The 60,948-nt window shown below is 39.0% G+C and overlaps 2 protein-coding genes and 1 long non-coding RNA gene across 12 annotated transcripts; all 3 read right to left on the bottom strand.

Moving 5' to 3' along the window:
- Positions 1 to 686: 686 nt before the first annotated feature.
- LOC311094868 (uncharacterized protein) lies at positions 687 to 23,287 on the bottom strand. 8 transcript variants are annotated; one of them, XM_084133058.1, is made up of 14 exons: positions 16,300 to 17,016; positions 15,483 to 15,598; positions 14,627 to 14,695; positions 14,441 to 14,515; positions 13,098 to 13,151; positions 12,324 to 12,392; positions 12,138 to 12,212; positions 10,379 to 10,432; positions 8,491 to 8,589; positions 5,978 to 6,021; positions 2,595 to 5,884; positions 2,065 to 2,403; positions 1,769 to 1,924; positions 687 to 1,685 (listed from the first exon to the last, which is right to left on the bottom strand). In XM_084133058.1, exons 2-9 carry the CDS (start codon positions 15,516 to 15,518, stop codon positions 8,575 to 8,577), a joined length of 447 nt encoding a protein of 148 aa, XP_083989184.1. In that variant the 5' UTR covers positions 15,519 to 15,598; positions 16,300 to 17,016; the 3' UTR covers positions 687 to 1,685; positions 1,769 to 1,924; positions 2,065 to 2,403; positions 2,595 to 5,884; positions 5,978 to 6,021; positions 8,491 to 8,574. The 8 variants fall into 8 exon arrangements, with proteins under 8 accessions (XP_083989184.1, XP_083989187.1, XP_083989185.1 ...); XM_084133061.1 differs by lacking the exon at positions 13,098 to 13,151; XM_084133059.1 differs by lacking the exon at positions 16,300 to 17,016 and having other exon boundaries at positions 15,483 to 16,285.
- A 2,086-nt stretch (positions 23,288 to 25,373) lies between these two features.
- On the bottom strand, positions 25,374 to 25,970 carry LOC311095523. The gene is made up of 2 exons (XR_014608848.1): positions 25,837 to 25,970; positions 25,374 to 25,753 (listed from the first exon to the last, which is right to left on the bottom strand). It is a non-coding gene; the product is annotated as an uncharacterized lncRNA (long non-coding RNA).
- A 1,300-nt stretch (positions 25,971 to 27,270) lies between these two features.
- On the bottom strand, positions 27,271 to 58,266 carry LOC311094871 (uncharacterized protein). 3 transcript variants are annotated; one of them, XM_084133065.1, is made up of 5 exons: positions 57,791 to 57,966; positions 56,826 to 57,161; positions 56,231 to 56,566; positions 55,435 to 55,536; positions 54,179 to 55,351 (listed from the first exon to the last, which is right to left on the bottom strand). In XM_084133065.1, exons 1-5 carry the CDS (start codon positions 57,834 to 57,836, stop codon positions 55,278 to 55,280), a joined length of 894 nt encoding a protein of 297 aa, XP_083989191.1. In that variant the 5' UTR covers positions 57,837 to 57,966; the 3' UTR covers positions 54,179 to 55,277. The 3 variants fall into 3 exon arrangements, with proteins under 3 accessions (XP_083989192.1, XP_083989191.1, XP_083989190.1); XM_084133064.1 differs by having other exon boundaries at positions 55,435 to 55,572; positions 57,791 to 57,962; XM_084133066.1 differs by lacking the exons at positions 54,179 to 55,351; positions 55,435 to 55,536; positions 56,231 to 56,566 and adding an exon at positions 27,271 to 27,707 and having other exon boundaries at positions 57,791 to 58,266.
- Positions 58,267 to 60,948: the final 2,682 nt, after the last annotated feature.

The raw sequence follows: 60,948 nt of genomic DNA, 5'->3' as shown, positions 1-60,948 counted from the left end.
TTTTGATATCAGGTAGTGATTTTTCTTTTATCTCTTCTTGTTTTTGTTTAACTCTGTTTCGGTATTAAAAGGTATTGTAACAATAAAGATATACATTTTTTTCCTCAATACTTAAAAATAAACACAATGAAAGAAAATGTAAACAGTATAAGCTATACTTCTCAGGGATGAGAGACAGAAATATTATCATCTGACATTTATTCACATATGATCTGAGTTTTATTATGTGCAGTTTTTATTTCCTGATGCAATGCAACGAAAACAGTTCACACAAATGCAATGGAGGGGAATGGGAAATGTTTGTTATGGTAGAAAAATGACGAGTTCTTTATAAATGGTAATTTGTGAATAAAAAATAATTTTCAAAAGCCCAAATGTGAACTCTAAACAGCAACCCTGAGACCTACTGAATCATATATTATATTATCATACAATCCTCAAACCCGCCAGTTCTGCGAAACAAAACTAGCCTACTGGCCAATCAAATCAGTCCAAAATGCAATTTATGCAATATGTCAAACCTTTAACCCGTGGGGGAAAATCAACTCACAACAACAGTTTAAAAGCGGCCGAACTCGTAGTAGCGAAATCCGTGGACTTTGCAACCAGAGACATTGTATGTTTCATCCACAGACCTTCAAATAATCTTTCAAAAGAATCAAGACAGCAATAATGTAAGTCTATAAAGCAATGTAGGAGCCATTTTAATGCAATTATATATTTGAGTCTTTACATGAGCTTCAGATTCTCCTGTAATAACAAAACAGGCCAATCTCACTCATCCAGAATCCCAGAATCACCAGTAGCGAGTGCAGCCTTACGGAGAGACTCAGGAAGAGTTTCTGAAAGTTAGTGGAGACATTTCTGTAGTTGTTGTGGAGTTACATTGATCATCTCATCATCATGTTGAACTTTTACACACGTCGACACAGTTCCTGAGGTCTTTATAAGACAGCGGTGACATGTTCTGGTCAATAGTGTTCAGTGCTCGTCTGTGCTCAACCACAGAACAGCTTCAGGCTTTGCTGGATCTTCATCATTGCGTTAGAACTGGTCTCTGTTGTCGCTCGCGAACATTATTAATAAGGCGGTAATATTATAATAAGATCCTCTTCATACGCCAGAAGGGGAGTGAAGTCTTGTCGGATTATTTTTTTACATGCTTGCAGAGAAAGGCTCCCAAAACAAAGTTACTGGGTTTCACTTTTCACGTTTTCTGGGTTGGTAAGATGTACCGGGGACCCGGTCAGATTTTCATGATTTGTCCCTATTAATAAATAAAAACATGTGGCGTTTGACTGGAAGTAGTTTAAATTCAAAGCATTTTATTTTCATTTAACTCAATACCAAAGTTCATCTTAAATTCAACACAGATTATTTACAATCTTTAAAGAACGATGTGTTTAGCAATATTATATGACAAAGATCTTGTGAAGAAAAATGCCTGTGGCTAAACATGTTATTAAAGTAATCTTTAGGAACAGCTAAAACATCTAAACAGACGCTGTAAAAGAAATCAGCCAAAGCCAACAGACTACAGTAAAAGACCACATGACTCCAGATGTGTAAAATGATTTCTCATAGATGTGACGAGATCTGCTGCTGAGATCTTCAATCTTCTGCTGTCTCTTCATGTCCTTCTCTAAATCTTCTCATTCGCACGTTTTGATCTTCCTCTTTCTTTCCTAAAAACATCAGATTATCATCATATTCACACTCTTAATATTTGCATGTCAAATCCATAGTGATGATGATAAATGTGTCTGACCTGACGTGAGTCTCATGTAGATGTGAAAACCTCCTAACAGACCCAACAGAACCATCATCTGAAAACACCAGACCAGCACATGCACTACAGATGATGAACTCTCTGAACACACCCCACAGTCTGGACACAACACACAGCCTGGACACAACACAGACTCTGAACACAACACAGACACATCAATCTGTCAATCAATCTATATCTATATAAAGGAATGAGGACATTAAAAAACATTCACAGAGAATCGAGATCTTGGAGAACATGAGATTGTAATGAGTCTGATGAGAGAGTTACTGTACCTTCAACAATCACTTGAAGATCTGCTTTAAATATTTCTGTGCCGTATGGGTGAAAGACTTGTAATCTGTAAATCCCTGAATCTGCTCTGATCACAGTGTTTATTATCAGAATCCCATTATTGACTGACACTTCATCATGTCTGTTATTGAAGAGATCACATTCAGCCTCTCTTATCCTGTCATTCTTTATTATACAGACTGGATCCTCTTGTGTGTTGTACTTTATCTTTTGTATCTTCAGGTCATTTGTACTAGCGTCCACCATCATCAGATTGAGTTTGCCTCCGAGAACAGTGGAACAGGGACCAGACTGATTAAACCAGCAGAACCGCTCCACACCTGAAGAACAAAACACACACACACACACACACACACATACACACACACACACACACACACACACACACACACACACACACACACACACACACACACAAAAAACCACACACACAAAAAAAAAACCCTTCATAGAGAATCGAGATCTTTGAGAACATGAGATTGTAATGAGTCTGATGAGAGAGTTACTGTACCTTCAACAATCACTTGAAGATCCGCTTTAAATATTCCTGAGCCGTCTGAGTTAAAGTGTAGTAAACTGTAAGTCCCTGAATCTGCTCTGATCACAGTGTTTATTATCAGAATCCCATTATTGACTGACACTTCATTATGTCTGTTATTAAAGAGATCACATTCAGCCTTTCTTATCCTGTCATTCTTTATATTACAAACTGGATCCTCTGATGTGTTGCTTATTCTCTTTCGCATCTTCAGGTCATTTTCTCTAGTGTTCACCATCATCACATTGAGTTTGTCTCCGAGAGCAACGTAACAGGGACCTTCCTGATTAAACCAGCAGAACCGCTCCACACCTGAAGAACAAAACACACACACACACACACACACACACACACACACACACACACACACATACTTGTTTTTGTGGTATAGAAGGACATTGATGCCCAAACAAGTTTGGTGGTGGTATATGGGGACACCCCTTTCCCAATGCCCTACAGTGATGATAAAACTATCAAAAAATTTTTTTTAGTCTGCAGATCACAAATCTCACTTCAAAAGTTCTATACACACAACAGAACAGAAAATATGACCATATGATATTTTGGTGGTACACAAGGACATTCCCGCCCATCCTAAAATGTTCCCGCCTATGACATAATTGTGATTTTTTGGGCCCGACGTAATTATGAGGACACTCATTTTACAATACACTAAATATGTCATTTCAGTGGATTACAGGGACCAATGTGTTTTACTGGTACATGACCACACACACACACACAAACCTGACAACACAGTGTATTACCAAGACTAAGGTGATTTAAGAGTACTGGACCTTAAACACAATACACAACTGCACAATCCAACATTATAAGGACGAGTGTGTTTAATGGTACATACCCACACACACACACAAACCTGACAACACGGTGTATTACCAAGACTAAGGTGATTAAAGAGTACCGGATCTCCAATACAATACACAAAAGAACTAACAACATTACAGGGACAGAAGTGTTTTAGAAGTGCTTTAATTATGACTTCAATAATATCATCATAAACATTGAGTTTTGTCAGTTTTACCATGTAATACAATCATGGTATGCCATTTTAAGGGGAAAGTGACATCCACAAACCTAAAAACATGGTCAATAAAACTTGCACAACTGTGTGATCTTTCAGAAAGCATACAGTATCATTACGGTTTTGACATATTAAAATGACAAGCAGATGAACCATTCAAAACTTCGAAAAGATTGACAAAACAGCCCTTGGAAACAGGCACAATTTTAAGATGTCATTAAACAGGCTTTGAAATGTATAAAATGAACTCACTCAACATGCAATAAATGCTGCAACATGTAGAGAAACCGACTTACAAGGGACGGTTTACCTAAAAAGACAATTCTGGGCTACAACAGCAGAAGACCCCACCGGGTACCACTCATCTCCACTACAAATAGGAAAAAGAGGCTACAATTTGCACGAGCTCACCAAAATTGGACAGTTGAAGACTGAAAAAATGTTGCCTGGTCTGATGAGTCTCAATTTCTGTTGAGACATTCAGATGGTAGAGTCAGAATTTGGCGTAAACAGAATGAGAACATGGATCCATCATGCCTTGTTACCACTGTGCAGGCTGGTGGTGGTGGTGTAATGGTGTGGGGGATGTTTTCTTGGCACACTTTAGGCCCCTTAGTGCCAATTGGGCATCGTTTAAATGCCACGGCCTACCTGAGCATTGTTTCTGACCATGTCCATCCCTTTATGACCACCATGTACCCATCCTCTGATGGCTACTTCCAGTAGGATAATGTAGAGTCCTGCACAGGTTCGGATACCCGCGGGTGAAAAATATCCAACCGTGTCGGATACGGGTGCGGGTGCGGGTCGGACACAGGGGAAACACGGGTCTAAACACGGGTTTAAAACACTCACATGCAAACGTAAAAATATATTGCATATTTTTAGGAACACATCTACAAAAATATTCCTGTATTTCAAGTTGATAAAATAATTTGAAATACACATCAGTTTATTTGTGCCCACGTGCCACGCCCTCCCAGGATCTATAACGTTACTTAGGCTACTTTCACTTTTAAAAATTCCTCATAACCGCGCGCACGATCTGCTTGCAGACATCGAGATGGATGCTGAGGAGTTGAAGAAAAGAATAGCTAGTGGAGATTGTAAAGTTGTTGACAATACGTCATCAAAAGTCAAGTCCAGTGTGTGGGAGAAATTTGGAGTTATCTGAAGAAAACAACATTGTGAAAGGCTTTATTGCATGCAGTTTCGTGTTGGATAGCCGTGGAACTTCATCGCCGAGGAATGCCGCAGATAACTGTGGTAACAAAGCAGTTCTATCGAACAGTATTTTTCAAATTTAACACTGTTGTTCAGTATGTGTGGTGTGCAAGGTGTGTTTGAATCCAAAATTGTCAGATGTAGGCTAAACGATATTGCGTGCCAGATAGCCTATAGTGTTGTAGCCGCGTCTGTTATAGGCTACTCGAGTTTTCTTCATGTAAGTTACCGACCTTTTGACAGCTTCGGCTGAAGTTGTCCTTGTGTTAATTCTTGTCTTTATAACGTCTGTATGACCTGGCAATAACATTTTTGTAATTGTGTCTATAATGTGATTGGCTAAACTGATTTTATTTCGGGTTCGGGTCGGGTGTCGGTTCTATTTTAAGCGAGTCGGGTCGGGTGCGGATTTTAATTAGTGCTGTTAACGGATAACGGGTCGGGTGCAGATTTTAATTAGTGCTGTTAACGGATAACGGGTCGGATGCGGTTTGAAACACAGCGGGTACGGGCGGGTGCGGATTTACAAAATCAGACCCGTGCAGGACTCTGGGATAATGCACCATGTCACAAAGCTCGAATCATTTCAAATTGGTTTCTTGAACATGACAATGAGTTCACTGTACTAAAATGGCCCCCACAGTCACCAGATCTCAACCCAATAGAGCATCTTTGGGATGTGGTGGAACGGGAGCTTCGTGCCCTGGATGTGCATCCCACAAATCTCCATCAACTGCAAGATGCTATCCTATCAATATGGGCCAACATTTCTAAAGAATGCTTTCAGCACCTTGTTGAATCAATGCCACGTAGAATTAAGGCAGTTCTGAAGGCGGAAGGGGGTCAAACACAGTATTAGTATGGTGTTCCTAATAATCCTTTAGGTGAGTGTATGTGCCTTAAAATGTTCAATTACAGCTGTAACTTCAGCATTTGACCAGCACACTTTTTGTCCTTTCCACAAGGTTTTCAATTCCTGCCTCACGTTCATTCGCTGTACAGAAGAATACATGCTTTAGTAAACTAACTATATGAGAGCTCATGTACTTACAAATGGTGGTCATATTCTGATTTAAACCTCAGGTACCTTGAGGAACTTCAGTGGTTTCTCGATGGGCATCTTCTGAACACCTGTAGGAAATCAGTTATAGACAGATCAGAAACTCAGATGCAACTCAAACCTGCATCTAGAACTTAAAACTGGTTATACATCTGATATCTAAAAATTACATTTCAAATGACATTCAAAACATTATTCTGGAGATGGAATGTTGTGTTAAACATCTCCTTTTTAAAGTTTTTGACCAACATGAACATGATAAACTTATTGGTTTGGTACTGATTCCATTAATTTTGTTCTAGAAAAATTGTTATTTATAATAATATCTGATTATTGATAACTGATTTTTACAATTAATGGCAAAAGGAATGTTTAGTAATGTAATCTGATATATACTGACACACTATAGTATGATATATATATACACATACACTATGAACAAAATTCTAAACGCTTTTGTTTTTGCCCCCATTTTTCATGAGCTGAACTAAAAGTTCCGAGACTTTTTCTATGTACACAAAAGGCCTATTTCTCTCAAATATTGTTCACAAATCTGTCTAAATCTGTGTTAGTGAGCACTTCTCCTTTGCCGAGATAATCCATCCACCTCACAGGTGTGGCATATCAAGATGCTGATTAGACAGCATGATTATTGCACAGGTGTGCCTTAGGCTGGCCACAATAAAAGGCCACTCTAAAATGTGCAGTTTTATCACACAGCACAATGCCACAGATGTCGCAAGTTTTGAGGGAGCGTGCAATTGGCATGCTGACAGCCAATTATTGGCATGTCCACCTGCTGTTGCCCGTGAAGTAGGAGAAGTGCTCACTAACACAGATTTAGACAGATTTGTGAACAATATTTGAGAGGAATAGGCCTTTTGGGTACATAGAAAAAGTCTTAGAACTTTGAGTTAGATCTATAATTTTGTTCAGTGTATATAACTGGCTTAAAACCATTTTTCTTTGGTGAAAATACTAACGTAAAATTGCACTACAATATATATTGGTTTAAAATAATAATAAACATGTTCATAAACACAAACTTGTTATGCTGGGTACACACCAAAAGATAAGCAGGCTGATTTTGGGCCGATTTCCCCCTTCTGACAATCCTAGCTGTGTCCCGATTATCTTGATGGTTATAGATTATCTTATCAGATTTTCCCTTGGTGTGAGGTGTGTTAAGAGTGTCCGAACCTGATCAGAAGAACGTCGGAGTCGCCCTGATCGCGAATCGCAAATATTCAACATGTTGAATCAGATCAGAATCATGATCAGAAATCCTGAAATGTGGGGTAAAGCCCGAGGACAAACGCGCGCATGCTCTGGAGATTATCACGTGAAAGGAAACAATATCCAATCAGAAAGCGAGATGAAGGAAGACGGAAGCATAACAAACGTAGTCATGGCGCAGCACAAAGTGAAATTGATGTGGACAGAAGAGATGGAGGATCAGCTTGTTGATTTGTGGCACAAATGTTTACACAACGTGTCGTGTAAAACTTTTCCAAACACTATCATTGCAATTTCTTCCTGCATATCGTCCGCCATGCTTATTCTGAGGTCTCTAGAGTGTTAACAGTCGAGACTCTGGTTGCATGGTCTTCAGGGTTGGGTATCTAGAACCGGTTCCAAAATGCCAAAATGCCAAAAACCGGGGATTCGATACGACGTGCGCACTTTGATTCCGCTTATCGATTCCTTACTTTGGTGATGCTCACATGCGCGAGGTGAACGGCAGTGAGCACTTGTTTACAGTTGTATTGATCTGCCAGGACCTGCCTGCCGCACATGCGCTGTACGTTATATTTACGATGGCGGAGCGCAGCAGACGTTCAAAAGTTTGGTTAAGCTTTTCGAAAAAAGATGAAAATACAGCGAATTGTATCACATGCAAGAAAGACATTTCATGCAAGGGAGGAAGCACCTCCAATATGATGAAACATTTGCTGCAACACGGGGTCAATTTGAAGGAATGCAGCGCATTTGATTCGGTGCGATCTCTCAGCAGCAGTACCACAGGTTTCCACACACTAGATAAAGCTACTAGCAGCAGCAATAGCAGTCTCTCACACTCAGGTACACAACTAGAGCCGCATAATTCTGGATAAAATGAAAATCATGAAAAAATATATTAGACAATTAATACGAGTCAAGTCTATATTTCCTTAAAGTGTTATATATATGGTATATTGTAAATTAAGATGCATTGTCACAGTTTTACTGGTAATAGCCTAAATGTAACAAGAATAAAAGGTAGAAAAAAGTATTTGCTCTCTTTTTTCTCTCCAATAAATATTAGAATCGAAACCAAGAATCGTTAAGAACCGGATTCGATAAGCAGAATCGGAATCGTTAAAATTTAAACGATACCCAACCCTAACGGTCTTTTCACATCATGGCACACCACACACTATAGGAGCAAAACGGTTAAATCTAGGATTTTTTGTCCTCGTGTTTGTGGTCTATCACATTTTGAAAATCTTATAAGATGTAAAAAATATTTTTGTGTGTACCCAGCATTAGTTGACACATACCAACATTACTGGAGATGCCTGCAGCTCCAGCAGGAACATCACCTTCAGAACCGCTTTCATCAGGATCACTGGCATCAGAGTCCATCATACTGATCTCATCTTAAAGAAAAAGAGACATTTAAAACAAGAACATCTTCAGTTTAACCTGTTTTCAGAAGTCATTTATGAAACATGACAAATGGCACCGTTTAATAATAATAATAATCATATTAATAACAACTATAATACTTCACTAAGATCACTATTATTAGAATTATCGCCTAGACAGTGATATACTAATACTGTCAATGAAAAATTTATATTTTATAATGAGTATATTATTTTACAATAAAAGGTTATAATACTTTCTTAATTTCTTCACTTAAGCTGTTATACTGGCAGAAACCTGCAGTTTCAGTGAAAACAGGTTTATAAATGCATCTTATTGCAAAATTGTATTACCACAAAAAATGTGGATATAATGCGAATGTGAAAATAGAGAGTAATGGCGCTGGTTGCGTTCCCAAATGCATGTTAAACTTATGGCACATGCAGAGATGGAGTTCACTGCATTCATTCCCTGTGAAACGAGGCATGGAAAAAGACAGATCATGAGCTGATCGAGCGAGCAAAGTGTGCTCTTCAGTTTGAAACACGCAGCACAACAGACTACAGACTTACTTTCTTATCGTCTTTTGTGATTTGATAAGGGCATTAAGCCATATTGTGCTTTTGATTTTAGTATGTTTGAGAGATGCTTTGCCAAAGCAATTGCGCAAAACACAGACAATTTATGTTATTATGAGGCGTAAAAATATTTTTGGTTCTTTTGGTTCAAACTGTGGAGGGACAGATTAGATTGTGGTGGGTCACTAGAGTAAAGGTAATTAATGGTAACACTATGAATTTTACTCCTCCCAAAAATGCCAAATAATAAACAGGTGAGAGCGTATTTTAGGCTATATGACACGTTATAGTGAGATATGACAGCGCTTCTGCAACACGCATCACTGCAGATGAGTAGCTGAGGATCTCTTCAGCATGCTGATGCGCAAAATACAAACTAAAAATAAATTAAAGTAAGTCGCAGATGCTCAACACACAGTCATCTTCATTAAAAGTAGTGAGAATAAATGATTTTACCAGTGCTGATGCTACTCTCTTAGCCTGGTAATACCAGACTCTGCTACTTCACTTTGCTTCGTAGACAGAGTCTGGAATGGCATAATAGAGAAGTGTTTTCTCTCTCGCGGGGGGGGGGGCGCTTGTCTGAAGTTTAAAATCATTGGTTACCCGTAAGCCAATCACATAACGTTTGGTTATGCCGTGTGTTATGCGCATGCTCAGCCACATCTAACTTCCACTGTAAACGCATGTATGATGCGAAAACAAAACCATCGAGCGAAATACCGGAGTGGCTGTGAACGACTTTTGCAGATTATGTGAAGTAAATCTACGCATCCACGGTACAATCAGCGTCTACGTCACGGCTCTCAGCCCGCCCTCTGTTCGTTGATTGGCCCGGCTGTTTTCAGACCGGTGTAAAACAGAAAGCTCTGACGCGGTCTCAGACTGAGTACAGAAGCGAAATGAAATTGAGCGGAAGTACGAAGTCTGACGTAGTCAGGCTACTACTCTCTCTCCTATTGATCTTAAAATTAGCTGATGATACAAAAAATGCTGCTCATAGTGGTAGCTTTCGATGACGTGAACACCGTTAAATCTGATATAGCGCGGGAATTGAAGATCGGATTTATGTCCGTTTTGTGAAGACACATATATGTGGCCAAGTGTAAATGGAATTGTTTTGACAATGAAATGACCAGGTGTAAAACAGCCCCAAAGATGATGTGAAAAAGTTCTTACTAGACTAGCATTTCCTAAAATGATGCAATGCTCTTTTTATTACCTTCTCAACACAGTCTTGATCCTCCAATGATGATTGTTCCTTCTCAGGGCTCACCTGAAAGCAAGGTAAAGACAGAAAAAATAAACATCTATTAGAGACAAAGGATTCAGAGATTCTCCAAATGAAGCAGCACAGATACTTGACTCCATTAACACTGACTGATCACTGTCATAAAACATAAAATTAAAACAATTTCACACTATCAATGATATACTTGAGCAAAAGAAGGCTGATGACGCCAAACTAATTCAGGTATGATGGGACATTTCAAACCACTCTTGATCAGTATTAATACTGATCAAATTAATGAGATGAATAGTGACTTAAGATTTAAAACAATGTGACATAAGTTGTAATCAAGTATAAAGATTAAAACCCTATAAATATATGGTCATAACCAATCAGGGATGCATGAAATAAATGCTCAATATTAATGTTATCGTTGTCAATCCGATGAGAAAATTAGGTCGCTATATTAACACTAATAAATAATGGATTACTTCCTTCAGCTACAGATGTGCGCTGTTCACCATGATGGTTTTGAAATGTTTGAATCACAAATCTGTGAAATCAGTGCATTGTTACAGGGAGAGTTCGCTTGTGGAATTGTAAGTTGTAATATTTTTTATTTTTGTGATATATATCTGATTTATCTCATATAGAATGCATTTGGCTGAGTTAATGAGTGCTGCAGTAAACACTTCACTGTAGGCCTACCGGTGGTCAGCAGAACATTAATTATGATTGGGACTGTCATATATACATAACACTATAATGAGCAAACTATTGCATTAAAAACGTTGTGAATTCTTTGGGTTTAGTTGCTGTGTTTCAGCGTGTTGTCCTGGGAGGAGCGCATCCACAACAGGAGTTTCACTATGAACTATTACTATTAATAATGGCTCAAGTTAATCTGTGCATGATTTTGTGCAAGTATAAGTTGTAATATTGTGTTTATTTTGTATAAATATCTAATTTATCATATATAGGTTGTGTTCCGTTGAGCTAAAACCATCTAACAAAGCCTCAGTTTAGGGGTGTTCCTTCAGCTCTTTAGGCCATTTCATTTTAAGTTTAATGTTGTCTAATAACTTGAATCAAATTTCATTTGATTTATTATTATTATTATTATTATTATTATTATTATTATTATTAAGGCAATAGATGTTTTGGTAAAACTTCACAATACATATGTTATTGCATTAACATGAACTAACAGAGAGAAAAACTTTTGTTAATGTGAGTTAATAAAATATTTGAGTTCATGTTCGTTCACAGTGCATTAAATTAACAGATACAACACTGGATCCTAAAATGTCTTGGAAAATGTTGAGATTAACGTTAAGTAAGATTAACATTAAGTAAATCATGTAGAAGTATTGTTCATTCATTGTTAGTTCATGTTAACTAATACTAACAAGATGAAACCTTTTTATAAAGTATTGCCATTTTTTTATAAAGAAAGTTGGAAATATGAATGTAAAATTTTAGAAGCTAAGAAACCTTACACTGGTTCAAACTAGGCCACTGTACTGTATATGTTTGATTTATGTTGAAGTGTTTGGGACATTGGCTTTAAATGATGTGCATTTCGTTTTTGTAATCAGGCTTTCAAAGTACATCAAATTTTGGATTTAGATTCATCGGCTAATATATCAGATATCGGCTTTCGAATATAAAGAATGATCAGTTATCGGCCCAAATGTTCATATCGCTGTATCCCTAATTTGATTTCCAAAAACAAAAAACAAAACAATACCTTCTGTACATCTCTGACTTCTGACTGGGACGGACTCTTCATTTCGAGAGTGGAGGGTTCAACCTCACTGAGAGTCTACAAAACATAACATTAGACATGAAACAGTGGTGTAAATGAGTGAACACTAGATCTCACAGATGTCTCTGCTTCGTTTGCTCGTTCTCTTCCAGCACAACTCTCACTTACCTTGTCTAGTCCCACAGTCAGAGCAGCACAACCGTCTCTGCCTGATGACCACTGGCTCTTATGGCTCATCTGAGAATATGAAATTAAGCGTTACATACAGAAACACTTCACCTAAGAGTTTAAAAAAGCATTATAAATGGAATATATAAGGGATAATGTACAGTCAGTCAGTAATTAATACAAAATAAACTGACAGGATAATAAGGGTCCTGATACACAGCTACCTATCAATACATATTTGCACATGAAATACTGATTTGAGATAATATACAAGATTACAAAATAGTTAAAGTTTTCAAATCAATATTTCAATATTTAAATCCTACCACAAGGTAATGTTCACGGCTTTTATGCATCACATTACATGTGTTTTCATTACAGTGTGTCAGGTTGTGTGTAGCTCTACACCAGTTTTATGAGGACACCGTTTTATGAGGACATCATTATAAGAGCATGTTCCTGTTGTTTGACTTGAGTGAAGAATCTCAGTGTGTTGTGTAAGTTTGACAGAATACTGGTCTATGAGGACACTAGTTTTACTGGGACACTGGTAACTAGATACATTTGGACGGCACTGAGTTCAAGTGTGTGTATGTAAGAGAGTGATACGAGACATTGTGCCTGTGCTAGATGTACAGTAAGTGATCGTGACTCACTTCTTACACACACAATCATAATTCAGTGACTGATAACTGTGGCAAATAATCTGTTTCTGAGGAACACTGGTCGTGTCTTTAAGGAATAACTCAGTTATTACATTAACTTATTGGATACCTTTAGAGTTGCTGTATCTTGTTCAGGTTTCATCTGATTCTTCAGAGTTATCATCTGAAAAAAAAGTAGTAAAAATATATAAAAAAGACAAATAAATACTAATTTTAGTATCACTTATTGAAAGCCAAACAGAGGTTGCTATTTTTTACCAACTTCTTCAATGATTATATTTAATCTGACAAGCACAAATAGTTTTCGCTATTGGTATTAGCCACAGTGAGCTGTGAATTATGGGTTATCAATATCGATCCTAATATTCCATATGTGTGTCCCGGTAAATCTAGTGTCCTCATAGACCAGGATTCTGTCAAACTTACACAACACACTGAGATTCTCCTGTCAAGTTAAACATCAGGACATTGCTCTTATGATGTCCTCATAAAACGGTGTCCTCATAAAACAGGTGTAAGACACACACACACCTGACACACTGTAATGAACATGCATGTAATGTGATGCATTAAAGCCATGAACATTAACTTGTAGGGCTGCACAATGTATTGCTTTATCATGCATACCCATCTGTGGTAGTGACATTGCAGTATAGGCCTCTGTGAAGTCAGGCTATGTAAAGACTCTGCCGTGTTATTTTACAGTTGATTACTCAAGTTCTGTACCTAAATGCTGTTAGACTTAACTGGAATATATGAGGCATTGTTTATTTCACATCTTTGTTAATTTTTTTTATCTCTGCTTGCAATTTATTATTTTCTATGCAGATGCAAACCCCTACAAAATCACACCAATCATTCTAGAATGATTAATTATTTCCAAATAGAGCTATTCAAGTCATTTGGTGAAATTGCTTTTCATATTGAAAAACTTTTGTTAATGTGAGTTAATAAAATATGCAAATTCATGTTCGTTCACAGTGCATTAAATTAACAGATACAACACTGTATTGTAAAATGTCTTGGAAAATGTTGAGATTAACGTTAAGATAAATGTTAAGTAAATCCTGTAGAAGTATTGTTCATTCATTGTTAGTTCATGTTAACTAATACTAACAAGATGAAACCTTTTTGTAAAGTGTTGTCATTTTTTTATAAAGAAAGTTGGAAATATGAATGTAAAATTAATTTTAAAAGTTAAGAAATCTTACATTAGGCCACTGTACTGTATATGTTTGATTTATGTTGAAGTGTTTGGGACATTGGCTTTAAATGATGTGCGTTTCGTTTTTGTAATCAGGCTTTCAAAGTACATCAAATTTTGGATTTAGATTCATCGGCTAATATATCAGATATCGGCTTTAGAATATAAAGAATGATCAGTTATCGGCCCAAATGTTCATATCGCTGTATCCCTAATTTGATTTCCAAAAACAAAAAACAAAACAATACCTTCTGTACATCTCTGACTTCTGACTGGGACGGACTCTTCATTTCGAGAGTGGAGGGTTCAACCTCACTGAGAGTCTACAAAACATAACATGAGACATGAAACAGTGGTGTAAATGTGTGAACACTAGATCTCACAGATGTCTCTGCTTCGTTTGCTCGTTCTCTTCCAGCACAACTCTCACTTACCTTGTCTAGTCCCACAGTCAGAGCAGCACAACCGTCTCTGCCTGATGACCACTGGCTCTTATGGCTCATCTGAGAATATGAAATTAAGCGTTACATACAGAAACACTTCACCTAAGAGTTTAAAAAAGCATTATAAATGGAATATATAAGGGATAATGTACAGTCAGTCAGTAATTAATACAAAATAAACTGACAGGATAATAAGGGTCCTGATACACAGCTACCTATCAATACATATTTGCACATGAAATACTGATTTGAGATAATATACAAGATTACAAAATAGTTAAAGTTTTCAAATCAATATTTCAATATTTAAATGCTACCACAAGGTAATGTTCACGGCTTTTATGCATCACATTACATGTGTTTTCATTACAGTGTGTCAGGTTGTGTGTAGCTCTACACCAGTTTTATGAGGACATCATTATAAGAACATGTTCCTGTTGTTTGACTTGACAGAAGAATCTCAGTGTGTTGTGTAAGTTTGACAGAATACTGGTCTATGAGGACACTAGTTTTATGAGGACATCATAAGGACATCACAAGAACATGATCCTGACGTTTGACTTTGACTGAGTGTGTTGTGTAAGTTTGACAGAATACTGGTCTATGAGGACACTAGTTTTACTGGGACACTGGTAACTAGATACATTTGGACGGCACTGAGTTCAAGTGTGTGTATGTATGAGAGTGATACGAGACATTGCGCCTGTGCTAGATGTACAGTAAGTGATCGTGACTCACTTCTTACACACACAATCATAATTCAGTGACTGATAACAGTGGCAAATAATCTGTTTCTGAGGAACACTGGTCGCATGGCACTGCTTATGCATGGAAACCCTGAACTCACCTTTATAATGATTGCTGAATCTGCCCTGGAGCTCATCTGTGTCTGTAAACGGCATGTCCTCCTTCAGATCTTGATCTTCTCCTTCACTGACTCACTTCAACCATCATCCCATGTGTCTGCGCGCATAGAAAAAGACTCTCATTAATCACGACCATTGCATTTCATTTGACATATTATTCAAAAAGCTTGTTTTAAATAAATTGATCAATTAAGGTAAACAGCATTCAAGTTATTTTAATACTTTATTATATGATATTTAAGGAATATGTTCACTGATAATAACTATTCATTCATAGATTTCATTCACAATTGATAAATTATAGGCAATAATAGTGACAATATTAATAAGACTGAATCAGACTGACAGTTCTAATAATATTCAGAGTATATTTTATTATAGTCAGGAGTAATAAGAGCACATATTTGTGTCTTAATGTGTTTAAAGCAAGCAGAACTGTAGTAATATTAAGAGTAGCATATCAGGATACTGTACTGGGTGAAATAGCATTCCCTTCACATACTGTAGCCATGACAACGCGTTATTATGATGGCTAGACTATTTTATGAGATCAGAAAAGGTAGCAGTTACAAATATAGTGCAATCGAAAACGAGTTTAAAATGACAAGCATCGCTGATTCCCTCATGTCAGTCTGTAAACAGAATCACTAACTTATAGGTCCGCTAGCACCGTTAGCATCACGCGCTAGCTGCATTCTAACTGTAAAACGAGCAGCGAAGAGCATACAGAACATGCACAAACAAGCCAACCGGACCCACATGCTATTAGAGAAGCAATTAAACAACATTATAACTTACATTTTGCATAACAGTTGCCTTCATCAGGTCCACAGATGTCTTCTCAGGTGCAGAGTTTGTCCAGTCCAAACAGGAAATGACGTGACGACGAATGACTACACCTCTGATTACGTTGTACTTATAATATAAACGGGATTTTATTTATTTATTTATCATATATTTAATGCACAATTAATAAATTACAGGCAAAAATACTTAAATAATTAGTATTTTGCATTAAGTTGCTACACATTTTAAAGCTGATTGAAGCTCCGCCCACTGGCGCCATCTTGTTTTCGCGATCTCCCGCCTACCGGTACCGATCTGACCAATCACTAAAGCTGATTGAAGCTCCGCCCACTGGCGCCATCTTGTTTTCGCGATTTCCCGCCTACCGGTACCGATCTGACCAATCACAGGCCCCAAAGAATACACTTGTGTGAAAGATGCAAATTTTTGATGACGCGGGTGTAATACCAGGACCTGGCTACAGGAGCGCACTCTCGAAATCAGGGATACACTGTGTATGGTAAAATTTCAGGTTTTTGTGGTATGTAAGGACATGGCGCCAAACTTTGAGAGGGAGCTTCTGGGATGTAGTAAATGACATCTACGCTGTCGGATTTATGAGGACATGGCCTCTGTCCTCATAAACCCAAATGTCCCCATAGTGCTGGTGCGTATTCAGGTCAAAAGTCCTCGTAAACCACAAAAACAAACACACACACACACACACACACACACACACACATTATCATAAATTAAAATATTACACAAACATTCGTAGAATTTTATAGGATCCTTGAGATACATTTTTGATCAGTTTTCCATGAGGTTTTAAGTGTGTATATTTTCTAAAAACTAATATTGTAACTTTGAGGAGTACACTAAGATACTCTATGAACATTAGCGAAAGAGAGAATAACAGAGTAGAGAGAGAGAGAGAGAGAGAGAGAGAGAGAGAGAGACAGAACTGAGTCAATCCATCACAGTAATTAAAAAGTTACTTATATGTAACCAGGGCAAAAATAGCCTGTAGTTATGCTTCCCGCCTCTAGAGGGCACTTTGGTGCACACGAGTAGTGCAGTAACGTAAAGAACAAGAAGTTTCAGTTTTGCCTTTATATAGACCTTAGAACGCGTGAGCTGAGGCGCGTTAGAAACTAACACCAACTTATACCATTTGCTTATACGAAAGTGAAAGGGGAAACCCCAATATGGTGTTCTGTTTGTTGTTGGAGTAGTGATTCATCGCACGGAATCTTTGTTTCTCCCGAGTGCCTGAAATTTCTGTGTGAAACGAGCATATACATTCCACAGTGACGGCGATTGAGCGTGAGTGTTTGTTTAATGGAAATGTAACATGTTATTTGAACTCATTATTACAGCTCATGTTAATTATTGAGGAGAAATATAAACAATACTTCTGTTTCTGTGATAAAATAATGTCAGAGGGGAGAACGAAGAGACGTTAGTGCACGTGAGATGACCGTTGCGCGGGCTTTCTAGTGCGGTGCATCACTTCACAGAGTGAGTGTCATTTTATTTCATTCTTTTATTGTTAATGCTTATATTCACTCAAAGAAAGTATTTGGCTAGCTCTGCACTTTTTGTAATGTCAAAGTTTATTAATAATCTGTAAGAGATGAGAATGAGTATAGTAATGTTAATTGTAGAGTGTTAAGTATGTTTATTCCTGTCTTACAAGTGTGTCAGTGGCTTACTGTATGAGAATGTGTCTTTAATCATGTTTATGTTTTGTTCTTTATTCAGAAAACGTATAAAGCCACTACCGTTGTTTATTTGGGGTATAAGTGCTCACATAAACCGTTTTGTGTATTGTTTTATTTTTGGGAATATACAATTATTTGCTAAAAGCTAAAAGGGAAAATTAACACAAATTGAGTATTGTGAAAGAGAACTTACTGAGGGAAAAGTATGGAGGTGTAACTATTATCCTTTATTTTGGGTTGTTTCTTTGTACATTTGTGGAACATTGTAATTCACACTGTACGTGGCAAGCTTTGTTTGAAAGTTTTTATGTTTGTTATTCTCATATTGTAACTCGTTGTATACATTTTTGTTTATATTCCTGACCACAAGCGGAAACTCCAGACATTAACGCTGCGTCTTTCTCATACGCAGTCGAAAATAAAGAACCCCTTTTTTAGATGTTTGGTTGTGTTTGAGTTTTATATAGTGTACACATTTACACGGCCACATATATATGGTTGAAAATTAACAAACAGATGATCTGTGCTGAGCAACATGTCTACATATGTGCCATCTATATACCTCCATCAGAATCCCCCTACTACAACCCAGATATCTTCTCTATTCTTGAGGAGGAAATTAACCATTGAAAAACCATGGGAAATGTATTAATCTGTGGGGACTTGAACGCTCGAACAGGGGAAAGAGCTGACACTATGAACACCCAGGGAGACAAACACTTACCTGGAAGCACCTGCTTCCCCCTCCCTGAATGTCCTGCTAGAAAGAGCTTTGACAAGCTTACCAATACAAGCGGTGTGCAGCTTTTACAGCTATGCCGTACACTGGGTCTGTACATAGTCAAAGGCAGGCTACGAGGGGACTCTCTGGGTCGCTACACTTACAGCTCAGCTCTTGGCAGTAGTACGGTAGATTATTTCATTACAGATCTAGATCCAGTGTCTCTCAGAGCTTTCACAGTCAGCCCCCTCACACCCCTCTCAGACCACAGCAAAATCACTATATATCTGAGAAGGGCCCAGTCTAAGTCTGGAGCCCCTAGTGCCTGTGAACTGTTCAACAGCACATACTCATACAGATGGACCCCAGACAGCATGGGGGCGTACCAAAAGGCACTGGAAAATCAAAACATATATGATTTAACTCATTTATTTATAACTGAAACATTTCCCCAAAATAATTCTGGTGTAAATTCAGCTGTGGACAAAATCAATTCAATATTTCATCATTTGGCTTCTTTGTCTAATTTGAAAGCCTCCAAACCAAAACTTCAACAAATGAACAGTAACAAATGGTTTGACACTGAATGCAAAAACCTAAGGAAAACTTTATCAAATGAAAAGCATAGGGACCCAGATAACCACAATATACGCTGTAAATATGAGGCCACTCTGAAACAATACAAGTACACCCTAAAAACTAAAAAAGAACAACACAACAAAAAGCAACTCTGTGAAATTGAGGAATCTTTAGAGTCCAACCAGTTCTGGGAGAAATGGAACAACCTAAACAAAACCCAGCAGGATGAATTGGCAATTCAAGATGGAAATACTTGGATTAAAGGGATAGTTCACTTTGAAATTATTTTTGATATGTTTTAGCTTACCTGAAGGGCATCCAAGATGTAGGTGTCTTTGTTTCCGCAGTAGTTTCAATTTTGATATTTTCAGGTCAAACAGTTCTTGTCTGTCAGTCATATAATGCAGGTCTATGGTCACTGTCTCAAAGAGCATGCACAAAGTCCAAATGAAAACAATTCCCCATCGTCCAAATGAAACAATTCCCCATCATAAGTACACATTGATGGCCTAAGACACGAAACGAGCGGTTTGTGTGAGAAAACGAACAGTATTTATATTGTTGTTATCTCTTGAAAACAGCACACGTCCAAATGATCTGACGGCGCGGGCGGGTATAGATATATACACTAGACGTCACCTTGGCTACTGCAGTTCATTGGAACGAAACCGTAGCCAAGGTGGCATCTATGTATATATCTATACCCGCCCGCGCCGTCAGATCATTTGGACGTGTGCTGTTTTCAAGAGATAACAACGATATAAATACTGTTCGTTTTCTCACACAAACCGCTCGTTTCGTGTCTTAGGCCATCAATGTGTACTTATGATGGGGAATTGTTTCATTTGGACGATGGGGAATTGTTTTAATTTGGACTCTGTGCTTGTGTTTTGAGACAGTGACCATAGACCTGCATTATATGACTGACAGACAAGAACGGTTTGACCTAAAAATATCAAAATTGAAACTACTGTGGAAACAAAGACACCTACATCTTGGATGCCCTTGAGGTAAGCTAAAACATACCAAAAATTAATTTCAAAGTGAACTATCCCTTTAATCACTTTAGTGAATTATACAGTAATATTACAAAAAATGATGATCAGTACAAGATACTCACAAAATGGAAAACTCTGGAGGCGGTGATAAAAAACAACCAAAACCCTCTAGATTACCCGGTGACAGAACAAGAGTTAGCAGAAGTCATCCAGTCCCTGGAAGGAAAAAAGGCTTGTGGTGTAGATGGAATCCTCAACGAAATTATCAAATACTCAGATCATAAAATCAGATTGGCTATACTAAAACTATTCAATACTATTCTATCAACTGGAACTTTTCCAGACATCTGGAACAAAGGTTTAATAACCCCAATTCATAAATCCGGAGATAAATATGACCCAAATAACTACAGAGGAATATGTGTATCCAGTAACCTGGGAAAAATATTCTGCAACATCATTAATAAACGACTTGTCAACTTTTTTGATGACCACAATATTCTGCATAAATGCCAAATTGGTTTTTTGCCAAATTGCCGCACAACGGACCATATATTTACACTCCAGACTCTAATTGATCAAGAATTAAACATTAAGAAAAGAAAGGTATATGCCTGTTTTGTTGACTTCCAAAAAGCCTTTGATTCCATCTGGCACGAGGGCCTCTTCCATAGACTACTTGAAAGTGGCATTGGAGGAAAAACATATGATTTGATTAAGAACATGTATACAAAAAGTGAATGTGCCATAAAGATTGGAAACAAACAAACAGCGTTCTTCTCCCAGGGCCGGGGAATGAGGCAGGGGTGCAATCTTAGTCCAGTTCTCTTCAATCTATATATTAATGAATTAGCAAACCAGTTAGAGAGTTCCACGGCACCTGGCCTCACCCTGAACAACACCGAGATCAGAGGTCTGCTGTATGCAGATGACTTAGTGTTGCTCTCACCTACTAAAGAAGGCTTGCAGCAGCACCTTAACCTCCTGCACAGATTCTGCCAGACCTGGGCCCTGACAGTAAACACAGTAAAGACTAAGATAATGATCTTTCAGAAACAATACAGAAATCAGGTTACACACAATTTCTATTTAGACACCACTAAATTACAACACACAAAAAAACTACACTTACCTTGGCCTCAACATTACATACACAGGGAACCTCAACATGGCTGTGAAAGATCTGAGGGACAAAGCAAGGAGAGCTTTCTATGCAATAAAAAGCAACATTAAAATCTATATTCCAATTGAAATCTGGCTCAAAATTTTCCAATTTGTACTAGAACCAATGATTCTATATGGTAGTGAAATTTGGGGGCCAAAACTTAATAATGAATTTGACAAATGGGACAAAACAATCATAGAATCTTTCCATACCGAGTTCTGTAAGAGCATCCTACAGGTGCAGAGAAAAACACCAAATAACCTGTGCAGAGCAGAGCTCAGCCAATACCCCCTCTTACTAAAAATACAAAAAAGATCAATTAAATTTTACAATCACTTAAAATCAGTTAACCCCCAGACATATCATCACAAAGCCCTAACATACCAGGAGCTGAAGCCAGAAAAGAGTCCCCTCAGCCAGCTGGTCCTGAGGCTCTCTGCAGTAACACGTGCCCAACAGCCTCAGGACAGCCACACCAGCTCAAGCAGACCAAACCATATTATCAACAAGCAGAAAGAAAAATATATTGAATACTGGAAAGAAACGACCAAAACACAAAGTAAATTACAATGTTATCTGACCCTAAAAAGAGAATTCACACTGGCAAATTACCCGAGTACAATAAAATGCCCTAAAGTAAGAAAAATGTTGACAACATACAGACTGAGTGAACACAGCCTGGGCATAGAGAAGGGTCGCCACAGACAGAGCTGGCTCCCACAAGAGGAGAGACTCTGCTCCCAGTGTGACAGGGGACAGGTGGAGACAGAGCTGCACTTTATAACCTCATGCCCCAAATATAATACACTAAGACAAAAACACTTTGCAAACATTTCCCAAATATACCCTGAATTCGAATCCATATCAGACACACAGAAACTCCCATATGTACTGGGAGAAATGCCCAAATGTGAGATAATTGCTGCAAAATATGTCTCCTCATGCCATAAAATGAGGACAACCAGTGGAACCTCAGATGGATAAATAATTGTATATTTATTTTTAATAATTATATATATTTTTTTTTATTTTATTTTTTTTTTTACATTTGATACGGATTTCTTTTCTTCTTTTTATTATTTTATTTTTTGTATAAATGTATTCATGCATTTGTTTACTGATTAATTTTATTGATTATTTGTTCATTGCCTATGTTGCCTATGTAATGGCCAATGCTTTGGCAATACTGTACAAGACATGCCAATAAAGCTAATTTGAATTTGAATTTGAGAGAGAGAGAGAGAGAGAGAGAGAGAGAGACAGAGAGAGAGAGAGGAAGCAGCAGAAAACCAAATGCGTGTTTGAGCTGTTTTAACTGAGAGCAACTTGCACTAAAATGCCTTAAATATGTCAGTGCCATTGTTCTGTCTGGAGATGCACAATGCAGTAATGTGTGTGTTTTTTTCTAAGGCACGTTTATAAAAGTTACTTAAACGCCCTATCTGAACTAAAGCCTAATCCTGGCTTAATCTAAGCCCTGTCTGTGAAACCAGGCTTTAAACACTTAAAACAGACTCAATTACTAGATCCTCCAGTTTATGGAAAAACTCTTAAAGTAATATTACAGTGTTTTCATGTCAGAGCTTCATCATCAGAGAGTTTGAGCTGAAAGTCGACTCACATGCAGCAGTTTTCAGCATCAGCATCAGTCCAAAGATGAGCATCATTTCTAGAGTCCAGAAGAACCAGTAATCCAGCAGAAGAGAGAAGATGTTTCTGGTGTGTTTGATCAGGGTTGGAGCTAAACTGTGCTGGACAGTGGCCCTCCAGGACCGAGTTTGAGAAACCCTGCCGTATATAAAGACTACTGCGCACTTTCTCAGAGAAAAGGAGAAGTACAAGCAGAAGGAACAAAAACACATACATGTCTTTTCTGTCCTGCTGTGGGCTTTCTATGACCAATGCTTCTGCAATTTTACATTTTCATGAAGACATTATGTAATAAGTTGTTTTCATCACCCGTTTGTTGCTTTTATAACTGCAGGACTCAAAATGAGCATCACTGAGCATCGACCGCAAGTAAAATGTCTTTGATGATGAGTAGATGAACAAACCGTCTACTAAAGAAAACATCTGTCATGATTTGCACGTCTTCTAACAACGTTTACCCAAGTTTGAATCAACGTGTCCTGGAACAAAATCATAATGGATGATGTTCCCTTTTATTTTCACTAACAATTGAAAATATATCATCAGCAGTTTGTCTAGGATATCTAAAGCATTTCACTCAATGGAGACAAAACTGAACAACTTTTACCCAAGTTTGAATCAACAGTGGAAACTTGACCTTTTCACACGTTCCCTGGTGTGAAACCGCTCTGATCACGACTCAGGACAAGAGTACTTGAGAGCCCGGTGTGGAAGAAAGGTCCAGACAATAGAGCTTTCTAGGATGCAATGCTCCTCGTAGGGTGTGCCGTGACCAGCAGAGGCGAAGGCGTAACGTGCACCTCATACGCGGTAGAGATCGCCTCGACAATCCATTTGCTGATGGTCTGCTTTGACACTTCTCTTGGGAGACCCAAAGCTCACTAACAGCTGGTCAGACTTCCTCCATGAGGCACACAAGGTGTAGTTCTGTCAGGACCACTATCGTCAAATACGATTGACAGTTAGCATACAGTTTGGAGTAGCGGTATGGTTCTGTTCTGGGCAAGAACTCCCTGCTCATCCATGAGGCCTAGCATGGATAAGAGCAGGAGAGCAGCAATAACCCCTCTTAGGGTAAACAGAACAGAACCAACATGAATGTATTGCAGATATCATTAATTTTAATGTACAACATAATTAGAGAATTTTAGTCTGATTCAGGGGGAATCAGAATGCCAAATCCTGACTGACGAGTGGAGCTGGGGAGGGAGGAGGGTAATTAGCTCCTGATCAACGCGAATCCTGCTGATAATACTGAAGGAGATTATATATGAATACAGTGATAGGGGTCGTATTCCTATAGGTAGACGTGGATCAGCTGAGAGACACTGATGAGAGCTTGACTAACGTGACCTGCCAGAACTGACGCTACGCTTGATCTTCAGTAGATCCGCTGACACATGTGGTGGAGGATGGAAGGCCTGGAGAACAACAGACCGTGACACATGAGTCTAGGGTGGAGAAAGGCTTTAGCTCTCTCAGGAGCGAACTCCAAACAGTAATAGCCAGCAAAAAAGCCACCTTTAGAGTAATGAACTTACTGGTGTCTCGCCAATGGTCCCTCGCTTAACGGCGCGTGGAAGGCAGCTATGGCCGCCACGTAGACCTGAAGTGTGGACGGGGAAAGACCTGCTGAATTATATTGACAAACTTGCAGAAATTGCACAAATTTATGCAATATGTCAAACCTTTAACCCACGGGGAAAAATCAACTCACAACAACAGTTTAACAACGTTTCTGAATGTTAGTGGAGACATTTCTGTAGTTGTTGTGTAGTTACATTGATCATCTCATCATCATGTTTAACTTTTACACATGTTGACACAGTTCCTGAGGTCTTTATAAGACAGCGGTGACATGTTCTGGTCAATAGTGTTCAGTGCTCGTCTGTGCTCAACCACAGAACAGTTTCAGGCTTTGCTGGATCTTCTGCCATTGCGTTAGAACTGGTCTCTGTTGTCTCTTGTGAAACCAAATGTCGGCTGGTGTGTGTAAACGTGCAGATTAAGGGCCGGTAATATTATAATAAGATCATCTTCATATATCAGAAGGGGAGTGAAGTCTCATTGGATTATTTTTTGACATGCTTGCAGAGAAAGGCTCACCAAAACACAGTTACTGGGTTTCACTTTTCACGTTTTCTGGGTTGGTAGAAACACCGGGACCTGATTATAAACACGGAAAAAGTCAAATTTTCATGATTTGTCCCTTTTTAATAAATAAAAACGTGGCGTTTGACTGGAAATAGTTTCATTTCAAAGCATTTTATTTTCATTTAACTCAATACCAAAGTTCATCTTAAATTCAACACAGATTATTTACAATCTTTAAAGAACGATGTGTTTAGCAATATTCTATAATGACAAAGATCTTGTGAAGAAAAATGCATGTGGCTAAACATGTTATTAAAGTAATCTTTAGGAACAGCTAAAACATCTAAACAGACGCTGTAAAAGAAATCAGCCAAAGCCAACAGACTACAGTAAAAGACCACATGACTCCAGATGTGTAAAATGATTTCTCATAGATGTGACGAGATCTGCTGCTGAGATCTTCAATCTTCTGCTGTTTCTTCATGTCCTTCTCTAAATCTTCTCATTCGCACGTTTTGATATTCCTGTTTCTTTCCTAAAAACATCAGATTCTCATCATATTCACACTCTTAATATTTGCATGTCAAATCCATAGTGATGATGATAAATGTGTCTGACCTGACGTGAGTCTCATGTAGATGTGAAAACCTCCTAACAGACCCAACAGAACCATCATCTGAAAACACCAGACCAGCACATGCACTACAGATGATGAACTCTCTGACCACAACACAGACCCTGAACACAACACAGACACATCAATCTGTCAATCAATCAATCAATCAATCAATCAATCAATCAATCAATCAATCAGTAAACATATCAGTCAGCCTGTTAAGGAGTTAGTTCACCCAAAATCGGAGTTATATAAACATAATTCCTGGCTCTTCCCAGCTCTATAATGGCAGTGAATGGTACCTGAGATTTTGAAGCCCAAAAAACCCTCCATCCATCATAACAGTGATCCATACGGCTCAAAAGGCCTTCTGAAGCAAAGCCATGCATTTTTATAAGAAAAATATCCAAATTTATAACTTTATGCACGATAATCACTGGCTTCTATAGCCTCTAGTTCTGGCGTAAAGTAAGGGGTTAATTGAAATGAAACTAAAATAAAATATAAATATTAGTTGAAAAACTAAAAGAACATTTTAAATGTTGCATTGGCACTGAAATAAATTTAAGCTGAAGCACTAAAATGATTAATTATTATTATAAGCTAATACAAAATACACTGAAAAAAATGATTCATTGACTAGTTGAATTTACTAAAAAAAATTATGTTAATTGGATCCACATAATTGATTTTAGCTACATTTAAACAAATGCATTACGTTGAACTAAGTTCAGCTTAATGTATTTGTTTAAATGTAGCTAAAATCAATTGTGTGGAACCAATTATCATAATTTTTTTTAGTAAATTCAACTAAGTCAAAGAATCATTTTTTTCAGTGTAGTAAAACTGTAAACTATAAAAAACTAAATAACACTGATTTGTAGATTACAGCAGAATGCCGTACTTCCACACTACTCTCACTATTACTGGAGTATGTAGTGTGTTTACTGTGTGTTACAGGAATAAAAACCTTCACAGAGAATCGAGATCTTTGAGAACATGAGATTGTAATGAGTCTGATGAGAGAGTTACTGTACCTTCAATAATCACTTGAAGATAATCAGATGTCACTGAGCCGTCTGAGTAATTGGCTTGTAATCTGTAATTCCCTGAATCTGCTCTGATCACAGTGTTTATTATCAGAATCCCATAATTGACTGACACTTCATCATGTCTGTTATTAAAGAGATCACATTCATCCTTATATATACTGTTATTCTTTATTTTACAAACTGGATCCTCTGGTGTGTTGCTTTTTCTCTTTCGCATCTTCAGGTCATATTCTCTAGTGTTCATCGTCATCATCACACTGAGTTTTTCTCCGAGAGCAGCGTAACAGGGACCTTCCTGATTAAAGCAGCAGAACCGCTCCACACCTGAAGAACAAAACACACACACACACACACACACACACACACACACACACACACACACACACACACACACAAAAACACACACACAAAAAAAACCCTTCATAGAGAATCGAGATCTTTGAGAACATGAGATTGTAATGAGTCTGATGAGAGAGTTACTGTACCTTCAACAATCACTTGAAGATCTGCAGGTGTTATTTTGACGTTTGGGTGATAGACTTCTAATCTGTAATTCCCTGAATCTGCTCTGATCACAGTGTTTATCATCAGAATCCCATTATTGACTGACACTTCATCATGTCTGTTATTAAAGAGATCACATTCAGCCTTTCTTATCCTGTCATTCTTTATTTTACAAACTGGATCCTCTGGTGTGCTTCTTATTCTCTTTTGTATCTTCAGGTCATATTCTCTAGTGTTCACCATTATCACATTGAGTTTGTCTCCGAGAGCAACGTAACAGGGACCAGCCTGATTAAACCAGCAGAACCGCTCCACACCTGAAGAACAAAACACACACACACACACACACACACACACACACACACATTATCATAAATTAAAATATTACACAAACATTTGTAGAATTTTATAGGATCCTTGAGATAAAATTTTGATCAGTTTTCCATGAGGTTTTAAGTGTGTATATTTTCTAAAAACTAATATTGTAACTTTGAGGAGTACACTAAGATACTCTAAGAACATTAGCGAAAGAGAGAATAACAGAGTAGAGTGAGAAAAAGAGAGAGAGAGAGAGAGAGACAGAGAGAGAGAGAGAGAGAGAGCGAGAGGAGGCAGCAGAAAACTGTCATGATTCTGCCATCTAGTCCTTGTCGTTCTTTAATTCTTGAGGCAGGATCATGACAGACCCATGTTTTGTGTGCAAGCACATGGCCTTTTGTTTGTGCCATGAGCTTGTGTTGTCTCGTTCTCTTGCCCCGCCCCCTTGTTATCCTCGTTTTGTCATTATTGCTTTACCTGTGTCATCTGTTGTATCATTAGTATCTCTATTTAATCCCCTTGTGTTTGCTGTCTTGTGCCAGTTCATTGTGATTCTCAGTGTGTGTGTATCCTGTGATACATTACCTGTGTGTAAAACTTCCCGCGAGTACCTTGTGAAGAACTCTGTCTTGTAAAGTCCTGATATTGTTGCTGTTGTTAGTTATTTGTCTAGTTATCTGTCAAGTCTTAGTCTAGTGTAGTTAGTCTTTGTTTTTGCCCCATTGTGGGTTTTCTTTTTCCTGTTTTGTCTGAATAAATCTGTGTTTATTGCATACTGTCTGCGATTGGGTTCATCTCTCCACAAACCATAACAGAATGCATGTTTGATCTGTTTTGACTGAAAGCAACTTGCACTAAAATGTCTTAAATATGTCAGTGCCCATGTTCTGTCTGGAGATGCACACCAGTAATGTGTGTTTTTTTTTTTTTTCTAAGGCACGTTTATAAAAGTTACTTAAACGCCCTATCTGAACTAAAGCCTAATCCTGGCTTGATCTAAGCCCTGTCTGTGAAACCAGGCTTTAAACACTTAAAACAGACTCAATTACTAGATCCTGCAGTTTATGGAAAACTCTTACAGTAATATTACAGTGTTTTCATGTCAGAGCTTCATCATCAGAGAGTTTGAGCTGAAAGTGGACTCACATGCAGCAGTTTTCAGCATCAGCATCAGTCCAAAGATGAGCATCATTTCTAGAGTCCAGAAGAGCCAGTAATCCAGCAGAAGAGAGAAGATGTTTCTTCAGTCACACGATCGCTAGAAGAGCCGCTGACACTCGTCTGTGCTCACCGTATATAAAGACTACTGCGCACTTTCTGAGAGAAAAGGAAGTTCACATCATTTACTGGAAAACTTGGTTGAAGGTCTTGCACAAGGACACAAAAATAACATCTAAGTTTATTTTCTGTCCTGCTGTGGGCTTTCTATGACCAATGCTTCTGCAATTTTACATTTTCATGTAGACATTATGTATGTTAATTCATCACCTGTTTGTTGCTTTTATAACTGCAGGACTCAAAATGAGCATCACTGAGCATCGACCGCAAGTAAAATGTCTTTGATGATGAGTAGATGAACAAACCGTCTAATAAAGAAAACATCTGTCACGATTTGCACGTCTTCTAACAACTTTTACCCAAGTTTGAAAAGACGGGTGTTTTTTCTGTGGAGATAGGCAAGTTCTCTTCATCTTCTGCTCCTATTATTAGTGGAGTACCTCAGGGCTCTATTCTGGGTCCGCTTCTTTTTAACTTATATATGCGTCCGCTGGGGAATATTATTAAGAAGCACAAAGTTTTAATCGATTTTTATGCCGATGATACACAGCTGTATCTGCCGTTGAAAGCTGGCGATTCCATTCAGACCTTGATGGATTTAATCCGGGACATTAAGGAATGCTTATCAATTAACTTTCTCCAACTTAATGAGGACAAATCAGAAATTATTGTCTTTGGCTCTCCAAAACTGAGGAATACTCTCATTAAGGAGTTGGGTAACCATTTCCCCTCAGTTTCCTCTCAGGTCAGGAACCTTGGTGTCATTCTTGACTCAGAATTATGTTTATCCAAACAAATTAATTCTGTTGTAAAGAATAGTTTTTATCAATTGCGTTTAATTTCCTAACTTAAATAATTTTTGTCATTCCAAGACTCAGAGAAGGTCATTCATGCTTCTATTACCTCACGCTTGGACTACTGTAATTCATTGTATTTGGGCCTTCCTCAATCATCGCTTGCACGCCTCCAGATGGTGCTCAATGCAGCTGCAAGGCTGCTGACCGGGACAAAGAAACACGATCATGTCACCCCAATTTTAGCTTCGCTTCGTTGGCTCCCGATCCATTTTAGAATTCAGTTTAAAAAAACTTCAGTTTTATTCAGTTTAAATTGTTTAAAATTCTGTTGTTTGTTTTTAAAGCTCTTAAAGGAGAACTTCGGTCAATTTTAACATTGAGCTCATTTTTTTGTACATTTGGAGTGCTGTCAATACAGAGAACAACGACAAAAATCGGTGTTGCCTACACTGTGTTATACTCTTTTTAAAATTTGCACCCTGTTGACTTCAATGGGGCAATATTTAAACCTGCTTTTAGCCTCTTAACATCCTTGATGTGTCATTACAATGCACAGCCAATGTGAGTGATTCCTTCAGAGTGAAGACGGGTGAATCTGACTGCAGTAGATGTGAAAGATATGACTAAAAATGATGTTATTTAAGCCAGCGCAAATACCTGTATTTACATCCTGTTTTCGGTCGAAGTCCATAGTAATCGATTGTCGAGTTCTCGCGCGTGATCATAGGTACTTAACCAATGCACGTGAACACGATAGTGTGGCTATTTTGATAATTTGTGTCCGAAGTACTGGAGCTGTGAATAATTAGACTAACGGATATCTTAAAGGAACTAGATAACGTGTAGTCATTTAAATCAGACTTTGTGAATAACTATTAGATCACGAGATATTTTAAAGCTTGATAAGACTTTTGAAAATGGAAGAAATGATTGTTAAATATATCGCTAAACACAGTTCTCAGGGAATGTTTGACGTAATAGAGAATATTGTTGATAAACTGTACAAGTGGGTTATCTCTAAGTTTGAAAATGATCCCAAAATGCCTAAGAACATAAATGGGAAAATTGCTAATTCGCTTCAAGCACCTTTTGCTTCATACAAAGTAACTAGGAGGAGAGTAGATGAGTTAGATGCTGAAAATGAGCGACTCATTGTTGGGGTAATTTATAAAAAAAATTACCTGGCTAGTGAAACCATATGGAAAGAAGAAAAGGTCAAGATGCAGAATGAGATGGCACTTCTTAGAACTAACAATAGTATGATTAGATCATCTGTGGAAACATTGTCCAACAATTTGAGATGGTCCTCACTGCAGAACACGAAATCCAGGGGGAGGAGTTGGATCCAGATCCAACTCCTCCCACCTTACATATACCCTAAACCTACCCATCTCCACCCCCTGATCCCTATACCCACCCCTAAACCTACCAATCTCCACCCCCTGATCCCTAAACCCACCCCTAAACCTACCAATCTCCACCCCCTGATCCCTAAACCCACCCCTAAACCTACTCATCTCCACCCCCTGATCCCTAAACCCACCCCTAAACCTACCAATCTCCACCCCCTGATCCCTAAACCCACCCCTAAACCTACTCATCTCCACCCCCTGATCCCTAAACCCACCCCTAAACCTACCAATCTCCACCCCTTAGATGTGGATCCAACCCCGCCCCCTGGATCTTGTGGACTGCATTGAGGTGCTACTGAACAATTTGGATGAAGCGAAGGCGGCTTGTCAGTTTATGATAAAGAATGGCACAACTGAGAAAAAAACCTAGTAAGACATTGCTAGGTGTCACATTGTGTAACCCAGTTCCAGAAATGCCAGATTTGCAAGAAGACAGGGCTGAGGTTTGGGAAAAAGATTCTAAGTCATTCAGTAGACAATACTCTGACTGTAGAATCAGATTTCCCATGGCAGCAGTTCATGCTACTACGACTATGCGTGCTAGTGAAGGAAGGGAAGAACCAATGACCTCTTCCATAGTCCGAGGATTTAATCCAACTGAACTAGAAACTGTGATCAAGAATATTGGTAAATTTGATCCTGCCAAACAAGATCCATTAGATTTTCTGAAAAACTTGGAGGAATATGCTGAAGTTTACAATTTAACATTTTTAGTCACATACAGCAAACATCTCCTCACTATCCGCTAGCTGCCTGTCCCCTGAACACACTGTAAAAAAACGCGGTCTCTCTGGACACCCCAGGCTCCACAAATGGCAACAAAAACAAACTGGGCTCACCCGCACCACAAAACACAACAAACAGTGTTCCAGCCAATCACCGACAAGCAGTATTTGAGGGTGGGGTTTGGGGGGGTTAGTGCGCGTACACATGAAGGGGGTGTGGAGGAGAGAGAAGCATGAAGAGGAAAGTTTGAATTATGGCCGACACACGACCAAAGAGACGACTTCCGATGAACAAATTGCAAAGAAGAGGGACAAGGATAAGAAACGCACAAAGTATCGAATTTACATCGGAAAAACCTTCGAAAGGTGGCGAGAACTCCGCCGGCAGAAGGGCTTTCAATCCGACATTCAGTTGCTCTGTTCTTGCTGGACAGGTAAATCCATTTTTCTTTCTAAACTGACATTCATGTTCGCCAAACCAACACAAGGATGTAATTAGCTAGAACTATGCAGTCAGCGTTAACTTTGGTGAATACAACATATGTTTCTAGCAGCTAGCGATCAATCTCTATTGTAAATGATCAAGCAAATTCACAGTAGGGCGACAATTTGTGTGAATGATTGTTTTCACCCACGGTTTGTTATGAATTTGAATCATTTATAGGCTGTTGGCAACTTTGACTAAATTTGTTTATGATGCCGCCGTTGTTGTGACTCAGAAGGCGGAGACAGATCCATGTGCAACAATTTATTAATAACGTAAAAGTAGTAGTAAAGGAACTCAAAACAGTAGTAAATCAGCAGGCTGAGTCGATGTAAACCAGGCGTGAGTTCGGGGCTGGCAGCAAGCATGCAGGTCAGAGACAGGCAGAAGTTCAGGGCTGGCGGCGAGTATCAGAGTCAGAGACAGACCGAGTTCGAGGCAGGCGGCGAGTATCAGAGTCAGGTCACAGGCAGAGTTTCACAAGGCGGGCTGCACACAATCAGAGAGGTTAGTTCAAGCAAAGGTTCAGTATATCAAAGTAACAGGGTTTTTTCAAAAGAAGCTCAGACATGTAACACGGGAGTGAGACAATACTTCGCAACGGACACCGAGATGACAAGCTAGATATAGGCTTGAACTCAGAGTAAATTGCTGACAGGTGGAAGGTAATCAGAGCGCCAATGATGCATACTAGGAAGAGTATGCATCATTAGTATTCAGGGGAAGGCGCTCGAGACTGTGTACTGGGGATCTCACTAGACGCCGTAACAGCCGTTGCTTATGCTCACTGGGAAACGCGAAGCTAACGTTATCTTGCTATTATTGCGTCCTTGTATGGGAGTGTAGGATTACAAATTTAAGAATATGTTTTAGATCTGCTGATCCTACTTCCTTACATAACATCACATTAAAAAACTAAGGTGAACTATACTGTATTGGGCATTCAAGGTGAACATGAGGGCATCCATTTACAGATTAGATTTAACAGTTTCCATTGAAGGGGTTTTGTTAGTCTTTGATCTTCCTACTAAGAGTTGAACTATGTGTGAATGTTACAAAGTCTTAGTTCTCGTGACCATGTGTTGTTTATACAATTTGGGGGGTACCATTATCTCAGTTGGGGTAATTGCCTCTATTGTCTTTAGATGTAGTCATCCCTAAAGGCTGTGTGTAAGTTCAGCACCTTAAAGGACAGCCCACTGAAATGCCTATAAAGAAACCATGTAAAGTTACGTTAGTTAGAATGTTGGACGAATTGCAGCCACGCTCAATAAAGAATAACTTCTGTTTGAACGTGATCCCTACGTCTCCTGGTCTTGCTTTGAAGAAGAAAAAGTTTCCTACAGGAGCTATAGTTATAACCTCAGGTGGCGAAACGATTTTAAGATAATGTTTCTCTTTTTCTGCATTCTGTTCTGCAATATATAAAAGCATTTATCTAACTTGGCGACATTACAAATTGAATGAAGTATCAGTAAAACTTAACTTTGTTTGTAGTGACTACTTTGACTATCTTTGTGTTTACTGTGTGTTACAGGAATAAAAACCTTCACAGAGAATCGAGATCTTTGAGAACATGAGATTGTAATGAGTTTGATGAGAGAGTTACTGTACCTTCAACAGTCACTTGAAGATCTGCAGATGTTATTTTGACATCTGAGTGATAGAGTTCTGCACTGTAAGTCCCTGAATCTGCTCTGATCACAGTGTTTATTATCAGAATCCCATTATTGACTGACACTTCATCATGTCTGTTATTAAAGAGATCACATTCTTTCTTATTTATCCTGTCATTCTTTATTTTACAAACTGAATCCTCTGATGTGTTGCTTATTCTCTTTTGTATCTTCAGGTCATATTCTCTAATGTTCACCATCATCACATTGAGTTTGACTCCGAGAGCAGCGTAACAGGGAATTGCCTGACTAAACCAGCAGAACCGCTCCACACCTGAAGAACAAAACACACACACACACACACACACACACACACACACACACACATTATCATAAATTAAAATATTACACAAACAAGAGAGAGAGAGAGAGAGAGAGAGAGAGAGAGAGAGAGGGGAAGCAGCAGAAAACCAAATGCATGTTTGAGCTGTTTTAACTGAGAGCAACTTGCACTAAAATGTCTTAAATATGTCAGTGCCATTGTTCTGTCTGGAGATGCACACCAGTAATGTGTGTTTTTTTCTAAGGCATGTTTATAAAAGTTACTTAAACGCCCTATCTGAACTAAAGCCTAATCCTGGCTTAATCTAAACCTGTGAAACCAGGCTTTAAACACTTAAGACTCAATTACTAGATCCTGCAGTTTATGGAAAAACTCTTAAAGTAATATTACAGTGTTTTCATGTCAGAGCTTCATCATCAGAGAGTTTGAGCTGAAAGTGGACTCACATGCAGCAGTTTTCAGCATCAGCATCAGTCCAAAGATGAGCATCATTTCTAGAGTCCAGAAGAGCCAGTAATCCAGCAGAAGAGAGAAGATGTTTCTGGTGTGTTTGATCAGGGTTGGAGCTAAACTGTGCTGGACAGTGGCCCTCCAGGACCGAGTTTGAGAAACCCTGCCGTATATAAAGACTACTGCGCACTTTCTGAGAGAAAAGGAGAAGTACAAGCACAAGGTACAAAAATAACATACATGTCTTTTCTGTCCTGCTGTGGGCTTTCTATACTCTGTGTTCGGGCCAATTAACACGATCAGAGCCCTCTCCCCGGACAGCATGCCAAATACGTTTACCAATTTAATCTATCCGACTTATTTGTAAGTGTGAACTCGTGAACCCAAGTTTGAATCAACAGTGGAAACTTGACCTTTTCACACGTTCCCTGGTGTGAAACCGCTCTGATCACGACTCAGGACAAGAGTACTTGAGAGCCCGGTGTGGAAGAAAGGTCCAGACAATAGAGCTTTCTAGGATGCAACGCTCCTCGTAGGGTGTGCCGTGACCAGCAGAGGCGAAGGCGTAACGTGCACCTCATACGCGGTAGAGATCGCCTCGACAATCCATTTGCTGATGGTCTGCTTTGATGCTTCTCTTGGGAGACCCAAAGCTCACTAACAGCTGGTCAGACTTCCTCCATGAGGCACACAAGGTGTAGTTCTGTCAGGACCACTATCGTCAAATATGATTGACGGTTAGCTGTCACAGTTCATGAATTCACTGACTCTTTCTCGCGCTGTGTGTGTGTTGTGTGTGCGTTGTGTGTGGTCACTGATCAGCCGCTGATTGTCATCAGCGCCAGCTGATTCTGATCAGCGATCTCTATTTAAGCTCATTGTCTTTCGTCTTGTGTTTGTCAGATCGTTGTGGGATTTTCCCCTGTGCAGTGTGGTCTTCGTTGGTGTTCCTGATTTCCCGGTTTGGTGTTCATGTCGAGTTCGTTCTGCCTGTCGTCTTCCAAGGATCCTGTCTCGTCTCTTCACTCTGCGGACTCGTGTTGTATTCCCGTCAGCTTGTCTCATCAAGGATATCATCTCACTTTTTCACACCACGGGATCCGGGTTGCCCATCTGCCATCCTGCGCTACTGTGTGCCTTATATCTCTTTCTACGTGTTCATTCAATAAACCTGATTTCTTGCATTTGCATCATCTGTCTTCATTTAAACGTTACATTAGCATACAGTTTGGAGTAGCGGTATGGTTCTGTTCTGGGCAAGAACTCCCTGCACATCCATGAGGCCTAGCATGGATAAGAGCAGGAGAGCAGTAATAACCCCTCTTAGGGTTAACAGAACAGAACCAACATGAATGTATTGCAGATATCATTAATTTTAATGTACAACATAATTAGAGAATTTTAGTCTGATTCAGGGGGAATCAGAATGCCAAATCCTGACTGACGAGAGGAGCTGGGGAGGGAGGAGGGTAATTAGCTCCTGATCAACGCGAATCCTGCTGATAATACTGAAGGAGCTTATATATGAATACAGTGATAGGGGTCGTATTCCTAATGGTAGACGTGGATCAGCTGAGAGTCACTGATGAGAGCTTGACTAACGTGACCTGCCAGAACTGACGCTACGCTTGATCTTCAGTAGATCCGCTGACACATGTGGTGGAGGATGGAAGGCCTGGAGAACAACAGACCGTGACACATGAGTCTAGGGTGGAGAAAGGCTTTAGCTCTCTCAGGAGCGAACTCCAAACAGTAATAGCCAGCAAAAAAGCCACCTTTAGAGTAATGAACTTACTGGTGTCTCGCCAATGGTCCCTCGCTTAACGGCGCGTGGAAGGCAGCTATGGCCGCCACGTAGACCTGAAGTGTGGACGGGGAAAGACCTGCTGAATCATATTGACAAACTTGCAGAAATTGCACAAATTTATGCAATATGTCAAACCTTTAACCCGCGGGGAAAAATCAACTCACAACAACAGTTTAACAACAACGTTTCTGAATGTTAGTGGAGACATTTCTGTAGTTGTTGTGTAGTTACATTGATCATCTCATCATCATGTTTAACTTTTACACATGTTGACACAGTTCCTGAGGTCTTTATAAGACAGCGGTGACATGTTCTGGTCAATAGTGTTCAGTGCTCGTCTGTGCTCAACCACAGAACAGTTTCAGGCTTTGCTGGATCTTTTGCCATTGCGTTAGAACTGGGCTCTGTTGTCTCTTGTGAAACCAAATGTCGGCTGGTGTGTGTAAACGTGCAGATTAATATTATAATAAGATCATCTTCATACATCAGAAGGAGAGTGAAATCTTATTGGATTATTTTTTGACATGCTTGCAGAGAAAGGCTCACCAAAACACAGTTACTGGGTTTCACTTTTCACGTTTTCTGGGTTGGTAGAAACACCGGGACCTGATTATAAACACGGAAAAAGTCAGATTTTCATGATTTGTCCCCTTTTAATAAATAAAAACATGTGGCGTTTGACTGGAAATAGTTTAATTTCAAAGCATTTTATTTTCATTTAACTCAATCAGGGCCGGCCCGAGGCATAAGCGAACTAAGCGGCTGCTTGGGGCCCCCTGGTGGCCCCAATCGAGTTTTTTATTTTTATTTTTTTTTTACTACATATTAATTAACTTAAACAAGTGACATAAATGAGTGAATGAACGAATAATTCAAGACAAGAAAATTCTGATTTCATGATCAATATACCTGCCTACTACAACTGCTGCTGTGTCTGCCAGTGTTTGAGTCACGCGCACCTCGCGTGCATGGACAATTCGTGCGCAAAGTCACGGTAATGTTAAGCCATGCCACACAAATTTGATTTGCCTCACATGATTGACATTTAAATCAATGATTTATCCTTTAAATTTAATGATATTCAGAACAGAACAAGAATAAAAAAATAACTATAAACAAGCCAAAACGAAATAATTTAAAGCGAAAGTGAAAGTAGGCGTTGGGCTCACGTATCGCTCTCGTCATTAGAATCAAAATGTTTCAACATTCACGATGTATTTGGATGCTAAACTATTCTTTATTATAGGCTTCTTTGTACTTCACTCACATTCCAATATTGATGGAAAAAATCATCCTCTTCACACGCGCAAAAATGTGCTTGGAAACATCACAGTGGAGCGGTGCTTACGCTGAATTGTACGAACTGTAGGCTACTACTGACTATTTTAAAAGAGCAGTGTAATTTTTATATGTTAGGTTGACTATTTTATTATTATATTTTATTACGGTTATAATGAACAGGCTGCGATGTCAAGATTGCAATGCTGGAATAGGCTATGTTGTGTGTGTGTGTGTGTGTGTGTGTGTGTGTGTGTGTGTGTGTGAGGCGCGGGCGCGATCGAGGAAACATAAAAACATACTCCGTCATGTTCATACAAGACATCATTCAAACTGCAAAGTGTTGCAAAACGTTGGTGGATATTTTGCAAATAATTTAATATGTTTTGTGATATGTTTTACAGTTTGTTTTCAGAAGTTTCAAAGTGTTAGTAAAAGAGTAAAGAAAAAGTTAAAACTTTTTTAAGTATCTATTTTTTATTAAGTAGCCTATTTATTTTGAATTAATACATAACCTCATTGTATTAATTTATAATGTAACACTATAGCGTGACATTTGTGTCAATAATCGTAAAGCACAGGTGACGGGAGGGGGCCCCCAAATCAAATTCTGCTTAGGGCCCCCAAAAGGCTCGGGCCGCCACTGAACTCAATACCAAAGTTCATCTTAAATTCAACACATCTTATTTACAATCTTTAAAGAACGATGTGTTTAGCAATATTCTATTATGACAAAGATCTTGTGAAGAAAAATGCATGTGGCTAAACATGTTATTAAAGTAATCTAAAGCTAAAACATCTAAACAGACGCTGTAAAAGAAATCAGCCAAAGCCAACAGACTACAGTAAAAGACCACATGACTCCAGATGTGTAAAATGATTTCTCATAGATGTGACGGGATCTGCTGCTGAGATCTTCAATCTTCTGCTGTTTCTTCATGTCCTTCTCTAAATCTTCTCATTCGCACGTTTTGATCTTCCTGTTTCTTTCCTAAAAACAACAGATTCTCATCATATTCACACTCTTAATATTTGCATGTCAAATCCATAGTGATGATGATAAATGTGTCTGACCTGACGTGAGTCTCATGTAGATGTGAAAACCTCCTAACAGACCCAACAGAACCATCATCTGAAAACACCAGACCAGCACATGCACTACAGATGATGAACTCTCTGAACACAACACTGACCCTGAACACAACACAGACACATCAATCTGTCAATCAATCAATCAATCAATCAATCAATCAATCAATCAATCAATCAATCAGTGAACATAGCAGTTAGCCTGTTAAGGAGTTAGTTCACCCAAAATCTGAGTTATATAAACATAATTCCTGGCTCTTCCCAGCTCTATAATGGCAGTGAATGGTACCTGAGATTTTGATGCCCAAAAAACCCTCCATCCATCATAACAGTGATCCATACGGCTCAAAAGGCCTTCTGAAGCAAAGCCATGCGTTTTTATAAGAAAAATATCCAAATTTATAACTTTATGCATGATAATCACTGGCTTCCACTCTAGTTCTGGCGTAAAGTAAGGGGTTAATTGAAATGAAAATAAAATAAAATATAAATATTAGTTGAAAAAAAAAAAAAAAATTAAATGTTGCATTGGCACTAAACTGAAAAAAAGCTGAAGCACTAAAATGATTAATTATTATTATAAGCTAATACAAAATAGTAAAACTGTAAACTATATAAAAAACTAAATAACACTGATTTGTAGATTACACTGTAAATGCAAACATGGTATTTAATTAAAAATAGTAAATTGACCTTAATAATTTTTTTTCAACCTGCTATTAACACTCGCTTTTAGTAAGTTACTTGTACTTTGAGGTTGATAAATCTTACCAGCTCAGTCTACTTGAGCTGGATTCATTTAGAAAAAGTAAGTTTTATGACCTGTGGTCATGCGTAGATCAGTCCTCTCTACGCTAGACGGCGATATATGGCCACGCCAAGACTCGCCCTTCAATAGCTACTATTGGCTGAAGGTGAAAACCGTAATTTTAAGCCACCATTGTGGTGATTAGTGTTTGTTTTAGTTGGGCTCTTGACCCTTATATCATTAATTTAACATTTTGTTTGGCTGCTGTACCTGAGTTACAACAGCCAGATAAACAAATAGAAAAGATGATCTGATGGTGATGGTTGTGTTTTAACATAATCGTTATTTCACAATCATTTGACCTGATTCACTGAACTCATATAGAGTCCAATTTCTGAGTTAGGTTTACTTTATTAATTATAGCAGCACTGTCCTGGTACAGCATAATATTTTTAGCCATTTCAATGAAATCCAAATAATCAAATAAATAATAAAAAAACTTCAATTTTTTTATTTTTATTTTTTTATGTAGGCACACACAGACATCAAGAATTAGCGTATGAATCTCAACAATGGTGACAAACAGATCACCCCTGATCATAAGCTCATTATTTATTCATGCAGCAATGCATGATGGGAGCCATGAATGAGTTTTGATTGGTTGCACCCAGAATGAAAAATGAGTGAGCAGAACTAAAAGTGTTAAGTTGAAGGTATTTAGTAATTCTAAGTGGGGTTAAATTTATATCAAGCAATCCACACAAAATGAAAAAACTAAGTTAAAGGAGAACTCCGGTCAATTTTAACATTGTGGAGTTCACGCGCGTGATCATAGGTAACTAAACCTATGCGCGAGAACTCGACAATCGATTACTATAGACTTCGACCGAAAACAGGATGTAAATACAGGTATGTGCACTGGCTGAATTAACTTCATTTTTATTCATATCTTTCACATCTACAGCAGTCAGATGTTCACTCTGAAGGAATCACTCACATTGGCTGGGCACTTGTAATGACACATCAAGGATGTTAAGAGGCTAAAAGCAGGTTTAAAACTTGCCCCATTGAAGTCAACAGGGTGCAAATTTTAAAAAGAGGATAACATGGTGTAGGCAACACCGATTTTTGTCGTTGTTCTCTGTATTGACAGCACTCCAAATTTACAAAAAAATGAACTCAATGTTAAAATTGACCGGAGTTCTCCTTTAACACTAAGGTATGGCTATTAAGTTACATGAACATAAAAGTGGTACTACTTGATTTAGTACTGCACACTTAAAATAAACAAGCTTTTCTAACTCACTAATCTTAAGATTACTTTGCTTAATTTATTTGAGGCAACGAGTTTGCATACTTTTTTTAAGTAAGGTCAACTAATTACATTTTACAGTGTACAGCAGAATGCCATACTTCCACACTACTCTCACTATTACTGGAGTATGTAGTGTGTTTACTGTGTGTAACATGAATAAAAACCTTCACAGACAATCGAGATCTTCGAGAAAATGAGATTGTAATGAGTCTGATGAGAGAGAGTTACTGTACCTTCAACAGTCACTTGAAGATATGCAGATGTCACTGAGCCGTTTGATTTAAAGACTTGTAATCTGTAAGTCCCTGAATCTGCTCTGATCACAGTGTTTATTATCAGAATCCCATTACTGACTGACACTTCATCATGTCTGTTATTGAAGAGATCACATTCAACCTTTCTTATCCTGTCATTCTTTATATTACAAACTGAATCATCTCGAGTGTTGTACTTTATCTTTTGTATCTTCAGGTCATATTCTTTAATGTTCACCATCACCAGACTGAGTTTGTCTCCGAGAGCAGCGTAACACGGAATTGCCTGATTAAACCAGCAGAACTGCTCCACACCTGAAGAACAAAACACACACACACACACACACACACACACACACACACACACACACACACACACACACACACACACTCAAAAAAAAAAAAAAAAACTTCACAGAGAATTAAGATCTTTGAGAACATGAGATTGTAATGAGTCTGATGAGAGAGTTACTGTACCTTCAACAATCACTTGACGATATTCAGATGTTATTTTGGTAACGCTTTAGATTACAGCCCGGAAAGTACTGCGTAATTAAAATGAAAGTACAGTGTAACTTTCGGTAATTACAGTGTACCTATAAAGTACTTACGTGTAAGTATAGGGGAATAATATGTAAAGTTTTGGGAATAAAGGGGTAACAACCAGGAAAATAACAAATTATTTAGGCAAATTATTTAGACTGTAAGTATTTCATGTAGTTACAGGGTAAGTATGACATTGCGGGCTGTAAATTAAAGTGGTGCTTCTTACCCTCTTGTTTCATGTAGTTAAAGGGTAAGTATGACATTGCGGGCTGTAAATTAAAGTGGTGCTTCTTACCCTCGTTTCATGTAGGTAGTTACGGGGTAAGTATGACATTGCGGGCTGTAAATTAAAGTGGTGCTTCTTACCCTCGTTTCATGTAGGTAGTTACGGGGTAAGTATGACATTGCGGGCTGTAAATTAAAGTGGTGCTTTAGACACAATCTGATATCACCTGGAAAACTTTATTTGAAAAACAACTTATTTCAAAACGGATTTACAGCACTTTGTTTCTCTTGCTTGGTTTCCTCCTCCTCTTGTTCCTCTTCTTCTTTTTCTTTCTTTCCACTGATGAATCTTAAGAAGGAATCCCATGACATGTCTCTTGCTATTCTGTATTATATGTGTTTAAAATAAAATACAGTACAGAAATGTCCTCACCATTTACTCATCTTTTACCCTCACGTCATCCGAGATGTATACGAATTTCCTTCTTCAGATTAACACAAACAAAAGTTTTTAGAAAAATAAATAATCTCTGTAAATGCATATAATGCAAGCTCATGTGTTCCTAAAAGTTGACAACAGCACATACAACAATAACTAGAGTAATCCATACGACCCCAATGGATGAATCATGGCTGTGTCCAAATTCAGGGTCTACATCCTTCGGAGTAGGCCTACTCATTTGAAGGATGTTACGTCACAGCGCCGCGACGAAGGATCCTTCAAATGCGGCCCACAAATACGTCCTCCTTTTCCCCAAATTGGAAGGATGGGTGTGGTGGATCCTTTCCCGTCCTACCTATCCCATAATTCTTTTCGGCAGAGCGTAATGGCGGACGAAGCGAGTGGTAGCCATGGTAGCGGAGTGGGAGAGGAGTATGCTTTTCGATGTAAGTTTTTTAAAAACTGTCTTTTCAAAAAAATATATTTATAAATTTATTTATATTTATAAATATATTTTTTCAGTGGTTGTCTAGTCAGGCATTTTGTTTTAGCGTTAAGCATTTTTTTTTACATTTGTATGTTTATGTAAAAAAAAACATTACTTTCGTAAACTAGCTTCTTCCTTACTGCCTGTGTGAATATCCCCTTATAGTAATTATTACACACAGCTAATTTGTTAGTGATTGAAGCTGTTTTTAACGCTTCTAGGGACGAAAGAGCAGACAGAAGTGTTTATAAAGCTCCGGTTGCTAGGCGACAGGATATGAGCAACGGGTAAGGGAGGGAACTGAAAGAAGGGTAGGCTGTCCAAATTCACAAACACCGATTTCCGGGTTTTGCGGTCGTCGGAGGATCCCTCCTCCTTCAACCGGGTAGGAAGGATCCTAAGGAGGATGCAGACCCTGAATTTGGACACAGCCATAGTCTTCTGAAGTGAAACAGTAAGCGTTTGTAAGAAAAATACCAAATATTTAACATTTTTAAACTGTAGACTATCGCTTCCGACCAACTGTCACCTGCGCGTTCATGAGAGGGTTTGAGTAAGTTTACGCTTGACAATTTAAAGCGTGACGTAAGCGTCACCGAATGAAAACCGAATGTCGAATTATTATTTTTTTAATGTTTTCATTATTGCTCACAACAAAATACAAACAATAACAGATAATAATAATGAAAAACAAACCATGCAGAAGAACAGACACCAGTTCTCGCGCGAGTTTCACATCATACTCCCGCGAGAATGCAATGAACGCTTAAATTCAATTCTTTTAATACATAATACATAATAGAAAAAGACTCCTTCTTAAGATTAGGCTAATCAGTGGAACGATAGAAAAAGAAGAGGAGGACTAAGAGGGACAAAAAAGGACAAAACATGCTACTTTCTGTCAGGACTTTAGTATTTGAAATGAAAAGTTGATTTAAAAAAAATAATAAAGAATAAGAAGTGTAATATGTTGTAAATCTGTTTTGAAATAAGTTGTTTTTCAAATAAAGGTTTTCCAAGTTATGTCAGATTGTGTGTGTACATGTGTTTTTATTGTACTTACCCTGTAACTACATGAAACAAGAGGGTAAGAAGCACCACTTTAATTTACAGCCCGCAATGTCATACTTACCCTGTAACTACATGGAACAAGAGTATATTTTCCCAGCATTTAAAAAAAAAAAAAAAGTTGCAATAGTTTTACTTACCTTGAAACTTAATCAGTGCACCTTTGCAATAATAACAAATTAGCCTACTTTATAAATGCACTGATATGTACCCCGTAATTTTAAAAAAGCACTATTTTTACACTATTATTACAAAAAGGTGCAGTGTATGTACTCGCTAAATTGCTCCCAAAAGTAAGATTCTAAATGATTCTTACTAGGACTGGTTGTTAAAGATCCCTAACTTTCAGCACAACAATTGAATGGGGATGTCATCTTGGGTGGGGTGAAATTTGGCACAGAACTCATGGTGCCACCAGTGCGACACATCTTCAGTTGTGTGCCCGACCTCATTGGGTGTTTCGGCCACTTATCACAAGACACCCTCTGCCGGGGTTGGCCCACCACGGGTTGATCAGACCCGGGTGTGTGTCGCACGGTGGTAGCACCATGCGATCATTTGGCAGCCCATGTTGCGTCCCTACGTTTCAGCCACAGCCAGTGACTGCTCCGTTCCGCTGCAGTGGCAAGTTCTTTGATTGCCCTCCGTTGGGACTGCCCTCTGATCCCTACTTCCTTCAAGAGCCTTGTGGTAGAGCTGGCTACAAAACCTCTGCATCCCACCTCCACTGGCCAAACCTTCACATTCCAGCCCCGCCCCTCTGCTTCAGCTGCTAAGTTGGCATATCGCAGCCTCTTCCGTTCGAATGCCTCGTCCATGGCATCCTCCCATGGGACAGTCATTTCAACGATGAAGACACGCCGGCAGGACTTGGACCAGAGGACAAGGTCTGGGCGCAGGTTGGTTGCTGCAATTTCGGGTGGGAAGGTGAGCCTCTGGTTAATGTCTACCCGCATTTCCCAGTCCCGGGCTGCGTTCAGTGGTCCAGAGTTTGGGAGTGATGACTTAGTCCACTGTTTCTCCCCTTCCCGCATGAAGGTTGTTCTCCGTGGGATGGTAGTCTGGGCATTTAGAGGCGTGGCGTTGGTGGTTACCCTCTTGTTCTCAAGTTCGGCAGCCAAGCACCTCAGCACTTGGTTGTGGCGCCAGGTGTACCTTCCTTGAGTTAGGCTGGTCTTGCAACCCACCAGGATGTGTTTGAGGGTTGCTGGGGCTGCACACAGGGGACAGGCTGGGTCCTCTCCATACCAGAGATGTAGGTTGGTTGGGGAGGGCAGGACATCGTAAGTGGCTCTAATGATGAAACTTAGCCTATTAGCCTCCATGCCCCACATCTCACTCCATGTGATTTTTCTCCTCTCCACGCCATCCCACTTCATCCAGCGGCCTTGCTGGGCTTGGGAGACAGCCTTGGCACACCTGGCTGCTTCCTCCTGGTGGCGCACCTCCTCCACCACCATGTGCCGCCGTTCGGTCGGAGTAGCCTTTTGCCATGTGGGTGTTGCTGCTTCCAATCCAAGGCCCCCTCTGCCATGTTGGACATGCCCCACTATATCCCGGTGTCTGAGGGCAGCCTTTGCCGCCGCAACCGCTGCCGACGGCTTCCATTTCCTCCCCGTTGCTAGGGTAGGAGCAGCACCTCTGACGACTGGATCCCGGGATTCTGTCAGAGTCATTTCCAGCCTTGATTTGGCACATTTGTACTCCTCCACCAGGCTTGAGATTGGCAGGGAGAGGGCTCCGTTGCCATACAGGCCAATGCTGGTAAGGCATCTCGGCAGTCCAAGCCACTTCCTCACTTGTGCATTCACTAATCTCTCCAGTCGAATGGCATGGGATAGCGTGACCTCATAGATAGAAATTGGCCACATGAGACGGGGCAGCAGCCCAAACTTAGACTAAAATACTTAGTCTAAATAATTTGCCTAAATAATTTGTTATTTTCCTGGTTGTTACCCCTTTATTCACAAAACTTTACATATTATTCCCCTATACTTACACGTACGTACTTTATAGGTACACTGTAATTACCAAAAGTTACACTGTACTTTCATTTTAATTACGCAGTACTTTCCGGGCTGTAATCTAAAGCGTTACCGTTATTTTGCCGTCTGAGTTTAAGAGTTTTAATCTGTAATTCCCTGAATCTGCTCTGATCACAGTGTTTATTATCAGAATCCCATTATTGACTGACACTTCATCATGTCTGTTATTAAAGAGATCACATTCTTTCTTATTTATCCTGTCATACTTTATTTTACAAACTGAATACTCTAGTCTGTTGTAGTTTATCTTTTGTATCGTCAGGTCATATTCTCTAATGTCCACCAACATCTGCAGAATGAGTTTGTCTCCGAGAGCAACATAACAGGGAACAGAGTGATGAAACCAGCAGAACCGCTCCACACCTGAAAAACACAAACACACACACACACACACACTATCATAATTTAAAATATTACACAAACATTCTTATAATTGTATAGGATCCTCAAGATCATTTTTTGATTGAAGGTTTTAAGTGTGTATATTTTCTAAAAACTAATAATGTAACTTTGAGGAGTACACTAATATACTCTAAGAACATTAGCGAAAGAGAGAATAACAGAGTAGAGAGAGAGAGAGAGAGAGAGAGAGAGAGAGAGAGAGAGAGAGATAGAGAGAGAGAGGAAGCAGCAGAAAACTGAATGCATGTTTGATCTGTTTTAACTGAGAGCAACTTGCACTAAAATGTCTTAAATATGTCAGTGCCATTGTTCTGTCTGGAGATGCACACCAGTAATGAGTGTGTTTTTCTAAGACACGTTTATAAAACTTACTTAAAAGCCTAATCCTGGCTTAATCTAAGCCCTGTCTGTGAAACCAGGCTTTAAACACTTAAAACAGACTCAATTACTAGATCCTGCAGTTTATGGAAAAACTCTTAAAGTAATATTACAGTGTTTTCATGTCAGAGCTTCATCATCAGAGAGTTTGAGCTGAAAGTCGACTCACATGCAGCAGTTTTCAGCATCAGCATCAGTCCAAAGATGAGCATCATTTCTAGAGTCCAGAAGAGCCAGTAATCCAGCAGAAGAGAGAAGATGTTTCTTCAGTCACACGATCACTAGAAGAGCCGCTGACACTCGTCTGTGCTCACCGTATATAAAGACTACTGCGCACTTTCTGAGAGAAAAGGAAGTTCACATCATTTACTGGAAAACTTGGTTGAAGGTCTTGCACAAGGACACAAAAAATAACATGTAAGTTTCTTTTCTGTCCTGCTGTGGGCTTTCTATGACTAATACTTCTGCAATTTTACATTTTCATGAAGACATTACTGTATGTATGTTAATTCATCACCCGTTTGTTGCTTTTATAACTGCAGGACTCAAAATGAGCATCACTGAGCATCGACCGCAAGTAAAATGTCTTTGATGATGAGTAGATGAACAAACCGTCTACTAAAGAAAACATCTGTCACGATTTGCACGTCTTTTAACAACTTTTACCCAGGTTTGAAAAGATAGGTGTTTTTCTGTGGAGATACTGTAGGCAAGTTCTCTTCATCTTCTGCTCCTATTATTAGTGGAGTACCTCAGGGCTCTATTCTGGGTCCGCTTCTTTTTAACTTATTTATGCGTCCGCTGGGGGATATTATTACAGTTTTTTACAGTCGCTAGGACACATTTATCAATACTTAGGTCACTTTTTCAAAACTCTTCACACAGTGAGCACAACAGAAGTATATGTGGGCTAAACTGTGGATCATTTATCATTGCTTTGGCATTAAAATGCATTCAGTGACTGCATCTTTCAAATTACATTAACTCTTTTCTCACTTCGACACAACAACCGCCAAAACTCTGTGTACCTACAGGCCAATCTGCACATGCTTACATACTGTTTTCAAAACTGTTGAACTTATGTTCAAAACAATAACATAATACAAAACTGAATAAGACAGCAATTCGCTCCATTTCTACAGTAATATTTTAATGAAATATATTTTAAATCTTAAAATTAAATGCTATAAAAACAATTGGACAATTGGACCAACCACAGCTGATTCTCATTGTAGATGAACATCTACACAGGTGTTACTCTTTCAATTTCATTACAAAAGGAGACAACAGCTGAATAGTTTTGTATTGTGATGTAAACATGGACCCAGCCAGAAATAGAGAAGTGGCTGAAAGAGGAAGAAGAGTGGCTGGGAGGGGGCGAGGAATACGTATGCGTGGTGGAAGAAGAATAAGAGGAAGATCAAGAGCTGTAGTCTCAGATGAGATCAGACCTACTGTAATTGATCATCTTGTAAATCATGGTCTCTCAATGAGAGAAGCTGGTCAGAGAGTGCAGCCAAATTTGCAACGCTCAACAGTGGCATCTATTGTTAGAGTTTTCCGGCAAACCAACAGGTAACTTGTATTCTGCAAGGGCATATGACTGAGTTGCATATTACAGAAGTAAATAGACTTGTGTGTAATTGCTTTTGCATTTCTGCTTAGGACTCAACGGTTACCTCACACAGGTGGGTGAGGAAGGATGCTCACTGATGTGCAGGAAACTGCCATTGTTGATATGGTCATCAGAAACAATGGCATAAAACTCACTGAGATTCGAGACAGAGTCTTGGCAGACAACGTTACTTTTGCAAATATTCACAGTGTAAGCATAACAACTATTTCTAGAGTCCTGAAAAAACATCAGGTCAGGATGAAACAGTTGTACACTGTGCCTTTTGAGAGGAACTCTGAACATGTCAAGCAACTCATTAACCAATATGTCCAGGTAAGATCACAATAAAATACAGAACTGTTTTTAAACAAAACCAAACACACACAAAGACATATTTTTAGGTAATGTTTACTACTGTAACAGCTTATGTTGCCTTGTGGATTTATTTTAGAGAGTCATGGAGATTGAAGGCAGGCAAACACCCCACATTTTCATCTTTGCGGATGAGGCGGGTTTCAACTTGGCCAAAACACGGCGACGAGGGAGGAATGTGATTGGGAAGAGAGCCACAGTGGATGTCCCGGGCCAGAGGGGTGCCAACATCACAATGTGCGCAGCAATATCCACTGATGGAATGCTGTTACACAAACCACTAATTGGGCCATACAACACTGAACACTGTCTCCTTGCGTTCCTGCATGATCTCTATGGAAGGGTTGTGCTAGGTGAGGAAAGGGGTGCAGAGAGAAGAAATCAGCCAACATTTATAATTGTATGGGACAATGTGGCATTTCACCACTCCCGTGCAGTCACTCAGTGGTTTGCAGCCCATCCCAGAATGGTGTCACTTTTCCTCCCACCTTACTCTCCATTCCTCAACCCCATAGAGGAATTCTTTTCCTCATGGAGCTGGAAGGTTTATGACCACCATCCACATGATCAAATGTCCCTCCTGGATGCAATGAATGCTGGATGCCTGGACATATCAGCAGAAGATTGCCAGGGATGGATCAGGCATGTCATAAGATTCTTTCCTAGGTGAATTGCCCTAGATGACATAAGATGTGATGTGGATGAGAACCTGTGGCCAAATGGAGAAGACCGAGTAAATTAGCATTACTATTGTATCTGTATCAGTGGATGGTGTGTATACAACGTCTTGTATTTTGGAATTATTCACTGCAAAAAAATAAAAATAAATAAAAGACTGAATTATAAACAGAGATGTGTCCTTGTTTTACACAAGAAAACATTGTATAATGCTACATGTTGTTAGTGTTTTTTAGGTCATTGTTTTGTGGGTGACAAAGTGTGTTTGTTGGCTGTCAACCTTTGCTAGTGTTGTGGAAGAATGTGTTGATTTGAGACATATATGAAGTGATTTGGTAGTTTTAGTGCATTTTGAATGTGAATGTGAAATGTTCCCACAGCCCCATGTTCCCACAAATGGCCTACCCCTGACCCCACCCCTAAACCTACCCGTAACTGGGGTTTAGACAAATCGTTAAAAAAAAAATTCTTAGAATTTTTTTAAATTCTTAGAAATGTGGGAACATAGGGCCGTGGGAACATAGGGCTGACCCCAAATGAACTGCTGTGCCGAGCTGAAAGTTGGTTAGGAGAACTGTGTGAAGAGTTTTGAAAAAGTGACTTAAGTATTGATAAATGTGTCCTAGCGACTGTAAAAAACTGTAAGAAGCACAATGTTTTATTCCATTTTTATGCCGATGATACACAGCTGTATCTGCCATTGAAAGCTGGCGATTCCATTCAGACCTTGATGGATTGCATCCGGGACATTAGGGAATGGTTATCAATTAACTTTCTCCAACGGACAAATCAGAAATTATTGTCTTTGGCTCTCCAAAACTGAGGAATAGTCTCATTAAGGAGTTGGGTAACAGTTTCCCCTCAGGTTCCTCTCAGGTCAGGAACCTTGGTGTCATTCTTAACTCAGAATTATGTTTATCCAAACAAATTAATTCTGTTGTAAAGAATAGGCTAGTTTTTATCAATTGCGGTTAATTTCCAAACTTAAATAATTTTTGTCATTCCAAGACTTGGAGAAGGTCATTCATTCTTTTATTACCTCACGCTTGGACTACTGTAATTCATTGTATTTGGGTCTTCCTCAATCATCGCTTGCACGCCTCCAGATGGTGCTCAATGCAGCTGCAAGGCTGCTGACCGGGACAAAGAAATACGATCATGTTACCCCAATTTTAGCTTCACTTCATGGGCTCCCGATCCATTTTAGAATTCAGTTTAAAATTCTGTTGTTTGTGTTTAAAGCTCTTAATGATCAAGCTCCATCATAGAGCTCTTCTTGCTCCTCTGTCATCCACTAGATCTTTAAGATCTTCAGACAGGGCTCTTTTATCTATCCCTCGCTCCCGTCTAAAAACTAAGGGAGATAGCTTATTCCCTGGCATTTTAATATTATCTTGCTTCTGTTTTCTGTCTGTTTTATTTGATTTTTTCTTTTTGTTCATCATTTTGGATAGTTCTGCTATGTTTAAAAGTGCTAAATATAAATCAAATTTACTTACTTAGTAAATCATTTCACTCAATGGAGACACAATTGTGGAACATGATGTCAAAGTTTAAATTTGAAAGTTGTTACATTTGCAACATTTCCTTTCAACTGACGTCTACATGTTTCTTGTGCACTGTTAGTTACAAGTCAGTCAGTCAAACACTAAAACACAACTCGTGATCTTCTGCTTCAGCGCTCAGTAAATCCTCAGTTTCTCTAACCAAACGTATGAATCACACAGCGCTTCAAAATTGACACTAGATCCATTATTTGTGTCTTGTAATGTTTTGTGAAGGAATAGACAGAACAAGGGTGCAGGAAAACCAGGTGTATTTTAATTGCATTGTTTGACAAAGAAAAACAATGAAGAACAAACTATTAGGGGAGACCGGGGATGGTTGTAACATTTTTGACCTTTCTGTCTATATCTTGGAGTACTTTTAAAGGGGTGGTGTAATGCCCTTTTCACAAGATGTAAAATAAAATAACTCTCTGTTGTCCCCCGAGTGTGTGTGTGAAGTTTTAGCTCAAAATACCCCACAGATATTTTTATATAGATGGTAAAATTGTCGCTTTTTGAGGGTGAGCAAAAACACACTGTTTTGTGTGTGTCCCTTTAAATGCAAATGAGCTGCTGCTCCCGGCACAGGGGGCGGAGCTACAAGAGCTTGTGTCCTGAAAATTTAAAAAACTTTTAGCCTTTTATGTTCAAACTGGATTCAGAAAGATGGAGAGACTCAAGAAGAAGAGAAACATGTAGAAGCAACAGGACATTTCTGAATGGTTAGTTGATGAATTTATGAAGCTGATGTGGAGTTAACTTTCTTCAGTTAGCATATTCTGTCATGATAATCTATAAATCGTGTTCAGGGGGCGGGGTTTATGTAAATTTTAGGGTTGGTGATGTCACTAACCCGGTAGGAATGTGGTGTAGTCTCTACCAGCCGTTTGTTGTAGTCCTTAAAAAGTGATTTCTTTAAAAGCAAATATCTCCCTTTGCTTTGAACTTTGAGCGTCGTAACTTTGCAGATGTTGTTTATGATCAAACAGCAACATTACACACTAACTAAAGTTAGAAAAGTCAAATCATAATCAACCACCCTTTTAAGCCAGTGTGTTCAAAATGTGATTCAAACTAGTTACAAGTGTCTGCTATCAAATGACACAGCTATTATGTTTACAACACAAACAGAAAATGCAAGGTTTAGTTTCAAACACGAGGAGGGAAATGTTACAGTTCAGCCCATAGTCTGGGTTAGTTGTAACACACCCTGGGTGAGATGTAACATTATGAAATAAGGATTACGACAAAAAAAAAAATGATTTTGAAAGCTTTTTATTCAACACTGACTTTTCACTATAACTGATGTATGTGTGTGTGTGTGTGTGTGTAAGTTTGTTACTCTCAGTCATAGTAATTGACCATAATAAATTGAAATTGAACACTTGAACATTGTGTTTGTGTAAGCATGTTTGTTACTGTGTTAAAGTTTTGTTACATAAAAATTTAAATTGTGTGTGTGTGTGTGTGTGTGTGACACTTGGACTCAATGAGGGCGATGAGGCAACGGGTAACAAAATAACAAGAAGCTTTATTCCAATAATGATAGTATATCCAAGAAGAAACAGCATGTGAGGCACATATAGTGCACTGTCCACAAACAATCACCGACCATGACGAGGTCATGAAGGGAACTTAAATACACAGATGATGACGAGACAACGGCTGAAGACCATGATGATGATGATGACAGGTGTGGGTAATGGTAGAGGAGGTGCAGGTGTGGGCCAAGGAGGATCATGGGAACTGTAGTGCAGACAATGACGATGACAGTGACAGTGAAGAAGACGATGACAGTGACAATGAACGTAATGGTGACAGTGTGTGTGTGTCTGTGTGTGTGTGTGTGTAAGGTGTTAGGGTTAGGTTGTAACGTTTCATTGTTGTTACAACTAACCCCGAGTCATGTAACCGTTAACAGGCGAAACATTAGCACTAACAACTTGCATGAAAAATATCTACACAGACACACGATAAACATAATTTAAATTTGATGAGTTTAACTATAAAGCAGAACTCTAACATCTGCTGTGTTTTCCGTACTGGGGTGCGTTTCCCGAAAGCATCGTTGGCCAACTATGGTCGCAAGTTCATCGCAATGTCCATTGAACTCTATTGGTAACGAGGGAACTTGCGACCATAGTTGGCTAACGATGCTTTCGGGAAACGCACCCCTGGTCAGTAGAAACGAGCCATTAGTCTGATTCAGGGGGAATGCCAAATCCTGACTGACGAGAGGAGCTGGGGAGGGAGGAGGGTAATTGGTTCCTGATCAACGCGAATCCTGCTGATAATACTGAACGAGCTTATATATGAATACAGTGACACGCGTCATATTCCTATAGGTAGACTATAGTGGATCAGCTGAGAGACACTGACGAGAGCTTGACTAACGTGACCTGCCAGAACTGACGCTATGCTTGATCTTCAGTAGATCCGCTGACACATGTGGTGGAGGATGGAAGGCCTGGAGAACAATAGACCGTGACACATGAGTCTAGGGTGGAGAAAGGCTTTAGCTCTCTCAGGAGCGAACTCCAAACAGTAATAGCCAGCAAAAGCCACCTTTAGAGTAATGAACTTACTGGTGTCTCGCCAATGGTCCCTCGCTTAACGGCGTGTGGAAGGCAGCTATGGCCGCCACGTAGACCTGAAGTTTGGACGGGGAAAGACCGGCAGAGAAACAGTCTTGAAGGAACTCCAGCACTGAAGCCATTGGGTAGTTAATGGGTTCAACTGACGTTCTCTGCACCATAAAGTAAATATTCTCCACTTTAAGGCATATAGGCTGCGTTTACACTTGGCATTAACATGCGATCACCGTGATCCGATCAAGCAGACGTTTCTGCATGTGGTTGTGTTGTAAGTATTTGGAGCACACACGTGTTGTGAAACTGATGAAGAAGTTTTATTAATTTGCGGGTGTTTTTCTATTTGCATGTGTTTTCTTCGGTTGCAGCGTGTTGAGATCTCTCGGCCACCGTACTATAGCAAGTGTCAAAGATAAGAAACTTTCCTGGTTACTAGCGACAGTTGCAGGATGTAATGATAAATAGGACGGAAGCAATAGCAAGTGCAATAATGTTTATTGAACAGTAGTTCACTCAGAACAGGCAGAAGAAAACACAATCAATGTAGAGCAGCAGATGATCTCTCCAAGCCAAGGGTCAGATCAGGAACACAGACAGCAGGAGAGCGTGACGCAGGGACTGAGATGGACGATCCTGAGGTGACTGAAGAAGATGACGGTGAACCAGAGGTGAGAACAAGAGTGAAGCAATCCGGTGAACAGGAAACACGAGGAAAAGAGGAACAGGCACAAACACGGGAAGCTTCAACAACGATCTGACAAACATGAGATGAAAGACAGGGCATTAAATAGGCTGGTGAGATGACATGCAGCTGCCACTGATCACTGATAATCAGCGGTAACGCCCACATAAAACAATCAGCGTAACGAGACAACTCACACACACAAACACACAAGACTAGAATGAGACAGTGGATCTACCAACCGTGACACAGGAGGAAACAAGAGTTAAAGCTGGACACATTTACTAAAGTTAATTTTATAATTTGATATCCATTTAGATTTATTGTTTTTAAAATGAACACTTGTTCAAATTTGATTCATACGGAGCCCCGCACATGACATGCAAGAAAAAAAAGTATATCATTACTTATAATATAGCAAATCAAGGGAACGAAAAAGTCTATTTTTTCCCCTGGATGTCATGTATGGAGCTTCATAGATTAATTTGTGCTTTCTGAAATCAAATTAAAAATGACTATGCCTATATTAAATAATCTTTTTTTTTTTTTTATCAACTGAACTTGCGTCAATTTGATTGCAAAAACAGTTTAATTTCAAATAATTTTATTTTCATTTAACTCAATACCAAGTTAATCTTAACAATATCAACACAGATTATTTACAATCTTTAAAGAACGATGTGTTTAGCAATATTCTATAATGACAAAGATCTTGTGAAGAAAAATGCATGCGGCTAAACATGTTATTAAAGTAATCTTTAGGAACAGCTAAAACATCTAAACAGACGCTGTAAAAGAAATCAGCCAAAGTCAACAGACTACAGTAAAAGACCACATGACTCCAGATGTGTAAAATGATTTCTCATAGATGTGACGAGATCTGCTGCTGAGATCTTCAATCTTCTGCTGTTTCTTCATGTCCTTCTCTAAATCTTCTCATTCGCACGTTTTGATCTTCCTCTTTCTTTCCTAAAAACATCAGATTCTCATCATCTTCACACTCTGAATAACTGCATGTCAAATCCATAGTGATGATGATAAATGTGTCTGACCTGACGTGAGTCTCATGTAGATGTGAAAACCTCCTAACAGACCCAACAGAACCATCATCTGAAAACACCAGACCAGCACATGCACTACAGATGATGAACTCTCTGAACGCACCCCACAGTCTGAACACAACACAGACCCTGAACACAACACAGACACATCAATCTGTCAATCAATCAATCAATCAATCAATCAATCAATCAATCAGTGAACATATCAGTCAGCCTGTTGAGGAGTTAGTTCACCCAAAATCGGAGTTATAAACATAATTCCTGGCTCTTCCCAGCTCTATAATGGCAGTGAATGGTACCTGAGATTTTGAAGCCCAAAAAACCCTCCATCCATCATAACAGTGATCCATACGGCTCAAAAGGCCTTCTGAAGCAAAGCCATGCGGTTTTATAAGAAAAATATCCAAATTTATAACTTTATGTACTATAATCCACTCTAGTTCTGGCGTAAAGTAAGGGGTTAATTGAAATGAAACTAAAATAAAATAAAATATAAATATTAGTTGAAAAACTTAAAATGTTGCATTGGCACTAAACTGAAATAAGTTTAAGCTGAAGAACTAAAATGATTAATTATTATTATAAGATAATACAAAATAGTAAAACTGTAAACTATAAAAAAAAAATAACACTGATTTGTAGATTACAGCAGAATGCCATACTTCCACACTACTCTCACTATTACTGGAGTATGTAGTGTGTTTACTGTGTGTTACAGGAATAAAAAGAGAATCAAGATCTTTGAGAACATGAGATTGTAATGAGTCTGATGAGAGAGTTACTGTACCTTCAACAGTCACTTGTAGATATTCAGATGTTATTTTGCCGTCTGAGTCATTGACTTGTAATCTGTAAATCCCTGAATCTGCTCTGATCACCGTGTTTATTATCAGAATCCCATTACTGACTGACACTTCATCATGTCTGTTATTGAAGAGATCACATTCAGCCTTATTTATCCTGTCATTCTTTATTTTACAAAGTCGATCATCTTGTTTGTTGTAGTTTATCTTTTGTATCTTCAGGTCATATTCTCTAGTGTTCACCATCATCAGACTGAGTTTATCTCCGAGAGTGGCGTAACAGGGACCTTGCTGATTAAACCAGCAGAACCGCTCCACACCTGAAGAACAAAACACACACACACACACACACACACACACACACACACACACACACACACACACACACACACACACACACACACACACACACACACACACAAACAAGCACACACACACACACACACACACACACACACAAACAAGCACACACACACACACACACACACAAACACACTCAAAAAAAAAAAAACCTTCACAGAGAATCGAGATCTTTGAGAACATGAGATTGTAATGAGTCTGATGAGAGAGTTACTGTACCTCCAACAATCACTTGAAGAAGTGCAGGTGTTATTTTGGCGTTTGGGTGAAAGACTTCTAATCTGTAAATCCCTGAATCTGCTCTGATCACAGTGTTTATCATCAGAATCCCATTATTGACTGATACTTCATCATGTCTGTTATTAAAGAGATCACATTCATCCTTTCTTATCCTGTCATTCTTTATATTACAAACTGGATCATCTTGTGAGCTGCTTGTTTTCTTGCGTATCCTCAGGTCATATTCTCTAACATCCGGCATCATCACAGTGAGTTTGTCTCCGAGAGCAACGTAACAGGGAATTGCCTGATTAAACCAGCAGAACCGCTCCACACCTGAAGAACAAAACACACACACACACACACACACACATATTATCATAAATTAAAATATTACACAAACATTCCTAGAATTTTATAGGATCCTTGAGATAAATTTTTGATCAGTTTTCCATGAGGTTTTAAGTGTGTATATTTTCTAAAAACTAATAATGTAACTTTGAGGAGTACACTAAGATACTCTAAGAACATTGGCGAAAGAGAGAATAACAGAGTGAAGAGAGAGAGAGAGAGAGAGAGAGAGAGAGACAGAGAGAGAGAGAGAGAGAGACAGAGAGAGAGAGAGAAAGCAGCAGAAAACTGAATGCATGTTTGATCTGTTTTAACTGAGAGCAACTTGCACTAAATGTCTTAAATATGTCAGTGCCATTGTTCTGTCTGGAGATGCACACCAGTAATGTGTGTTTTTTTTTAGGCACGTTTATAAAAGTTACTTAAACGCCCTATCTGAACTAAGGCCTAATCCTGGCTTAATCTGAGCCCTGTCTGTGAAACCAGGCTTTAAACACTTAAAACAGACTCAATTACTAGATCCTGCAGTTTATGGAAAAACTCTTACAGTAATATTACAGTGTTTTCATGTCAGAGCTTCATCATCAGAGAGTTTGAGCTGAAAGTGGACTCACATGCAGCAGTTTTCAGCATCAGCATCAGTCCAAAGATGAGCATCATTTCTAGAGTCCAGAAGAGCCAGTAATCCAGCAGAAGAGAGAAGATGTTTCTTCAGTCACACGATCACTAGAAGAGCCGCTGACACTCGTCTGTGCTCACCGTATATAAAGACTACTGCGCACCTTCTCAGAGAAAAGGAAGTTCACATCATTTACTGGAAAACTGGGTTGAAGGTCTTGCACAAGGACACAAAAAATAACATGTACGTTTCATCACTGAGCATCGACCGCAAGTAAAATGTCTTTGATGATGAGTAGATGAACAAACCGTCTACTAAAGAAAACATCTGTCACGATTTGCACATCGTCTAACAACTTTTACCCAAGTTTGAATCAACGTGTCCTGGAACAAAATCATAATGGATGATGTTCCCTTTTATTTTCACTAACAATTGAAAATGTATCATCAGAAGTTTGTCTAGGATATCTAAAGCATTTCACTCAATGGAGACACAATTGAGGAACATGATGTCAAAGTTTAAATTTGTAAGTTGTTACATTTGCAACATTTCCTTTCAACTGACGTCTACATGTTTCTTGTGCACTGTTAGTTACAAGTCAGTCAAACACTAAAACACAACTCTTCAGCGCTCACTAAATCCTCAGTTTCTCTAACCAAACGTATGAATCACACAGCGCTTCAAAACTGACACTGGATCCAGTATTTGTGTCTTGTAATGTTTTGTGAAGGAAAAGACAGAACAAGGGTGCAGGAAAAACAGGTGTATTTTAATTGCATTGTTTGACAAAGAAAAACAATGAAGAACAAATGATTAGGGGGAGACCGGGGATAGTTGTAACATTTTTGACCTTTCTGTCTATATCTTGGAGTACTTTTAAAGGGGTGGTGTAATGCCCTTTTCACAAGATGTAAAATAACTCTCTGTTGTCCCCCGAGTGTGTGTGTGAAGTTTTTGCTCAAAATACCCCACAGATATTTTTATATAGCATGTTAAAATTGTCGATTTTTGAGGGTGAGCAAAAACACACTGTTTTGTGTGTGTCCCTTTAAATGCAAATGAGCTGCTGCTCCCGGCACAGGGGGCGGAGCTACAAGAGCTTGTGTCCTGAAATTATTTTTTTTTTAGCCTTTTATGTTCAAACTGGATTCAGAAAGATGGAGAGACTCAAGAAGAAGTGACAACATGTAGAAGCAACAGGACATTTCTGAATGGTTAGCTGATGAATTTATGAAGCTGATGTGTAGTTATCTATCTTCAATTAGCATATTCTGTCATGATAATCTATAAATCGTGTTCAGGGGGCGGGGTTTATGTAAATTCTAGGGTTGGTGATGTCACTAACCCGGGAGGAATGTGGTGTAGTCTCTACCAGCCGTTTGTTGTAGTCCTTAAAAAGCGATTTCTTTAAAAGCAAATATCTCCCTTTGCTTTGAACTTTGAGCGTCGTAACTTTGCAGATGTTGTTTATGATCAAACAGCAACATTACACACTAACTAAAGTTAGAAAAGTCAAATCATAATCAACCACCCTTTTAAGCCAGTGTGTTCAAAATGTGATTCAAACTAGTTACAAGTGTCTGCTATTGAATTACACTATTATCTGTGCAACACAAACAGAAAATGCAAGGTTTAGTTTCAAACACGAGGAGGGAAATGTTACAGTTCAGCCCATAGTCTGGGTTAGTTGTAACACACCCTGGGTGAGATGTAACATTATGAAATAAGGATTACGACAAAAAAAAATTATTTTGAAAGCTTTTTATTCAACACTGACTTTTCACTATAACTGATGTGTGTGTGTGTGTGTGTAAGTTTGTTACTATCAGTCATAGTAATTGACCATAATAAATTGAAACTGAACACTTGAACATTGTGTTTGTGTAAGCACGTTTGTTACTGTGTTACAGTTTTGTTACATAAATTTTTTAATTGTGTGTGTGTGTGTGTGTGTGTGTGTGACACTTGGACTCAATGAGGGCGATGAGGCAACGGGTAATACAATAACAAGAAGCTTTATTCCAATAATGATAGTATATCCAAGAAGAAACAGCATGTGAGGCACATATAGTGCACTGTCCACAAACAATCACCAACCATGACGAGGTCATGAAGGGAACTCAAATACACAGATGATGACGAGACACCAGCTGAAGACCATGATGATGATGATGATGACAGGTGCGGGTAATAGTAGAGGAGGTGCACGTGTGGGCCAAGGAGGATCATGGGAACTGTAGTGCAGACAATGACGATGACAGTGACAATGAACGTAATGGTGACAGTGTGTGTGTGTCTGTGTGTGTGTGTGTGTAAGGTGTTAGGGTTAGGTTGTAACGTTTCATTGTTGTTACAACTAACCCCGAGTCATGTAACCGCTAACAGGCAAACATTAGCACTAACAACTTGCATGAAAAATATCTACACAGACACACAATAAACATAATTTAAATTTGATGAGTTTAACTATAAAGCAGAACTCTAACATCTGCTGTGTTTTCCGTACTGGGGTGCGTTTCCCGAAAGCATCGTTGGCCAACTATGGTCGCAAGTTCATCGCAATGTCCATTGAACTCTATTGGTAACGAGGGAACTTGCGACCATAGTTGGCTAACGATGCTTTCGGGAAACGCACCCCTGGTCAGTAGAAACGAGCCATTAGTCTGATTCAGGGGGAATCAGAATGCCAAATCCTGACTGACGAGAGGAGCTGGGGAGGGAGGAGGGTAATTAGCTCCTGATCAACGCGAATCCTGCTGATAATACTGAACGAGCTTATATATGAATACAGTGATAGGCGTCGTATTCCTATAGGTAGACTATAGTGGATCAGCTGAGAGACACTGACGAGAGCTTGACTAACGTGACCTGCCAGAACTGACCCTACGCTTGATCTTCAGTAGATCCGCTGACACATGTGGTGGAGGATGGAAGGCCTGGAGAACAACAGACCGTGACACATGAGTCTAGGGTGGAGAAAGGCTTTAGCTCTCTCAGGAGCGAACTCCAAACAGTAATAGCCAGCAAAAGCCACCTTTAGAGTAATGAACTTACTGGTGTCTCGCCAATGGTCCCTCGCTTAACAGCGTGTGGAAGGCAGCTATGGCCGCCACGTAGACCTGAAGGAGGAACTCCAGCACTGAAGCCATTGGG

This window comes from Abramis brama (genome assembly GCF_963993115.1).
Source record: "Abramis brama genome assembly, chromosome: 13".
NCBI classification, from domain to species: domain Eukaryota; kingdom Metazoa; phylum Chordata; class Actinopteri; order Cypriniformes; family Leuciscidae; genus Abramis; species Abramis brama.
Note: the sequence above shows the minus strand (reverse complement) of the source record. Positions and strands in the feature narration are given on the sequence as shown.

Bases quoted from the DNA above. Each gene is read 5' to 3' on its own strand.
- LOC311094868 (XM_084133054.1), bottom strand. From the start codon at position 23,141: ATGATGCTCATCTTTGGACTGATGCTGATGCTGAAAACTGCTGCAT. The intron at 2,934-23,095 runs GTGAGTCGACTT...TTTGTTCTTCAG, and splicing joins GATGCTGAAAACTGCTGCAT to GTGTGGAGCGGTTCTGCTGG. The intron at 1,925-2,064 runs GTACAGTAACTC...TGTTGTGTTCAG, and splicing joins TCTTCAAGTGATTGTTGAAG to AGTCTGTGTTGTGTCCAGGC.
- LOC311094871 (XM_084133064.1), bottom strand. From the start codon at position 57,836: ATGATGCTCATCTTTGGACTGATGCTGATGCTGAAAACTGCTGCAT. The intron at 57,162-57,790 runs GTGAGTCCACTT...TTTGTTCTTCAG, and splicing joins GATGCTGAAAACTGCTGCAT to GTGTGGAGCGGTTCTGCTGG. The intron at 56,567-56,825 runs GTACAGTAACTC...TTTGTTCTTCAG, and splicing joins TCTTCAAGTGATTGTTGGAG to GTGTGGAGCGGTTCTGCTGG.